The sequence below is a fragment of the Bubalus kerabau genome, chromosome 11 (assembly GCF_029407905.1).
Source record: "Bubalus kerabau isolate K-KA32 ecotype Philippines breed swamp buffalo chromosome 11, PCC_UOA_SB_1v2, whole genome shotgun sequence".
Taxonomy (NCBI): domain Eukaryota; kingdom Metazoa; phylum Chordata; class Mammalia; order Artiodactyla; family Bovidae; genus Bubalus; species Bubalus kerabau.
Genome location: NC_073634.1, coordinates 67,551,654 through 67,623,742, shown reverse-complemented (window position 1 = coordinate 67,623,742; position 72,089 = coordinate 67,551,654). Strand labels below are relative to the sequence as shown.

Sequence of the window (72,089 nt, the reverse complement as noted above, 5' to 3'; positions counted from 1 at the left end):
AAAGAGAATCTTGCCATAATTTCCCTCTGACATATTTCAAGAGGAATTAAGAGTATCCCACATGACTCACAACAACAATCAAAAGTAAAGTCAGATTATTCTAAGACTCCATGGCCTTCAAGGCTTGTGGACTCAGAGGTTCCAGGATTAAGACATTAAGTGAGACCCTAAAAGTACCTACAATTTAAATAAGTTGTGTCCATGTGTTAAGCATTTACAAACAAACTAATTGACATTTTCCTATCCCTCCATGTTTGTGTCCAGTTTTTCTTAATGGATGAAAACAAAATTGCTTGCATTCCCAGTATTAGTAAATATCCCTTGGCCTCATCTATTTTTTTTTTTTTTTTTCTAAAGCAGTGGATCCAATACATGAAGAACATTAGGCCTCCCCATCCCTTAGCAACACCTCCTCAAAAGAGAAAGCTTAAATCTCCCTTGGAGGTGTCCCCATCCCACTTTGCAGGGAAGGGGTGTTTTCCGTCAAGTTCAAGTTCAGTTTTAAGACGGTCATCTCAAACGATGCTTTAGAAACAACGTTCTGGACTCTTCAAATAAAACACTGCCACCTGGGTTCCCCGGCCCCACTGGGAAACCAAAACGCACTGGCCCAGGGCTGCCCCTGATCCCAGAGGCCCGGAAGCCTGCCGCTCTCGGGCCTGGGCCCTGCAGCCCCGGCGGCGGTCACCGCCCGCACCTCCCCCCCCGCCCCGCCCCGCGTCCCCGGGGAGCTCAGCAGCGCTTGGCATTTAACCTGCCTGGCGAGCTTGGCTTTCTGGTTCCATCTCCGGGAGCCACATTACTTCTCCCCAGATGTCAGAGGCAAATCTAGATTAACATGCAACAGGGCGCCCTGCGCAGCCCGCCAGCCCTCGAACAGGAGCTGTTAAATGCAGATTCAGCCGAGGACCCCCCGGAGAACTGCTGTTGAATAAAAATTGTAATCCAAAGGGACCTTTTCTTTGCCTCCCCTGCTTGTGGGAGTACCCGGGTTGGCGCCTGAGCACAGACTCAGCTAGTCCGGCTCGCTGCGAGGGGGCCTGGCCACCTCGGTTGGTGGCCTTCGGGGGCCCCAGGGACTCTTGCTTCTCTCTCCTCTCCCTCTCGCTACCGTCCTTGGAGTGGAAAATGCTTAGATTCAAGGAGTGGCGAGAAACAAACAACCCTAGGAAGGAAGGCTTTATTCGACAGCTCGTTCCTGGAGGGCGGCCTAAAGTCCAGCGTCTGGCAGCCAGATTCTTCCCCGCCTAACCCCTCTTGGCGACCCCAATTCCACCCTGGGACCCCCAAACTCGCGCTCCGCCTCCCCGCGCCCTCCGTCCTTCTCCATCGCCAACCAGGCTCAACCCTGGCCTCGACGCCTCGCACGGTGGCCCCCTCTCTGAGCCCGCTCCCGGGGTCTCAGCCCGGTCCTCGCCCCCTGCCGAGGCCGGAAAGGCCGGGTGCCCCTCGCTGCCCCCAGGCCCCGGCCGTCGGGAGCGACTGTGCCGAGCGGGGAGTGAGGCCGTCAGGAGAGGGCGCCCTGGAGGCCTGCGCCCGAGGTAGATGGCTCTCGGACCTGGGACGTCGGGGTCTGGGAGTGGGAGTCGGGGGAGGGCGTTGAGGGTGGGGTGAGAGCGGGATTACGGCTTCTGGGGGCATCTTAATCTGATGAGAAAAACAAAACAAAGCACCAAACTAAGGACGCCTCAAGGCCAAGTAGATTTCCTCCGATTGAGCCCTCCGAGAAACCGGCTGGTATCCAAGTCGTGGATTTCAAGTCCCCGCGCGGGTGGCAGCCTTCGCGCCCTCCGAGGAGAAAAGTAAAATAAAATAAACCCTACTGCTCACAGGCCCTAGAGACAGAGGGGCTAATGAGCAAACGACTCCCCGCGCTCGCACCACACCTGAAGCATCCAGGCCCGCAGCACACCCGCCACTGGGGCTCAAACTGGCTGGGCCGCATTCGCAGACAGGTGTCGAGGCAGTCCTTTCCGGGCCCGGCCCCTGGGGACCGGCGAGCCGGCTCCAATTAGGAGTACTGGCGCCCACGAGGCTGCCCTAGTACCTCTTCCCTCTGTCCCCACCTCCCAGGACAGGGGACTCCACCCCGCGACTGAGACACAGTCCCGCGTGCGCCCCGCGCTCTGCGCGCCCGTCTCCAAAGGGAGCCCAGGCACACTTGCTCCTGGCTTCTGGGAAACGGACAATTTCAAAGCACAAACTTGGGGTTTGCTGCCCTGGGCCCAACTGAGACCTCGGTGAGCCCGAGAGGGTCCCGCGAGCGCGCCCACGCGCACAGGCCCACCGAGCCACGAGCTTAGCCAGAGCTGCGAAGCCCCCACTCTTAAGCGGCCGGGAGGGAGGCACGCTGCTCATTTTATAGTTGGGGGAGGAGAATGAAGTACCAGCTTTTACCCCTGACCACTGCCCACCGCCAATCCGCATGTCTCAAATAAAGGTAACTGAGTAACAAAAGTTTACCTAAGGAGTAGAGGGAGAACTCAATTTTGTTTTACCAATTTTGTACCCCCTAAAACACCCCTAACTCTGGTCCTTTATCTTTGATTTTAATAAAATAATGATTCGTTGAGGAAAATGGGGTATAAATCTTCATTTTGGAGGCAATTAAAGTGTTGATTTCATTCATGCCCCTAAGCGATTCTTGTAATTTGCTCAAATAGCTTTATGTACCCAGCACTCCGGAGCTTTTAGAATCCCATTTTCTAGTTAGGCTTGTTGGATTACAATTTTTATTCAACAGCAGCTACCCGAGGGTTCCTTAGCGGAATCTGCATTTAACAGCTCCGGGGAGAGGGCTGGCAGCCTGATCCAGGCGGGAGGCCGAGCGGCCGGCGGGGTGGGAACCGGGGGCCGCTTGCTGGTTTCCCACCTCGGCGGGGCCGCGCCAGGATCGCGCAGGCTCCCTGTTCCCGGCACTCGTCTACACTGCCGAAAGTTTGTAACTCGCCAATTAGAAAAGACCCGGCGCGTTGACGCTTTTAAAGCTCAGCTTTGCCTACCCTCCACTTCTTTTGGGAAAAAGGAGGAATTCCGCCTCTGCCGAGGGGGTCACCCAGAGAAATCCAGGTTGGGGATTGAAGGGAGTGATATGGAGAGAAGGAAACTTGAATATGACACCAAGACGAGGAGTCGGGCACTTCGGCAAGGACTCTGCAAGATAGTCGCTGGCCAACCGTGATCATGGCAGAGCTTGCAAAGAAAACTCTGTATGACTGGCTGTCCTTTGGCTTAACAAAGGCAGGCTGCTCTCTCTCACAAGACAGGACTCACGTGCCAAGTCAGAAAGAGAAACAACTCAGGGCCTTCACTTATAGCTGGACAGGCGCAGGAGGCCCGCCACCCAGATCTCTAGACACCCTGCCATAATTTGCAACCGAAAGCTGTCCTGAACCCTGTTTCATCTCATCCAGTCCTCACGTTTTCACTTTCAGTGCATTTTCTCAACTCCTTTGGGCCGACACAGAGACAGGAGTGAGGGAGAGAGGGACTAGGAACAAACATTGGTGTTGGGGTGAGAGAAATCTGCCCCCACCCCCAGCAACTCCAAATAAAAGTCGTCCCCACTTAGCAACGCAGCGGAAGAAGGGCCTGGAGGGAGGACGAGAAAGAGGAGGGGGCGAAGCCAGCGGAGGCCGGCAGCGAGAGCAGGGCGGCGCGAAGTCCCCCACCCGCCACACCGCCACACCGAGGGAGTCGCCAGGAGCCCCTGACGCAGACGCTTCCAAAAGCTGCCAACCCAGAGGGCCCAGAGCACGTACCGGCTGGAGGATGAGGAGAAAGGAGGAGGAGAAACGTCCATATTTATCTGTTTTTCTAACCTCGGCCTGGTCTTATTTTTTCTATTAAGTACAATAAAATGGGCGAGCTTGCAGCGAGCACTGCACAAAGCAATGTTCAGTGAGGTCTAGAAGCGTTCGGCCGAGGAAAACTGACAAGACAGGCTAATGAACCGTATAGACAGGGAGAAAATAGCATGCATTTGCTAGATTTCAAACCCTCCCTGTCTCTCTCAGACCACCTATCTTGGGTTTATTCCTAATAAAATAAGAAATAAGCAGTCCTTACACTTTTCTTTTCTTTGAGAGAGAAGGGGGAAAAAATGCTCCAGAACAAAGCCCTACCACCAGAGGCGGTCACTGGCAGTTAACACTCCCATTATTGTAGAGGGTAAATAAAATAAAGACAAAAATTAAAAGCGACAAGAAACAGGTCAAGTTTGCAGGCAAAGCTTTTACAAGCTCATCTCTCCAGGTCGAATCCCAGAGCCAGCCTTAATGAAGCAATAATAGCCACATTATTCAAAAATTTTCATTTCGATGGAAATGTATCTAAAAGGGACTTAATCATATGCAAATAATAAAAGGAGGTGGTAGTGATCCAGCAAGCAATATGCATACAGATTTTTTTCCCAGGGATGTTGAAATTGAAAAGCGCATACCTGGTCAGTTAGATTTGCTGATCTTGTTATATCTTCACTGTCTGATTTTGATCCTCCTTCTCTATCGTCTATCACCAAATCGATAGGCATTTTCCCTTTCAAACAGCTAATATACCGGTGGCAGAAATTGTCACATAATTCGTGTACCTACATTATGACAGAAATAAAAAAATGGAAATATAATCAGGAGTTCATAAATGACATTGACAAGTGCAATCCACCCCCCTTGTGAGATCCAAACTTCTAAATAGGGGAAACACAGGGCAATTGTCCTCCAGAGACCCCCAGACGCATCCAGAATTAGGAATAACTTTCTTTTCTTGCAAAATAGAGATATCCCAGAAAATTGACAGTGACAAGATGCTTCACAGGCTACAACATATTCAACACCCGTGTTAAATTCATCTGCTCCTGGGGCCGTGGCCATTAAAGAGGTGACCTATGTGGGTGACATTTAAGGTAAACTATTTAATTTTGTCCAGTTATTTTTATCATAAATCCTTTTCCAACATGTCTAAGCAAAAACTTAAATATACATATATATGTATGTATATAAAGGACCAGTACTGTGTTGGTATATGATATATGCCTGACAACCCAAGTCCCTTTAACATTGGTAATTAGGGTTTCTATCTATAAGAAGCATATATTAGGATGCTTCCTTAAAAAAAAAAAGACTCATGATATGGTGTGTGGGGGGGAACCCTTACAGCCACAAAAAGGTATCAAACTGATTAATTTTTTAAGGGAAAAGAATGCTTCAAAATATTTAGGGATAGGTGGAGCGGTGTCTTACAGGACACAGGCACCACTGACATGCAAAAATTCACAAGAAACCCCAGTGTGCTTACAATTTAATGTTACTTTGAATTACAATGCATTAAGTTTTTACTGCTGAGATTTATAGAACAGCTAGCAAAATCATGTTATCCCACACGCTTTCTTGAGTGTGAAGGTGGGATGTGTGCAGGATTCCCAGATTCAAGAAACTGACACAACTATCAACTCTGCTTTGTCTCCGCAGAACCTTTAAAGTGCCTCCCCCACCGCCTCCTCCACACTCCTTGCCCACTCCTCCTCCCACTCCGCCTCTCCCCCTGTATCTGACCTGCCGCTGCTCTCAGACTGTCTTCCAGAAACTCACTGAAACTAAACAAAACTTTCCCCCCACTCAGAGGTAGCAAAGAAGACTAGGGAGGAAGAAGAGAAGGTACAACCTGTGAAGCAAATTCAGGATAGCTTTCTAAGCATCCAAGGGGATGCAGAGCCCTGCAACTACTTACACAAAGCCAGCAAGGTATTAAGAATGAATACAAGGCTAGGGCGTTTGTGATCCCAGTTTTAGTGTCTGAAATTGTAATTAAACTGCAAAGAGAAATGGACGCAAAGATTGGCCTTGACACTAATTACCAGAAAGAAAGACGTTTATGCAAATATCTTCAAAGCCTGAACTTCAGCCATTCTGAACCCTCCCTTTCTGTGTGTTTGGGTGTGAGGGGGAAGCAAAAGGAGAAAAAAAGCTAGAGAAATTACCTTCTCTAATTCCAACAGATGAAACCTTAATACTTGTATGGCTTGAATCATCTGCAAAGATACAAAAAGAATGAGCGCCCCATTCGTAGTTTGCAGAAAATTGGCTGTCACAACTCTAACATCCCCAGCCCTCCCCTCCCCCCAGTAAATAGAGTTATTTTGATTTATGGCCATAACACTAAAACTTAACAGCAGCGGCTGGGTACCATCTAGAGGTTTATATTTCTTAAGGAGAAAAAAACAGCTAAAACAACAACCAAGCATCTAAGTGGGGGTCATAAACACTCTTCTTGCCCATGGCTCCCCTCTTTCTCAGCCCCACTGCCCCTCCACCACCCCCAAAGGGCCGCACCCCTCCACTAGGTATTTCCTTGGAAGGCGTGCACAGAAAATATTCCCAATAGTCTCCAAACTGTGGCTTTTCACACTGCAAACTTTCTGCCACCTTCTGCACACCTTTCCGATAAACTGGTGGTTTGGGAGGTCTGGCCTGGTTGCTTGCCCTCATGACGCGACTTTGAGGGCTGGCAAGTCCGCAAAGTTTAAGCACACACGCTGACAGGCCCGGAGATAAATCCCCGGGCTGATTAGAGCCGCGCTGCCCGGCTGTCATAAAAAACAAAAGCTCGCGTTTCCCCGCGCCCGTTCGCCCGGCCCCTCTCGAGGTGAATTTATTTCCCCGGCACCCCGTCCCGGCCCACTTGCCGGTGGATGGAAACCCTTGCAGCCCACTTGCAAGCTACGGGAGGACGGGTCTAGAAACCTCAGGGCTCTCAAAGCAAAGCTTGGGGAGAAGGCGGGGGTGGGGGAGGGAAGATGTGGGGAGGGGAGTAAGGGGTCCGCTCTTACCAAGTTATCCAGTTCTGGATTAGAAGAAAAGAGAGGTTTTTCTGCGCGAATCTAAATACAAGTGAGAAGGAGAGGGGAGAGGGAGGGGAAAGGGGTGGGGGGAAAGAAAGAAACATTTGAAATCTGGTAGCCTTCCTAGTTTCTTGCCTCATTACACTGTCGGGGGCAGGATGTAACCTCCGGGACAGACTCGGTGACACCGAGTTCGTCCCGTGCAGAAACCCTTCAATGTGAGTCAAATAATCCGAAAACAAGCCCAGAGCACAGGGTTACTTCTCCCAGCAGTATGCTGCTAAGAGATCCCTGCCCAGCTAGCCAACTCCAAGGAAGGTCCTGCGCGGGGGGGTTTGGGGTCGCATTTTACAGAGAGAGCTTTCTGCGTCGGGTTAGGGAGCGGGAGTGGGTCAGAAGTGGGGTGATTTTCAGGCATCCGCAAACAGACACTGATTTAGGAGGAAAAGCTCAGGAAGATATAACAGGCCTGGCTTAGGGCAGACTGTTCAGCTGGTTACTTTTGCAAATGTGCTGGGGTGGGGGTGGAGGGAGGTTCTTTCTTTCTTTCTTTTTTTTTTTTTTTTTCCTTTTTACTTTTGAAACATCAATTTTGCTGACCTGTTTGGCGAACACGGCTATATCTTCATTGAATGACTCTGACGAGCAGACGTCACCGCCCGCCACCCCCGGCTCGCGGGGGGTACAAGTAGCTAATTCACATTTCTCAAAAATCAGTGCTAAGAGAGGGAAGAGGGGGTGTCTGCAAGAAAATACAACAGTCACAAACAACACAATGGTTAGTCCCACGGCAGTGAAACAAGGAGCCCAAGAAAAACAGCCGGAGGAGCTCAAGACGGAGACCTCCCTCTCCCTGATTTTGACATCTACTTGTTCCCCTTCCCCCATCCCTACCCCCCAGGTGACCGCTCACCTCCCCTTCCTCCTTGGGCCCCCCAAAGTCGGAGGCCCTCAGCCATGGACCTTATCTGAGGACCGGTTCAGCCTATCTGGCCTGAGAAATTAGTAACATTTGCTAAGAATAAAACCCAAGCGGTTCCAGCAGCCATTTTGAATTAAGTTTCCCACCCCGACCAGCCCTCGGCCCTCCGATGCACACCCAGGACCTGGAAGAGGAGAAGGGCGCCGGGCGCAGGAGGTGGGAAATCTGGTTCAAGTGGGTTCCTCCGAGGCCGCCCCAGGAAGCTCAAACTCTGGGGATCTTGGAGGCAGGCGCTCAGCTAACTTGGGGCAAGGACCTCTCTGGCTGTGGGACCAACCGACTGTCAGAGGGCTGGACCACGGATCCTGACCCCACGGCCCTCAGAGGGCCGGAGGGCTCCTCCTTGGCTCCCTGCACACTTCCCTCCCTTCGCCGACGGTCCCCCCCGCCCCCCCCCACCCCCCAAGAAAGTTCCTTCAAATGTGCCTGCGGTCAGGCCTTTCATTTTGTCCCTGCATAATGGCAAAGCAGCTAGTATTGCGAGGGGCCTAGATGTTGCTTATCTCAGCCCATGAAAAACAAAACAAAACAAAAAAAGCCTCTTCTAATGCCCAAAGAGGTGTCTCGAGTCTTTTATTAGCTCTCACAGCCCGGCTGGGAATTTAACAGTTTGGGGTCCTTTTCAAAGCTTCCCCAAATGTTCTGTCCGGGAGCCTAAACCATTTGCAGTTAACGCTGCGGAGAAGACGCTGGGATTTAAACAAGCCCATTGCACAAGGGACCAGAAGATAAAGCAGAAAGGGTTTTTAGTCGGGGAGGGTCAGTGTTACCTGATTTTTTGTTTTTCAAAAGAAGAAATAAATAAAAATAGAAGTGGCTGCAAAGTAAAAAGCGGTCCCCCAATACATCAGCACACAGTAGGCACAAGTGACTTTCAGAGGGTTTTGGTCTAACCCCAGGGCCCAGGAGAACACGGTGTGAACCGCAGCAGAACACTACACCGGCCGAGAGCACCCCGCATCTACTTCTAAATCCTGCAAGTTTCGCCCTTAAACACAAAGTCCTAAAACGGCCAGAAGTTTCTTAAGGTCTGTAACAATTCAGAGTGAGCTCCTCTCCTCGACTACAGTGGTCAAACTCCATAAATGCAAAGCCTGTTCCCCCTTGCCTGACCTGCAACTGTCCTCCCTTGATTTTATTGTGCGGTGGCAAGGCCAGCATACGGTGGTTGAGTAAACTTAGCAAGTCAGAACAATCAGTGGCTTAAAAGATTTTCCTTTAAACTAAAAGTTTCGTTTCAACACAAAGGCGCCTACGTTTAGAAATCCCCAACACTTTCCCCGAGAAGTCGAGCAAGTGAGGACTCCAACCCGCTGAACTACGGAGCCGGAGTCTGCGGGGGGTGGTGGGAGGCCGAGGGACCTTTGGCAACTTCCGCACGGCGACCCCTCCGCGGGCATGGCCTCGGAGGAGCTGGACGCTGGACCCGCGCGGAGCCTGAGCGGAGACGGGGGCGGGGGGGCGTCTGGGCTGGCCGCCTCCCCCAAAATCTCCATGCAAAGAGAATGAAAAGTCACCGAATAATGTACCTCCAAATCCAGAGAACTCTGACTTTCCTCCTATCGAGGGCAAAGGGAAATGGGGAAAGAAAGCCTCGCCTCGAAACTGCTGAACCTGCTGTCCGTCGTACCTACCCATAAATGGCATCTTTATCTCTCTTTAAAGCGTCATTGACCGAGGAACCCATGCTGGGAGCCATGGCGTTGGTGTGGGCTGTGTGCGGATACTGATGCGAGTGCAGAGGAGGCCCGTGGTTCAGGTGGTGGACGGGTTGCATGGACCTGGCCGCATGCGGGTCCCCATACATCGTGGAGGGAATGCCTACTCCATCCATGCCCCCGTAATGGGGCAGATCGTCGTACTGCATGACAAACAGGAGAGAAACAAGGTTCAGAAGGCCAGGCAGGCACATAGGAGAGACAGCAGGGCACGGAGCTTATAAAACGTCAGTCCAGCTGGATCCTTCAACCCCGAATTCGGGGGCCTTGCCTCTCTGTAGTTGAGATTTCTCATTAAAAAAATGTTTTTTAAAGTAAAAACTCTAGGATTCTCGGTGAGACTCGGCTAGATGGAATGGTTTTGCCCTAACTTGTGTCCCTATCAACTAGTCAGAAATTCAGGATCCTTTGGCAAGGAAGGAAGGAAGAAAGAAGGAAGAAAGGGAGGCATTCTCCCGGAGGGCGGAAGGTAAATCGTGCATGTCTCTAGAGGAGGAAATTCAAAATCACAATAATAAAACGTGCCAGGACAGTGCAACAAACCTGCCTAGTTTCACAGCCCCTTCCCATCAGGGGGAATTAAAAAAAAAAAAAAAAGTTACGATGAGAACAGCTAAGCCAAGCACGTGAATTCAGACAGGCTTCTCATTTTATTTCCCTGCCAGCGTGGGGTTAGGCAGTCCTGCAAGACACTGCATTTCCTTTGCTCTCCAAGACAAACTCTGCAAAATCATACAAAACTAACTGCCCCCTTTATAAGTGAAACTCAGAGAAGGGTAACTTCTCTTGGACATTAGGGCTGAATTTAGAATTAGCCAATATTCCCCCCAAGTTAAAAGAAAATCTATAGTTGGAGCAGTTATTCTATATTTTTTCTACTGCTATGAACTTTCCCCCTAAACTAGAAGGCAATGAGGTAGATGTTAGTCATCAGGTTTAAAGCAAATTTAAAAGTAAATGCACATTCATACCACCACCACCCCCTTCCTTCTCCAGAAAAACTACTTTCATATTGTCATTATTTTTGTGTGCAAAATTTAGCTATTGAGGTTTTTCTCATTGCTTCATTTCAGGCAAGTTCTTTTCCCAAGATTTGGAGGCACCGAGAGTGAAATGATTTTCAAAGAGGAATTGCCACTTTCATCTCCTTAAAGACAGAGGTGTGAAAAGAGTTTGGAAGAACGCTGACATTTGCCTGAACCAAAGGAGTAAAGAAAAAATGTGTCAGCCTAGTAACTTTCTTTTGCAAACAGCGCTTTGAGGGCCAGGGCACAATTAATGCAAGGAAGGCTTTTTGTAGATCCCCTTTCTTTAAAGAAACTACGTCTGTTGGGTTGTCATTGTCTCACTTTACTCTCACTACATTTCCATTCAAATAGGAATATTGGGGAAATTAGTATTGCATTTTTAAAGTGAATAGTTGTGTGCTTAGTATCCAATTAGTGTAGGGCTTTGCTAAGAAAAACTTACAAAATATTACCTTGTATAAAAAGTCATATACATAAAAATTACTTTTAAAAGATGAATGCTTTCCGACCCCCCCCAAAACTGTTGTACTATGACAGTTATTTGCTTAAAAATGCTAAACCCTTCCAGTGATATTAAAGATGAGCATAATCAATAACATATCAGAAGTTTCTCACTGCTTATTTTAGTTTAAAAATAGCTTTAAACTTCTGCTCCTTGAATGTTCAGGCTATATAACATCAAGTATCCAGCGCTTTTTGTTTTTTAAACAGATGATTGTCCAAGCTTGTATTTTTATTTATATAGCTGCTGGTTAGGAACCTATAGGAAACTTGATTACTTGAATTAACAATTACATGTAACATGCATAAGTCTACAAATGCATTGAATAAATCCTCTTGCTTTAGGCCACGGCTTTAGGAGCCTCATTCCAAAAAAGACAGAGAAAAAAGGAAACTTTTTAGCAGTGTCTTTCAGCCACGTTTCAATTTAATCTCACATTTGAGTTCCACAATTGTTTTTTAATACGTACCCTTTGCGCCATCGGCCTCCCTGGCTCCCTTCCTACTTCAACTTCTAATATATCCTCTTTAAGGCCAGTGTGAAAAGAAACAAATACGTAAACTCCCCCGGAAAAAAAAAAAAAAGCACGACGAAAAATCCCTTAACGTCTCCAGCAACGTGAGCTACTGGTCCCAGATCTTCGGTCTACGGGACCTGAAGCAAAGCGCCCGAGTCACTGAGCATAAAAGCGCTCCGTTTCCAAGACAGCAGCAGGGGCAAGGGGAAAAAAAAAAAAAAAAAAAAAAGGCAGATCTTCTCTCCCCAAAAAATCAGTTTAAAAAAAAAAAAGAGCGCCCCTCAGACCCAACTACCAAATCTCATGGCTTTCTGCCACTCCGGCTGTCAATCACAGGCGAGGTTGTCAACGTGGTGAATGAATGATCATCCGCTCTGTCTTCTTCTGGTCAGAACACCTCAAATGTTAATATTCAAATGCACAAAGCCCTAGCGTTCGCTTCCCTTGAATCAGTCCTAATTCCTAATCAGTTTCTCTCTTCTCTCGCTCGCTCTCTCTTTCTCTTTCTCTCTCTCTCTCTCTCCGTCTTTGCAACTGCTGCACTGGAGGGAGATTAGAGGAGGAGGTTTAAAAAAAATGTCTGTCTGAGTTTGTCTTAAAGGAGCCACGATCGATGCTGCCCGCTTGCAGTCCCCGTGCGTGTGTAAAGTGTGTGTTGCACAGGCGGAGAGGTGGATTCCGACCAGAATGCTAGAACCCGGAAGTAGTGGTGGCCATAACAGGTCGCGTCTTACACAATGCATTGGGCTGCAGCAAGTAGACTCCTCGGCAGGGGTGGGTGCGCGAAGCGAGCTCTGGCCGCACTGGAGAGGCAGAGAGGCGCTCCATTAAATCGCACGCCCAGGCACAAACACCCACACACCCAGGGCACACGCGCACAAGCGCGGGCAGAAGCCCCCGGCCGCCGGTTTTATTTTCCGTATTCTTTTCTCTCCCTCCCCCTCCAGACTCTCTCCCCAAAGCTGACTCTCTTGAAATAAATCGGGAATAAACGCGGGACAAACCGCAGCGGGAGTTCTTTTGCACAGGGCTCCGCGGATAGACTTCCTGACTTTCCTCGAAATTATTGGGGTCTGCCTGTGTTTTTCGGGTCTGAGGGGGGCTGATGCAGAAAGTAGTGGATTCTTAGAACCAATACTCCAGGTAGAAAAGTCAAACCGAGAGCGAAGAGGAAGAGGAGCAGGAGCAAGGCTGCGAAAGGGTCTGCTAAGGAGTCCTGAGAACGCGGGGTGGGGATGGCTGGGGCTTTCTGCAGATCTAGCTTAAGAGTTTTTTTGCTGTCAGAGGTGGACACTCGCCCCGAGAAAGCAAATGCTTGTCTTTTCTCATTCTGGGGGTCTGAACCTCCCCATCTCCTAGTCTCGGAGGCCCCCAGCCCCAGCCCTAGCGTCCTGCGCGAAGTGAGAGAGGAAGGGAGGGAACAATGAGCCGAGAGCCGGGAATGTGCCCCCAGCGCCTGTTTACAAACACGAAGCTATTTATGATCGCCGGAAAGCGAAACCCGACTCGGGCTCGGAGCAGCCCAGACCTCGCGGGTGGAGCCCGGACCAGGAGCCGCGGGGAGTGAAGCTCTTTCTCCGACCGGCTCTCGAAGAGACGGCCGTGCGCCCAGGGCGCGGCGCGGCGCGGCTAGGTCGGCGCGCTCGGCTAGGGCTACGGCCGCGCCGCCTTTGTCTTCGAGGCGCCGAGGGGCTCCGGCCTCCGCCGTGCTCTTTCCGCGGCGACGCCCCGCGCTCTTCTCCCCGGACCTTCTTACCCTTACTCCGCTTTTCAATCCCCAGTCCTGCGCAGGGAAAAAACTCCCAGTGCCAAAGAAAAAGAAATTCACTTCTGGGGTTGAAATTTCAGACAAAAAGCTGCCCCTACCCACAACTCGGAGGCCCCAGCCAGCCACTAGTGTGAACTTTCTCTTTTTAAATACCTATTCTCCAGTTTACTCAAGAAAATTCCTTTTCTTTATTCTCCCACTCTAAGCCTGTCTTTTATTATAATATTTAGTGGTGCCATTTTCGTTTTTATTTTTCTGCCCGCCCGGCTCTGATCTGCCGAGATGGCTCAGTCGTAGCCGCTCGACCAGCGGGCTGGAAACCTCACATCCCGGAGCAGGGCTCGCAGCTCGCTCGGCTCGGAGCAGGATTTTTTTTTTTCCTCCCTCGACAGAAACCTCGCAGAAAACTCCCCCTGCGGTCGACTGGAAAATGAGCTCACCCAAATCTCGGTAGGCAGCCGGGAGGAGGGCTCGACCAATCAGAAGGCGCCCCTGCCAAGGCTGCCGCGCATTGGCTGCGGGGAAAATCAATTATCAAATAATCGATCAGCAGGGAGCTTCGATCTGCCGGGAATGCAAACTGCCAGTCCCGATTCCCGCCCTGATGGTGGCCAAAAGGCTGACTCTCCCAAAGCAGCCGGCCCCTTGCTTGATTCGCCCCTACCTTCTTCCCACACGGCCAGCTGCGGACCAACCCTTACCCCGAAGCGGGGGAGGTGTAGGTAGGGAGAAGAGTTTTGAGAAAGATTAGGGGCTCGCATCCTCAGAGATTGGAAAAGATCAGGAGTTCTAACATGTATCGAAGCCAACTCTTAATGCGCAAACTAAAAGAGAATTCGCATCAGTCCAAGAGACAAAACTCAAGTTTCTGTTTAAGTGGGCTTTGAAGGAGCAGGGGACCCAGGGCGAACATCAGAACATAGATCTGGAATCAGGTTGCACTGAGCGCACGTACCTCCCTAAGCGACGAGTATTGCTTCTTTTACTACTTCTCACGAGTCAACGCCCGGTTCCCCTCAAGAGTAGAGTTTTCATAAAGTCGAGCATCTCAGCTTTCCCAGCCTCGCGCACATCATCCCCTCCCCAACTCCGAACTCGCCCCAAGTGTGCCCGAAGGACAGACACGTTCACCCAAAGCCTGCGGATGCGTTTTGCCTTGAAAGCGGTCTCTTTTAACTACTCATCCTAGAATCCCTCATCCTTTGCATATCTGTCTTCCTTTTTCTTCCTTACCACCTCACTCCCCAACTTTTAAGATCTTTTACTTTTCTCCATCGCAAACAACTGTAGAGTTTTCTGGTGCAAACTCCTCGATACATCACGCATGAGGTTAAGGCAGGGCCGCGTGTCAGAGCGGAGAGGATCCAGGTGAATTACCAGCGCCTTTATGCCACTGCCTGACACCACCACCCCACCCCGCACCTCCTCACTCCCCCACTCCCCAGCCCTTCCCCAACATGAACTTGGAAACAGAATTTCAGGCTAAAATAGAAACTCCCGGTCTCGAGGAAGGCTATTACTGTGTTTAATTCTCGGGAGGCTGCGCTGACTGGGCCAGGAAAGGCAATCCTTTTCCGATTACAGAGAGGACCAAACTGGGCCGGTCGTCTTCCTGGAACCCCAGCCGGTCTCGGCCAACACCTGGGCGCCTTCCGACGGCTGCTGGCTGGGCTCTAAACTCTTTTTCTCCAGCAGGCCCGCTGGGCATAAGCGCGAGTGGCGGCAGTGGGGAACTAAGTAGGGAGCGGGGGCGTCAAGCCAAACACTGACATGGGCACAGCTACATTTATGATCCTAAAACGAATTGCGAAGGGAATTGTGTAAGTATAATCTAACCGAGAGAAATTTACTGCGAAATGCATTTTGATGACCATAGTCTTTAACAGCCCTAGGGGTTTTCGGGCAAAGACTAAGGCTTGGAGTTACCTTACGTCTGCGGCCACGTTTTCAAATGTGAAGAGGCCAGTTTTGATATACAGTTCTTTGACAATAGAATGTATTTTGTATTGATGCTTTCTGGTAAGTTTCCTCTTTTGTTTTCTAGCTGGGATGGAAAAAGAAGATTCAGGTAAGTCTCTCCTTTTCCAGCACAACCCCAAACTTAAAGCAGTAGAAAGACTATCGTGCTCTTCAAGCATGATCTTCAACTTTAAATTACCTACAAACAGATTTTCCTTAAAAAAGACATACTTTGAGTTGGTGGGCTTAAGCTAAACTCATTAGCTTTGAAAAGTGTCTTCTTTCTTCCCTCCCTTCCTTTCCAAGTATAACTGTGAAGCTGATGGTCCTAGGCCTTTATAAGATTAATTCTGAACAATCAAGAGGCTAAAACACTTTTACAATGTAATTATAGTAGTACAAATTGTTTGCCCAAACCTCATTCTGGATAAGGATTTTACAATTAGCAAACAGTTATTACAGTTGGGGCTTGCTGAGAGAAACTGCACAGACTATGTCTGGGGTTGCAATATAGTATAGCCATAAAAAAAAAAAAACTTTATCAGAGCAGCAATTAATCATCTATTAAAAGGAAAAGGTAAAAGGATAGTTCTAGGTATCTTAGAAAACCAAGGCTGATATTTATACCTGTTCTCTGACAGTACCTATCTGTAGCTTATGGCAGATACTTACTTTTTAAGGCAAAAGTACTTTTATTTTGCAAAAACTTGGCCTGGCGAAGAGTTCTGGCATTTGCCCCTCTACCTGGGCCTTCCATGCCCATCTTACCCTTCTCATCCCAGAGCATCTTCCCAAAGATAGAGAATGAGGACTCCAAAGGGGCAGTCTGGGGCCTAGGTCTCTATTGCTTAGACCCTCTGGCAAGGAGACTGTTGGTACAGTCCTCCCTGAGAACTTCCCTCTAGTTTTCTATTATCCTATAAGGAATTCTGCCGATGGAAAGATCTATATCCTGAGTTAGGCTTTTGTCCCTGAAGTTCACACTGACGAGTCAGCTCCAAAACCCTCAGAAATTAAAAAGGCACCTCTTAAGGTAAAATGTGTGTGTATTTGCCAGCCCAGAATAAACAAAAGCCTGTTAATCAATCGAGTTTGGCAGCTGTGTTCACAGAATGATAAGGGTTTATCATCTGCCACCTAACTTTAAGTTGCCTGTTAAAATGTTGTGATTACTCTTTAGGTTGTCCTGTGGACTGGAGGCTTAGGATTTGCTCTTCAAGAACATTTATCCTCTAAATCTCACCTCACATTAGTATTTGCATTTCAAAAAACAGAAATAAGAGGAGAGAAAGACAGTTTAAAGGAAATAGATTTAGAATCTAGTAGAGATAATAGAGGAATGTTGGAGATAAGAGCCTGGATGAGAAAGGTACCAAGAAGTCAAAGCTAATGAATGGCTGTGAGAAAAGTGAAATAAACTATTTAGAGGTCTATAAAAGGGAGAAACCTGGTTAGGTGATATGAAAGGGGGTTAACCGACAGGATTAGGGAAGACGTTAATCAAGTGCCCCAAAGCAATCCTGGCTATAAGAACCCGGAGGTTTGTTTACTGCATTTTGCTTCAGAAAACAAAGAATGTCTGGGTCCAGTTCAGAAGTCAATGAAAGGTCAGCTGAGGCTCTGGGGCCATCACAGGGAGAATACCTAACTCACTATATTCTGACTGGATAATGCAAAAGTGAAGAAAAAAATTTTGGAGGTGGAGGGGGGGTGTTTTCCCTACCACTTTTCTATTTCAAATCATTAAAACGCTTTGGTCTCTAGAGGGGGGAAAAATTACACTGGTTAACATAATTACTAGCTCTGACATTTTCAGAAGTTATAGAGGTCTTTTATTAATTAAATGGAGGGCTTAATAAAATATTCCTAATAAAATTTATGGTTGTCTTAAAACTTTCTAAACAGTGCTATAAATTCTTAATAAAATTAACTGGGAAATGAGTTATTAGCCCACACTTTACCCTCTCCCCCCACTTCTACATAAGGAGCGTCCGCAGAATGAAAAGAGAAATAGAAGCCTTTTAGTAAAATATAAATATTCACTACAGTCACACATTGCTCTAGGAGGAGGAAAGTTTTAACTAAGCTATTTCTAATGGCTTCATCATCCAATAGTCTCCAAAAGCTATTCAAAAAATTTCTAGAAAATTTCTTCCCCTTTTCTACTACAGATTATATATGCATGTATACATTAGCCCAGGTGAAATACAATACTTGATTTTCTGGTCTAAGTTGTGTGTTAAGTATAACAAAAAGTATAGATGCACCCTGCAAAATTCCAATATAGAATTTTGAAGGTTCAAGTTGTAAATATTTTCATCCATTAAAAGATAATTATAAGTGAAATGCCTTGTATTTTATCTCAGTTTCATTTCTTTAAAGGTAACTTTTAAACAATAAACTTCTCAGTAACATTTCCCTCCAAACTCCTCATTTATAACGGTTGGTACATTATCTAAAGCAGCATTTTGGTGAGGAGATATACAAATCTTTTTTTCATGTTGCTACATTTCAGAACTTTGCAAAGTTATCTGAAGTTTGAGGATTTTTCTCTGCTTCACGGATACAGCACTGGCTGGCTGGCTGGCAGACTGACAAGTTGAAATGAACAGGACACTCAAACATTCTCCAAACCAAACCAAACAGCTTTGGTGGATTGTTCAGCATTTGAAGGCTTGATCTTTTGTGCCGTCTACTGGACAATGGAAAAACTACAGTCTCTATGATTTAAGAAAAATTTTTTTCTTGTCCAGTACTTGGGGGAGGGGATAATTTGATTCTGGTGAGTAATAGGAGACGACCATAGGACCCAACTGAGACTCACAGGACAGGTTTGATGGTCTAATCATGTGTTCAAATCCAAGTTTAGGACATTGTTGACTAAGGCACAAAACTAAAACCTACATTTAATACAGCTGTGTATGTATGTGGGTGCACAGAGTCAGCTTGGGAAGAAAAAGAAAGATGATGGGACAAGCCAGGCATCTCTGAAAAGTATATGTATATAGTTGCTTGGCTCTAAGTGTGAATTTGCTTGACAGTCAAAGTTAAATGTATCTATTGCCTAGGTAATCCAGGGTGTACAAATTAATTTTTGAAATCCAGAACATGACATTGTTCAGTAATCAAGAAAAGTACTTTTAGGAGGGGAGGAATGAAATAGGTAATTAGAAAAATTGTAGCACAGTTCCTTGTTGGCATTATTGTATAAAAATGTGAAACTTCAGTGTTTTCACTTGGAGACCACATGTGGGAAAAAGTGTGGGTAAAATTCACAGTCAGATGCTTTGTGTAACAGAGACTGATGTTCTCTTAAACATTAAAAAATATTGTATACATTTTGGTTGTGATTCTAAAACTATTTGTGGAGTTCTAGTATTATGGAAGCTTTGTACAGAAAAAACAAAAAAAACAAAACACCCTCATGAAGCTAACTTTAACCTCTGTTTGATATTGACACAGCTTCTGAGTAATGACAGTTATAGAGAACTGATAAAGTCCAGCACCAATAAAATATGGAGAGGTCAAGCTGATTTTGGTGGAAGAAGCATAGACTTGGGTACCAGGCTCTTGAAACTGTTCATCTGCTTTTCTGAAGTTAAACTTCTTTATTGCATTAAGAAAGAAAAAGCTTAGTAATACATGACTGGTTATTGGTTATTAGGGTGCCCTTTAATAAAAATCCAATAGTGAAAAGGAGGCAGATTTAGGACATTTTATTGATGCATAAATATGTTTCAATGATCTACTTCAAATATACATTTTGATGTGGCACTGTGTCAGAATGACTTGAAAATATTATGTTAAATATAGATATGCCAGAGAACTTGGGTTGACATTGACTATTTAAAGCAGTGAGACTGCTTGCATTCCAGAGTAAAAGAACAGGATGGTTTCAGTTGGTCTACAGAGATGGTGGTGATTGGGGGTGAGGATGGGAGATGTCGGTGGTGATGGCTGTGGTGGGTGTCGTTCATCTTTAGTATAATCAATTGAATTGTGAAAGTTTATTTTATAAGATTCCATTTGGTTCCAATAGTTCAGATTAAAGCAACAACAAGGACCCTACTAACAATAGCTGGAAAACGTAGACAGTTCTTACAGGAACCAATCACAGGTATTCATGCGTTTGATAAATTCTAAACTAGGAGTGGAAGTACTGAGTGCTGGGGACCGACTCCAGTCGCTAAACGCGAACATTTACCTTTGAAGCAACAGGAGGAGCCAGACTGGTCATGGCTAGATTCCATGCTGGAGTGCATAAAGGCACGTATTTTGTGAAAACCTTCAGGCAAAAATCGTACTGATTATTCAAAAATAAATATTTTAACATTTCATTGAGTTATACAATGAGTAAGAAAACTATCGAAGGCTTCCTGCAGTTCAGAAAGAATTCTGGTAGTGTAAAAAACACAGAGAAGCAAAGAACTAGAAGAAACTGAAGGACGCCCGCTGAGTAGTTATTCACTTGTTAATTTTCGAAAACGTACATTTCCGTGCCCTTATTTTAAAAATGGCAAAAATAAATATCATCTTTCCTTGTCTTTAAAAAATAAAATAACTTCAGACTCTGGCTATGCTTGCTAAAAAATCATTATTCCTTTTCCAGGCGATGTATGCAAGAAAGGGCCAATCTGAAAACATAACTTATGAGAAAAGTCGACGTATAAGCCGCAAAGAAACCGGTTCACAGCCGAGCCCACAGCCCTGAGAGGTTCCCCCGCTTCTGAGAGCTTATCCAGGATAACTTCATTTACTGGCAGATCGGCGGCCACTTCCGGGACTCTTTACCGAGTGGGTCCTTCCACCGCTGAGCCTTCTGCGGGGCTGTCGGGTCGCCTGTGCGTGGCGGGGAGCCAGATCCCTCGGCGCCCGCAGCGTAGCCGGGTCCCCGCGAGCCGAGCCACCCGGAACCCTGGGCCTGCCTGCATCCCCGGGAGCGCAGACTCCTCAGGGCGTGTGGGGAGCCCGGCAGGATACACTGCCCGCGCTGGGGGCCCCCAGTGTGCTCACACTGGTCTGGGTACGGGGCGGCGGTGCTGGGGCCTTGTTCCCCGGGGACCCCGAACCATCTGGAAAGAGCTACAGGTGAAAAGATCCCCTCTCCTGCCAGTGCACCCTCTTCCCCCATTCTAGACTGCGATCGGGTCTCGTTGGGGTTCGTCCCAGCCTGTGCGGGGCGGGTGGTGGTGGTGGGGGGTGGGGTCAGGCGTGCGCCGCCTGAGTAGCGGCCCTGGAACCAGAGCGCAAGGATCTGCGGACCCGGGCGCGGCGACTCCGGGGACCGGGCTCTGCCTGCAGGTTCTTGGGACTGATCACCCGAGGGCGCCTCTCTCCCCACCTGGATTCGGGGACTCGGGCTCACCCGCCGCCCCTCGCCAATTAGCCTAATTCTGGAAGCTTCTTGCCTTGGTTCCTGGACGGTTCCTCCCAGAGGCGCCGTGAGCCCTGGGGTGCCACCGGTCTCCCGCTTCTTCCTCTGAGGCCGAAGCAGTTTGGGGTGGGGGAGCCCTCCGGGACCCCGGAGCCTTCGGGGACCCGCCCCTCCCCACCTCCGGGGCCCCCTGCACCCCTGGCGGCCCTCTCGGAGGCGGGCTGGAACAAACGCGCGTTTGTGGGCAAGGTTATTATTTCAGGTGCGCTAATGGGATTAGCGGCCGCTGGAGAACCGCGTGGGGATGGATGCGGTTCCTTCTCCCGGTTACAGCCGCTACTGCCAGGTGGAAGGGGGAGTCACCACGGGCGCGCCTGCCTCTCTCTGCCGCACCGCCCGCTCCTCGCGCGACGCTCACACCTCGGAGGGAGGCGGCTGACCCCGGCCCGGGGAGCGAGGGGAGGAGGATGCTGCGAGGAAGAGGGAGGTGGAAGGAAAGTGGGGAGAAACAGTGACGGGGACAGAAACACAAAGAGGGAAAGAGAGACTGCGGCAGAAACAGAGAAACAAAATCTAGGAAAGCGTCTGAGATGGAAGCGAATCCAGTCCTGTCGGCCCCCAAGACACAGTAAAACAGCCTCCCACACTGGCCTCGCCGAGGATAGAGAAATGCGCTCTTATTCCCCAGTGCTTTCTGCTTCCAAGGGAGCCTTATCATAGACTTTTACATAATTGCATATTGACTTACCTAAATAGTTCCGCAAAGCTATTTATGCTTCCACTTGTTCAATCGCAAACAATTCCCTTGGGGAAAAGAAAATGTGTGTGTGTGTGTGTGTGTGTCTGTGTGGTCTCGGAGTAAGCATTAAGGTGAGAGGCAAACGGTAGGACCCTCTTACAAAATATCCCCTAGGCCATCTCAGAAGTGACCATTCTGTCATGGGAAGTGCGAACCACCATCCCAAATAGGGTGAAAGGGATCATCGGTCTGCATTGGGCCTATTTTTTCACTGTCCCTTCCTCACCAAAAAGAATCAGAGACTGTTCGGACTAAGTCAAGACATTTAGTTTCATTTGCCCATTTCACAGATGAGCAAGCTAAGATCAGGAGAGGTTTGGTTACCTATCTGATTTCTTCTCTCTCTTTTCTGCGTGTTTCAGTATTCTCTTTATATATGTGTATATATTTCCCAACACTTAAAATCACAGCTATAGAAGAAGACTTTTTGTCTTTTCTTTCCTAGGATCACTGGAGGCTTCCTGTATCTCCTGTGAAGTTGATGGTGAAATGTGAGTGAGCTTCGGAGCAGGGGGCTGGCTCTTTCCTCCTCCCCTGCCCCAACCCTGAGTCCATCACCAGCCACTTTCAGAGAGCAGCAGCCTGGGATCTTGCTACCCTGTGGAGGTTCCCTCCAGGGAACTGAGAGAAAAAAACAAGGAGAGCTTGTATATGGTGGTGATGATACTGGGTCTCATAGGCTCAGCTTTTCTCCAGCCAGTCCCCAACCCCCAAGCAAACAAACAACCAAACAACTCCTGCCCTTTGCTTTGACTTCCTGTGACTGAGTGACCCTAATCAGAAAATTGAGGCAGGTCACCCAGGGCAGGAGCGGGGGCATTCAAGGCCTTATTTACCCCAGGATTAAAAGCAACATCCCATCTAACTCACTCTGTCTGTCCTCAGAAACTTGCCTTTAAAGGATGTGAGAAGGAGATTCTTGAAGTCTAAACAGACATCCTAACTCATGGAGATGTTTAGGTTATAAGTTTACAAAAACAGCACTTTAGCCCTGCTTTCCTGAACCCCACTACAACCAAGACCCAAGCAACCAAACCCTTTACAAAGACATCCTGTATCATTTATGGGCAAAATATATTATTGAGTAGTCACTTTTAATTCTTGAATATTTTTATTTTTAGCTTCAAATTTGACTCCTAAAACTAATCAATTATTTATCACGCTCTTCTCCCCATTCTTTGATTATATTTAGCCTTTCATTAAAAAATTTTTGAAACCTTGAATTTTGCCTTGATTTGGGTGTTTGGTACAAAAATCCTGCTTGTAGGCTTGTTATCTGCAGCCATCTGCATTTATTTTGTGAAAACGCCATGAACTTTGCTATGTTGTTGTTGTTTTTAATTTACTGACTTAAGAAAAAAATAGCCTAACACTCTCTGAAGTTAGACCTTAGTTCTGTCCTGGCCTAACTTTCGTGATAAGTGTTTTCTTAGGTGCTTGTTGATTCACATATCTTTTAGTTAAAAATCTTTTAAGGAATCCAGACCTTTGTGATATACTGCACTATAAGCTATTTTATTCTCAACTAATTAGTGATTGTAGGCTGAAACAAAGAATGACTTTGGAAATTGGTTTTATTAGAAAGATCTCTTTGCACTTACACATATTCCCAGCCAGGATTCTGGGCAGTGACTGTGGGGTTGAGTGACAGAGCTGAGACTTACGATGCACATGTGTGCTCAGTTGCATCCAATTCTTTGCAACCCCATGAACTGTAGCCCACCAGGCTCCTCTGTCCATGGAATTTTCCAGGCAAGAATACTGGAGTGGGTTGCCATTTCCTTCTCCAGGTGATCTTCCTGACCCAGGGACTGAACCCACATCTCCTGTGTCTCCTGCATTGGCAGGTGGATTCTTTACCACTGCGCCACATGGAAACTTATGACACTTGGGTTCAAACTGTAACTCAGGGTACCTTGCTTTCCATTGCAGGGGGTTCCATCCTGAGTCAAGGAGCTAAGACCGCATATGCCTTGTGGCCAAAAAAAAAAAAAAGACATAAACACAAGCAATATTGTAACAACTTCAATAAAGACTTTAAGAATGATCTACATCAAAACATCTTTTAAAAAAGCAAAAACAAACTGTAACTCAGTCACCAATGGACTGGTTGCATTTGAAGAAGTTGATCATCTGCAAAATGATTCTATAAAAACTACAATAATTTCTCATAAAAATCAAAACACTGAAATCTGAAATTCTGAGCATTGTATTATTTTGTTCTCTAAGTCTACTTTTGATTCTTATATTTAATGATTCTGTGTTATAAAATTAGACACAGAGAAAATGTGTAACTTCATAGTGATCAAAAAGTTTAGCATTAAGACATCACAATATTGCCTATTTCACAGTAAATTTTTTAAAGTTGATATCGTGACATTGAATTGCAGGAAGTTATCCTAAAGCAATGATTCCATGCCTTGACTTCAGCCATTTACGTACAACCATAGGGGTTGTGACCTGTATCAATGCATTCTGAATTAGTGTTTGCTTGTTCTTAAAAAAAAAAATTGTCTCACCTAAAATAAAACACATAAATATATTTTAAAATGAAACTTTTGTATCATAGGATTCTTTTGTATTTTTCCTAATTTTTTTTTTTGTACAGTAAATCCAATAATAAATTTAAAACAATTTGCCTGGGTACATGTTTCTAAATCATCTTTACTGCACTTTGGGAAGCAATGACCAAAGGTCATCTTAAATATGTTCAATGTGCAATGTTCTAAACAGGGTTTTCTTAGTATATCAGCATGACCAAGTACTGTTTAATAACTGTCACATACAATACTGAACACAAAGAAGAGGCAGTTGGCAGAGAAAGAAGTGAACACTAATGATTTGGAAAAAAAATAAACACATTTCAGGAAGAAATCACTAATGTTTTATAATTCAGCTCTGGTATTTCAAGTGGGATTATATTTTATAAGCCTGTAATTGCAAACTTGCTGATATTGGTGAACTATGTGAAGCCTCCACTTTATATGAAAGCATTTTAAATATAATCACTTCAATTTTAGATGTTTGTAAGGCCCAAATTTTAGATAATAATGTGCAATTTTTGAAAAATATACTAGCTTCTAGAAAAATGACAATAAATTCTTATAAAAATCTTCAAAACACTGAAATCTGAAATCCTGTGCTTTATATTCCAGGGAAGGAAAACATAAATACCTCTACTTTGGACTTACTGTTTTTCAATTTATTCATTCTCTACTCCCCCCTCTTTTGAGATCCTCCCTACAGGCAAATCAAGTGTCAGAAGAATTCCTTAATACTTTCAGGCATTGTAACCTCCAGATATTACTCTCAAAGTTTGAAAATGACAAGTTAGGTCTTTGTTGAAAGCTATACCTGAAAGAACTAAGGTAAACAGAAAGATGTCAAAAGCATTGGGTTATTTCTTGTTGCCATCTGATTTTGTCTGGATATTCTTTAATGTGGTTTAGAGGTTAAAACACTTCATTCTTTCTCCATTGTCCAGGCAACTTCTGGAGACACTTTCTCTAGTTCCCCGATTTTGCTTTTCTGTGCAGCCCTGTAAAGTGAATCTGTGTGTTGGATGGGGGCAGTGTGTGTTCAATCATGTCTGACTCTTTGTAATTCCAAGGACTCTAGCCTGCCAGGCTCCTCCTTCCATGGAATTTTCCAAGCTAGAATACTGGAGTGGGTTGCCACTTCCTACTCCAGGCAAATTTGTAGGGCAAGTGGTAATTTGTTCATAGATCTCATTTCTTTATGCCTAATAGTGGTCACATATCTTAGCAAATCAAGTGCCATTCGCTGGAAGCCTTTATTCTGCTTTGTTTTTTTCTAAACATGGAATTAAGTTGAAATAATAATTTATTGAAACAACATAAACACCTGACCATCTTAACAACCAAGGAAAATCAAAACCAAAAAGCTTTTGCTTAGCACAACTGAATGCTTAAGAACTTAAAAACCACAAAGTTGGTTAGTAATGGATAGTTATGGCTCTTTTAAAAACTGTCATTTTACCGTGATTCTAAATCAGTAGCCCAGCACAATGAGGAGTGTGGTTGAGCTTCAGATGCTCTGGAAAACCCTGCTTTGAAGGTCAAACAGCCATATTTAAGTCTCCAGTGATGCTGCGCTGCCAACAATATTTGGCGACATGGGACCAACCACGCCCTGACCGGATAAGAACCAAATGCTCACAGCCAGTTAGTTCCTAACTTGTTCCTTCTTTACCTGGCAGCTACCAATTTTTCTTTCTCTTTGAGCATTTAACTCTCTTTAGTTTTGTGTTTTTGCATTTCTTTTTTTTTTTTTAAATCTTTTATTTTATATTGGAGTATAGCCTATTTTAACAATGCTGTGATAGTTTCAGGAGGTATTTTTGCCTTTCTAAGGTTGAAGCCAGCACCCCCGTTTTATCCTAAGCTAATTTAGACTGAAAAGTATTACTTATTTTCATATACTCTTAAATTCAATGTTTAGGGCTTATTTGTTTGAGATAGTCAACCAAAGAGGCTTTCTCAATGCTTGTAGCCTTTTATCCCAGGAGGGAATAGTTTGAACTTGTTTCAAAATTCTCTTCTTTTTCTTTGCTTTTTACTTCCCTATGAGTCTGTAATTCAGTTCTGCTGACACAGTCGGTTAACCCCATACTGAGGAGCTGATTAAAAACACTTTCTAAAAATGTCTACTTCTATTGCTGTTATTAATCAGCATATTTTTTTTTCTTTTGCCTATCGCTTTTTTTTTTTTATCAAAATCTTTCCACCCCAATAATTCTAAATGGGCACAATTTAAAAGCTACAAACCCTAGTCTTTTTAGGATGGGCTAGTTCTCACTGCATAGTCTCTAATGTACCTGCTACTTGAGAATGATTCCGAAGAACAGTAAGTGGTCATGGAGATTCTGTCACACGTTGTTTGAGCCGGAACAAATGTTAGCACTAATCAGGGCTGTTCTCATCCGTGTGTTTAGGGGACCTTTCAATTGGGCAACAGATTCCTCTCTTGAGGATACTTTCTTGAAAAATCTGAGTAATTGTCGTGGATATTCTAAGCTGCTCAGGTCTGTTTTATACACTCAGTTAACTGAGTTACTTTATATATTCAGTTAACTCAGATACCAAGGCCACCCTCACTGTCCTACCCTTGTTCTTTCGGAAACTTGCAAGAAGACTTGAGGTCCAAAAACAGGTTCCGTGTTTATCTGCTTTTCTCGGTGTCACTGACATTTTTGAGGATAGTGATAAAAAGGCAAGTCTGTTGCCAATTTCATAAATCGGTCTTTTCTCTCTGCTCTGCTGTCAGGTTGCCCTTCTCACTAATGTCACCATATGTCACTGCTTGTCCCAGTCAATGAGGTTGACTGAGAAGTGTTTGAATAACTTTTTGGTCCTGTTGCCTGTAATTGGCGAAGCTTTGCTGACTTTTTTGGTTTTATACTGTTCTGTTTACAACAATGTGATTTGGGTGACGTTAATTATCTGCCCTAATCAGGTCTTTGATGTTCAGGAATAAAATTAAGAGTTTAATTTTTGTCCCTAATTTAAAAAAACATTTGACGATTTGCAAAGCATACCCTGTCTCTATGCCTAAAACCTTTCTTTATTCCCCCAAACCCTGAGAGGACCTGTTATTATCATGTCTGTTTCACAGATAAAGTTTAAAGTCATACAACTGTTTAGGAGCAAAGGCTGTGTACTGAGTTATGGTATCAGTGGAAAAAAATCTCTGTAGCTGCATCCTTTTATTAAGCTAAATATTTGGTAGGGAGAGCATGAGAAAAAAAATTAGAAAACTTTCCTTCTTGTTGAATTTTTTAGTTCTTTTCCCTTTCTCTCCTATTATCTACTATAAATTAGAAATATTTAAACTTTTGGAACCCATCTCCAGAAAGTTTCACTATATCTAGTATCCAGACATTTTGAATTAATGAAATACACTCAGTGTACAATGTTTGCTCCTCCGATTTCAAAGGTTTTATTTTTATTTACTTATTTTTTTGGAGCATAATTACTTTCAAAGTTATTTTTTTGTTGCACAGGAATATATAGTTTTGAAAGATCACCCTTAAAATTCTATATAGAACGAAAGATTATTATGTAGATTTATCATAACCTTTCATTCTATAAATATAATATTAGTTTTGTTCTTATATTTGGTATGCCTTTTCACATTTAAAAAGTATACCATAGACATAAATCCATTTATGACATATTATGGCATAGTTTTCAAGGAGATAGCAATTCAAACTTCCCATTTAAAAAGAGAGAAGAAAACTGCTTTCAGGAAATAGTAGTTAATCGGCAGGAGTCCTTTTCAGAGCACAGTTACCATGGGATTGAGAAGTATTTGCTAATTATAACAGTGCACTAATTATCTGCTTTTACATCTCATCTTTCTGTCTTTCTGTCTAAATTCACTTCTAATTACATGGTACCCTTTTTGCATATGACATATCTAAAAGTATTGCTTTTATCAGATATGAATTCTTTTACTTGGAAATATTAAAGACATAGTTTTACTTCCAAAATATTTTCTCCTAGACTATAGTGAAATCTTTTGATTATGGGAAGAATAATCTGTCATGCTGTGGGGAGGGAGGGACCAAGGTTTAAATATTAGACATTTTGTGCCTTCCAAAAGAGAATAGCAAAGCTGATCAGCTTGTCATGGTTTCTATTTTTTAAATATGGTTAAGCTGAAACTCAAGTACTTTGCCCACCTCATGCAAAGAATTGACTCATTGGAAAAGACTCTGATGCTGGGAGGGATTGGGGGCAGGAGGAAAAGGGGTTGACAGAGGATGAGATGGCTGGATGGCATCACTGACTCGATGGACGTGAGTCTGGGTGAACTCCGGGAGTTGGTGATGGACAGGGAGGCCTGGCGTGCTGCGATTCATGGGGTCGCAAAGAGTCGGATACGACTGAGCGACTGAACTGACTGAAGCAGATACAGTCACATTACCCACTCATCATCACCATCATTGTTGTCATATTTTGTATTACTTTTCAGAATTTCAAATGTTGTAATTGATGGAAAGATATTTAAAACATAGTGTAATAAAGGAAATATCACTGGGTCATCAGAACTTATTTTCATGGGATTAATTGGTGGTCTGAATTGCAGAGGTATGCTCAAAACAAAAGCAACAATAACAACAAATGTGATTTCAGTTCCTGTGTTCAGATTCCTCTGGGGCTTGTTGAGCCTATAGAAACAGGGATTCACTTTCTGCATAAGGAGAGTCTCACTCATCTCCCCTACAACAGGAATTTCACGGGGGCTGGGGAGTGGGGTGGGGAACTTATAAATTGAGAATCTCCATCTCTAGAGATCTACAGCCTTCTGCCCTAACACAGACTCCTGTGACAGCTGTTAGTCTGACTCATTTGTGGGTATACACTTTCTCTAACCCCACCCCTGATCATCCTTTATTGATTATGAACTTTAATGCACACATATTCATTTCAATGTTTATTTTTTTAAAGAAAGCCTAAAGAATAATTTATAAGCTTTTAAAGAAACATCTGATGGAGTATTGCAGCTTCTTGCAAATACAAACAAAAATCTGCTGTGCAGTATATTAAAGCACATACAGATATGTGGATCAAGCAGTTTTAGAGCTCAGGCTCCAGGTAGGGTTGAAGGAGGTGGAGGGCTGTTCAGAGTACAAGGCATAGCATTTACTGAAGGCTTCCTCTATGCCAGGCACTGGGATAGGTGTTTCTGCACACAGTCTTTCATTCTGGTAACATCCAAGGCTACTGACAACCAGTTGTTATAGCAGCCAAATCAGAACTTGGGAGTCTGATACACCTTTTATGTTGAGTTACACTGAGCTGAAAACTTGCATCTTTTGCTATCAGTTTCACTTTTATGCTTGTCCACAAAATCATTTTCATACATTCAACTTGAGATGCTCAATCGCCGAGCCAGCTCAGGAAGCAGTAAGGGCCTTGGGAGCCATGTGTTGGCATTCCTTGCAATGAGAGACATTTCTGCAATGGAAGAAGCTCTCTTCATTGTTTCAACAGAGACCTTTTTTCCATCCTTCCCACCCCCTTGGGCCTAAGGCTCCTCATCTGGAAATCAGGATGCCTTGACTCTATTTTTGATATTCCTCCCAGCCCCAGTGATTTGTGAATTTTGCGTTTGATTCTGCTGATGCCACATGTTTACAGCTGAAAGGGGGAGGGCAAAATAATTATAAACAGAACTTGGCTAGTCAAAATTCAGGGGCTCAAGAGAAATGATTTAAGTATTTTCCGACTCTGACAATCAGAAATACATTCCTTCATGGAAATTATAAGATACATTGAAAATAAAAGCCCCGTCTTTTGTTTCTTCCTTTTACCATTTAAGTTATAACATGTTATGGAAGTGAAATCTTCCCAAAGGCTGGAACAGTAGTCCTAGAATCAAGCCACTGCAGACTGGGATTATTCCTTGACTATCTGCTGTGTGCTTTGGCAAAGGAAACCATCCCTCTCTGGGCTCTGTAAAATAATATTAATTCTGTCTCCTTCAAAATGGTGTTCTGATGTTTAATCAATGTTCATAAATCTCTTTAAGATCTTCCCATGATAATATGACATAAAGTACAAAGTATTATTCTTGGAATGGGGTAATTCTATCCAATTACATCTCCTCTGAGCTATCACCTGTGTAGGAAACATTGTTATTACTTTGCAAATTACTCTGTTCTTAGGCTTTCTCATATTCCCTAATCATGAGCAAAAGTCCCATTAGAATCTTAGAATATTCAATATTTGCAACATTGACTTTGATGGGACATTACAGTGACGAACAAGCTGGACTAGTGCTGTGCTAAGGGCAGGTCAGAAGGATCTAAATCTCTCTGAGGATGCGGCTTATGCAATGCCGTTTGCCATTCTTACAGCAGCTGTATAATTAATAAGTGGACATAGTGTCATAATGGGATCATAGCAGACTTTGAGTTTGAAACTAGGAGTCCAGTTGGTCTATGAGATTTGCCCCAGTTTCTAGAGACTGGAGTCTTTTTCTCAGTTGGTGCTATTTGTCTTTTTAAATGCAGCCAGTCCTTCAAAAACAGTTGCCAAACATGAAAGTGATACTCAGTGTTTCCTAGCAGGCACTAGAAGTTATTGCCGTGTTTTAAATGGACCAGTCTATATACTCTGCTTCATTCATTAATTAATGTATTTATCTGATAAATTATTTATTGATAACTTCTGTTCCAGGATCTGGATTAAGGAAGACAAACAGGGGATCCTGAGGAAGTAGTGATCAGTACTAGTTACCTTCATGGGCAGTTCATGTACTGTTTTAGCTGCTGGTTTTACTTTGGAAGTTGTTCTATGGAGCTGTATTGTCATATAGAATGAAAATGACTCCTCCCCACCCCCACCTAAACCCATAGCCGAGGTCAATTCATGGGACATTCCGTGAAATTTTATCAAGGATAAAATAAGCATTTACGATAATTAACATAAAAAATGAGACAAAAAAGGTTTGCATTTTAGTGTATGCAACTGCTTAGGTATTTGGGTAATAATTACCTCCTTGTCTTCTTTTTTCCAGTCCCTTCTAATTATGTCACAGTTGCAGTGACTCTTAAAGATTGCATAAACACTCTAGGATATTAAAAATTAAATTATTATCAAAATGGTACTGAAAAAGAAATATTGATACTAAAGAAGAAGGAAAAAGTGCCCATAAACCCACCATCCAAACGTAACTAAAAGTAATTTTTTTTCTTCAGATGTATATTTTTATAGAAATTATATGCTTTTGCTTTCCATTGTAGTATCTCTTTCAAATTATGACATAAACTTCGTGTCCATTTTTAATGTCTACTTAATATTACAAAGTCTAAGTGTACCATACTATCATTAAGTGCTACCTATTTTTGGATATTTACTTTTTTTTTTAGTTTTTTTTCTCCACTATTATAAATCATGCTACAGGGCATTGTGTTTGTATGTGTGTATGCCTGCATGTGTGTGCATGTAGACTTCTCTACATTTTTTTAGATAGGTATCTGGAAGTTAGAATTCTAGGTCTTTAGAATATATTAAAAATTTTATGGCTTTAAAGATTTTTTTTTTTTTTGCTGAATTACACGTCATAATTGGATACAATGGTTTAAATATTCCTTTTACCAAAATTTCTAGGTAAAAATGAATCCCTAGATTTAAAATTGCATTTCTTATTGCCTGCAGCTCTTGTCTTTCCTTTTTGAATTGTCTATTCACTTTTTCAGTGAATTTCTCTGTTTGGGATATTGTAGCTTTAAAACGTTAGAATCCTCTTTCTTATGTGAAGGAATGTATGAAACTAACATGTATGATGTTTCTGAATAAATATTCATGAAATTTAAAATGGTCATAAAAATAAAAAAACAAAACTGAGTCATGATTACGTATGTTTGTACCTAAGGGAAAAATCAGCAGAAATTCATAAATATATTAATATGGTTATAAGATGGTGAATGATATTTACTTTATTTTTCTAATTTTCAGGGTTTCTATAGTGAATGTGCACTATTTTTTTTTAATCAAAAAAAGCAGTGATTTGTAGATATCTCTTTCTTTTCTCTTGACTCATTTTTTTTTTTTAACTTGGACGTTTTTAAGACTTGAGTTCCATTGAAACTGATGGATATATGCAAATTTGGAAGCTATGGGCAAGTGAAAAATTAGTTTCTGGAAGATCCTTTCCTTTGTGGAACCAGAAATTTCTTAAAAAATGATTGAGACGAGAAGACCAGATCAGTTTCTCTGAGTGTGTAAAGGATATTCAGATTGGATTTTCCTGTGGCCCAACTATGGGGAATAAACACTTCTCAGAGCTGCTGGTGTGACTTCCCAGGCTGTTCTGAGATTTTGCATATAAGGTTTTTGTGTCATCTTCTGCCTGAATTTTCACAGTGACAAATTCTCATGGGTGAAACAAGTACACAATTTATAACTAAATGTCTGCTTTTTGAAAGTTTGCCTTTAATTTAAAATATTCTTTTTTGTACAAGTGAACACATTTCTGTATTTGGTCAATTTTAATAATGAAATCTATTGTTTGCAAAAGAATAACAAGTAGACAAGCTTTCAAATCTCTCTTGTTAGTAGAATTTCACTCAAAGCCTGATCTCCTGACCTCTCTACTCTCAGCTGGTACAAGCCTTATCATACTCTGATTGCAGGTAAATGTCCTAGAGAAATTAAAACAACCACTTGGAGGCTGAACTAGAAAAAGTCTTAGTAAAGATTGATTTCCAAGAGTGTTCCAGGGGCATATAATTTGGAAATTTTCCAAATTTCCAGGGTGGACAAGAAACGGGGCAAATACTTTCATGGAAATAATAAATTCATTATTTCTCAATAGTGTAAGCTCTTGATCTTCAACATTTTAGTAGCTAGTTCTCCATGAGAGTATATTTTTAAAATTAGGGTTCTTGGATTGGGCAAAGGGAAAGGGCACTTTCTGTTCTTAGGGTTTACAAACCCTACAAACCTGAGTAAAGCAGGGTGTGTTGGGGTTTAGGAGAATTAACATTCTTGTTCATCTCCAAACCCCTCAGTTAGGAATCAATGGAAAGATTCACAAAGTAGCATGATGGAGAAATGTCAGCTTTGGGGGGAAATTACAATTGGAAAACAAGGCTTAGATCTAGGCTGACTAATACACATCTTGTCTATTTCATTAAACAGGTTTACCCAACAAAGTCTTCCCAAACCACAGCTGCATAAGTATGTGAGACTTGAGCATAGGCTGCCTGAAATTGAAAGAAAACTCAGCACTCAGTAGAAGCTGAGCATTTAAGCTTGGTTCTTGTTTTTTCTCTCCAGATTCACTGATTAGGAACACTGATCTTTCTGAGAAACATGAAATGGGACATCGAGGAAGACTTTGGAAAACTTTCTTCTGTACTTTGATTTAATGAGCATGGAAATTCCCCTTCCTATGGAAATGAATAGGAATAATCATTCCCTCCTCACAAATAAATGCAGTGAAAGAATGATTGAAAAATAAAGATTGTGTGAATTCGAGGTGTGAATGGTAGCCCTCTTGTGCTAAATAACTTCGGTCATGTCCAACTCTTTGCAACCCTATGGACCGTAACCCACCAGGCTTCGCCATCCACAGGATTCTCTAGGCAAGAATGCTGGAATGGGTTGCCATTTCCTTCACCAGGGCATCTTCCCAACCCAGGCATCGAATTCAGCTCTACTGCATTGCAGGCAGTTTCTTTACTGTCTGAGCCACCACGGAAGCCCTCTTGGGGGCAAGTGTAAACTGGTATCCTTAAGACATCCAGAAATGGGCAGGGGACTAGCAAGATGATAGTTCTGTTCTACTTCCAGAACTTGAAAACAAACAATAGCAAATAAATCTCTGTGGCATTCCTTAAATAAGCTTGATAAAGTGTGTGAAGATAGAGGTATTGGGAGTCCTGTATCTCATTCTTCTGGACCCAGTACTCTAGGGAACACGTGAAAGGGCACTTTCCTCAGTAACTCACTTTTACACCCTCCATTTGCAGGGAAGGTGACTGGGTTGGTGTGTGGTTTCCTCAAGGGGAGGGAAAACCAAGGAGGCCCTTCTAGAGCATAACCAAAGTGGAAAGAACCACCAGGACTGGCCGCTGTACTTTTCTCTGTTGATAGGACAATGGGAAAGTAGTCTGAAGTGGGATCACTGAGAGGTAGTAAATAAGAAATAAGATGAAAGCCTCTCAGGGCATTAATGGCCTAGAGAGGAGCAGCATCAAAGCCCTTTTAGGTTTCTTAAGATCTCCAATGGAGATCTATTGTGGAATAATATTGCCATTGCCAGTGCCCTAAGATTTTGCTCATTTCAACATCCTTCCTCCAGTATCCCTTCACGCTCTAGTCCCTCATAGCTCAGTTGGTAAAGAATCCACCTGCAATGCAGGAGACACCAGTTCGATTCCTGGGTTGGGAAAGATCCCCTGGAGAAGGGATAGGCTACCCACTCCAGTATTCTTGGGCTTCCCTTGTGGCTCAGCTGGTAAAGAATCTGCCTGCAATGTGGGAGACCTGAGTTTGATCCCTGGGTTTGGGAAGATCCCCTGGAGAAGTGAAAGGCTACCCACTCCAGTATTCTGGCCTGGAGAATTCCATGGACTGTATAGTCCATGGGGTCCCAAAGATTCGGACACGACTGAGCAACTTTCACTAGACTCCAGGGATGGGAAAGAAATGGAGGCTCCTCTTTTGGTGGGGAGGGTTGAGGCTGGAAAAGAAATTTTAGTATTTCTTTTTGAAGAAGTAGATGTCTTCTGTTCCTTGAACTGGTGCGAGGAGGCGGCGTGTGGTGGTGGTGGTGGTGGTTGTGGGAATCTAAAATTCCCCAAAGGAAGAAGATAAACTTCTAAATAGGAAAGTACATTGCAGTGAGGAGATTTAAAACATCATTACAAAAAAGAAAACAGAACCTACCTGCTAGCCATAGTTCAGCCTCTGGTCTACCTCCCTTAGATGATAGAAATAGAGTCTAGACAGAAACCCTTAATACACAGACTTCAAACCAAAGAATCTACATACAGAGTCCAATTGAGGAGGCAGAGAGTCACTGTGAATCCATATATGCCATATCCTGACCAAAAGAAAGTCTGTATAGAGCTGTACGCATCAGATGATAGTAATCTGGGAAGGGGGGAAGTTAGCATTGGTTAAAAATAATGCAAGAAAGAAAGGAAGAAGGGAAGAGATATGATGGCAAAATGATACTAAAGTCAAGTCTGGAGAAAGACACACTCCAAGAAATAAAATTCTGCTTTTGTTTGCAAGTGCTGCTATGAACAGTCAAACAAAGTAAAGGGAACAGTAACTTTTTAAAACAAGCCATCAAAGTGTGTAAATAGTATTATGAGTTAGAAAAGAAAATTGCAGAGTAAATAAAATAAATGGTAGCCAATCTAAAACCAACCTTGAAATTCTACTGGAAAGAAATAAAAAAGAAGACTTAAATGGGAAGGCATTATCTGTTTCATGGATAGGAAAGCTTAAGATGTTTATCGTCATTAAATTATTCTATAAATTAGATGAAATATTCATTAGAATACCATTTAAATTTAGAGGAATAAGTAAGTGTGAATACTCATGTTATAAAATAAAATTAAAATGGGCAATGGATTTACAAAAATATAATACACTCAAGTAATAACTGGGATATGATTAATGTGTCATCTCTAATCACTGGGGAATATCTAGTCCAGTTAATGAATGGCACATGGCCTAACCATGTTTTAAAAAAAGAGAAGGAAGAAAAGTAGAATTTCTGCATTACTCTCACTCCTGAAATAAATTCCACATTTTAAAAAATATACTTGCAAAACAAAACACAAATTTCTAGACCATAATTATGATGTATAAATACAGCACAAACAATCTGGAAGCTAGAAAGGAAAAGATTGCTTTTGGTACCTTCCCTTTATTTGAAATTACATGCTTTTTTATTAGTTGATCAATGTTTGCTTCTCCAATGTATTATCAAGGTCGATGCAGGCTCAATGTCTGTTTTGGTCACCTTTGTGTCCTTAGCACATAGTAAATATGCACTAAACATTTGTTAAATATTTAGATACTTAACAGTCCCATTTAGATAAAAGTCAAATACCTGCACTCTATGAAGCATCATAACCAAAATGAAAACACAACAAAATGGGAAGTGATGTTTTACAGAACAGAAAAAAGCTAATGTTATTAAGCAATTTATCTTGCAAATTAGAGAGAATACCTGTAATTTAGCAGAAAAGTGGACAGAGGGAGGAATAAAGTGGTTTAGGAGAAAAATTTCAAATAATAAACATCATAAAAGAAGTATTCAATTTCACCCACAATTAAAGAAACACAAATTAAAACAATAAGTTGTCTCACATATTAGTTGGACAAGGATGAAAAAAAATTACTAAGACCCAATTGTTGGTGAGAGGCAGAGGAAACAGGAATTTTCATGTATTCTGAGGAAGAGAATGCATTGGGAGACCATTTCTAGGCCAATGTAGCATTATCTATCAAAATGTACATGTTCACATTCTTGAACTCAGCATTTCAAAATCACTGCACATATACTTGTGTGAGTATGTTTTGTAAGCGAGCAAAGATATATGTGAATGAATTTTCATTTTAGCCTTACTTGTAGTGGAGAAAAACTGTAAAAAGTAGAAAAGTATATTGAGATGATTCTTTAAATAAATTATAGTGTATCCATAAGATGCAATGTTATCAACCATGGAATGAATGAACCAGATCTAGATGTGGTAAGATGAAAGAGAATCACTACATATTCTCAAATGAAAAAAGCAGGTTGCATCAGTATCATATCATTTAAGCAAATTTACACATGGGTATTTATAGAAAATGTCTAGAAAGCTTCTTCTATGTAGTTCTGTACTTCTGGGTGTCTCTCTTAAAACAAATTTAAAAAATTATTACTTTTATAAGAAAGTATTTAAAATGGCTTAACATCCACATATATAAAATATTATGTCTCTAAAATTATAAATACTATTAATCTTTTCTTATTTAATTTTTGGTAAGGGTGGTTAGCATTTACTCTAATTTAATTTTTGGACTATAACTTGCACTGTGCTTAATTCATGTCAACTTATTTTTTAGTTGGTATCTTCTGGTTTATATTGTATATTCCTTATTTATATAGAATATATAGAGCTACTTTGTTAGCTACAACATTTTGATATTCTAAGAATCATTTTCCAAAAAGCATCAGTCTCTTTTTTATACAGAAAAAAACTGGAGGATTAATCACTCCCTAAGTCAGTAACAAAGGTGATTAAAAGAGCTGAGTAGCTTCAGTCTGATTTTAAGATATTTTAACTTCCACATAAATAATAAAGTTTATGAAATCACTGAACAAACATTTAAAGTCTGTGTGATGCCATTTTAAATTTGAAGTTTTCAACATGGTAAGTCAGTAAAACCAAATGTAAATTTCTTACACTTAAAAAAAAGGAATTAAAATCACTTTAAACAGGAAAAAGGATATCAGATATCATGTTTAAGCCCATCCACCTTTTCAAATCTTTATCTCCTAGTAATGTGTACATCATATACTTTTCTGTGAAGTTTCTTATATTCTTCTGAGGAATTACATTTCCCCACTGTGCTAGGTATTCTTTGTTCAGCAAGGGAAAAATAGAAAAAAAAAAAAAAGGGAGATTAAGGCCATGCAAATTACAGGTTAATTCCATTTCTAATTTTTATTTTTACTACATTTATTTTTTTAATCAACAACCTCTTTATATAACCGGAAACCTAAGAACACAATTTCTATTACTAAAGTTCTAAAAGTTTCTAAAAAAAAAAATCCCAGCATTATTAGCCATCTAAAAGCTATATTTTGGATTTTTTTTTTTACTTATTCAGTATCTGTATTTCTTTGAACTGAAAGTTTTATTCAAACAAGAATGATTTCAGAGAACTTTAAATATCTATGGGCTGGAAAAATTCCGCAGTGACAGTCCAGCATATACCAAGTTCTTTCTACTGATTGAGGGTTTTCTGGAAGTAAGCAATTTGGTTTGCTCTCCACATCACTCACAGCGCCCTTATAGAAAGCACTACTTTGCATATCTGTGAGCTGTAATTTAACCTGGGTTCCCTCTGACCCAGGGCAGCCAGAAACAATTGAAATCTTTTGTTCAGAAGCAGGATTTAGAATAGCAAAGAAAGGCACAGGAAGCAAGACAGAAGGCTCCTTCCCACTAGGAGGAGCAAAGAAAGCACCTTGAAAATGTCAAATTCTGGGTACTCAAACCAGATAGGAAAGAAACAGGGAGATATGAGGTCACTGAATTTGAAAGCTAGAACAGCCTCTTTGAGGGTATCTGGTGCAGGTTATCTTCTTACTTATGGATAAGGAAACTGAATCCCTCCCCTCTCAACTGACTTGTCCAAGGGACCATGAATTTCAATAGTAGCTGAACCAGAAATACTGATTTTTTTTTTTTTTTCCAAAAAGTCAGCTCTCCTCTTTGAGATAAACTAGAAACTGTAAGTTGAAAGAAGTGGAGTTCTTTGCTAAACAATTATGGAGAATGAAGAAACAGAATTCGGAAGGGACTCAGGTGTTTTGTCTCTTTTGGTTTAAATTATGCATCTTTGAAGGCCAAGGCACTGATAAAAGCAAAACAAAAGCCTAGGAGAGGGGTAAGGATGATTGGGAAAGTGGGTTCCTGCCATCTTTTCTCTCATTCTCTGGATTTGGGGTATACTATTTTGCAGCTGTCAGCTTTCCCTTTGCCTCACTCCAACATTGGAAGGGAGGGTGCTTCTGCCAGGGGCAGATCTAAAATTGTATGAGCAGGCAGTTTCCAATCCAATTTATGGATTCCTGATCTATTAAAAATACAATCTGGAGATGTCTTCAGTTCAGTTCAGTTCAGTCGCTCAGTTGTGTCCGACTCTTTGAGACCCCATGAATCGCAGCATGCCAGGCCTCCCTGTCTGTCACCAACTCCTGGAGTTCACTCAGACTCACGTCCATCAAGTCGGTGATGCCATCCAGCCATCTCATACTCTGTTGTCCCCTTCTCCTCCTGCCCCCAATCCCTCCCAGCATCAGAGTCTTTTCAAATGAGTCAACTCTTCACATGAGGTGGGCAAAGTACTGGAGTTTCAGCTTTAGCATCAGTCCTTCCAAAGAACACCCAGGACTGATCTCCTTTAGAATGGACTGGTTGGATCTCCTTGCAGTCTAAGGGACTCTCAAGAGTCTTCTCCAACACCACAGTTCAAAAGCATCAATTCGTTGGCGCTCAGCTCTCTTCACAGTCCAACTCTCACATCCATACATGACCACAGGAAAAACCATAGCCTTGACTAGATGGTCCTTTGTTGGCAAAGTAATGTCTCTGCTTTTGAATATGCTGTCTAGGTTGGTCATAGCTTTCCTTCCAAGGAGTAAGCTTCTTTTAATTTCATGGCTGCAATCACCATCAGCAGTGATTTTGGAGCCCAGAAAAAATAAAGCCATATATTAATATTGCACAAATTGTCTTACTTGGGATAGGACGAAGCTGTGAAGTCCTACTCTCTGAGTTGTTCTTCCCTCATCAACTTGTTGACTTTGCTTGAGCTACTGAAACTCTGTGCCTGTTTCCCCATCCATCAGATGGAAAGGCTCATGGTTGGAGCCACCATATAGGCTTGTAAGGACATAATAATGCAGTAAATATAACTCCATAAATAACCTGATAAATTTTAAGTCATTAATTATCATTCAGTGTAGGATACCCAGGTTTGGGTCGGAAAGTTCCCCTGGAGAAGGGAATGGCAACCCATTCCAGTATTCTTGTCTGGAGAATTCCATGGACAGAGAAGCTTGGCAGTGGGCTACAGTCCATGGGGTCACAAAGAATTAGACAGAACTGAGTGACTAACACATACAATTATCATTAGTTTACTTTGATTCCAGGAGCCCACAACAAACAAAAATAATTGATTCATGTAATCTATCGTAGTTGTGTAAAAGAGCAAGATGAAGGTGTGAAATGCCATCTAAAAGGTGCTACTGGGCTCCCTGTAGCAGAAGCAGTGAGAGCCTTTGCTGAGCCTTCCTTCTCTGATTCTACTTCATTTACTATCATTGCAAACTGGTGAGTAAGGAGGTGGGTTGACTTACACAGCCACACAGCTCTGATCTTGGACTTCCTTGTTCCTCTTCATTTGCCTTCATCTGACAAATAGCCATATCAAAGAATGCCCACTCTATGTACATCACAAAAGGGCAAAAATTAGATAATATATGTGAATGTGTTACCAAGTATACAGCAATTTCTAAAAATAGAGGTTAAGATGACCATTATCCCATGAGATATTTCACTGATTGTTGGTTTTGAGTACCCAGTGGGAACAAAAGACCTTGAAAACAGGAGCATATGATAGAAAAGCCTTTCCTGAGGCTAATTTTTAATATAGTTTGGGGAAGAAGAAAGGTGAGAGAAAGATGGCTTTCTCAAATGTCTGATTCATCTACATACACCTGTTTTTCCTTCATAGTCCATCTTGTAAAAAGACAGCTTTACTGAGAAATAATGAACATACAGTAGAACAACATATATTTGAAATGCACAATTTGATAATTTTAAAAATATGTGTAAATCCATAAAACCATGGTCACAGTCAAGAGAGTAGATACAGCCATCACCCTTAGGAGTTTTTTCTTATCTTTTTGTAAATCCTTCCCTGGTCCCAGGGAACAAATGATCTACTTTCTGCTGCCATATATTAGTTTGCAGTTTCTTAAACTTTATATAAATGGAATCATATATTATATGTTCCTTTTCTGTCTGGGTTATTGCTATAATTATTTTATTGGTATAATTATTTCATCCCCATGATGTGGTATCTTTATTTATCTTTATGGATGAGCAGTATGTCTATATAACACTGTATAGATGTTGCCTATTGGTGGCAATATAAGTTAATTTTGAGTTAATTTTTATATAGGCAATTGCCTATTGATGGAGATTTAGGTTATTTCCAGTTTGGAGTTATTATAAATAAAACTGCTATAAGTCTTTGTGTAAAAATCTTTGATAGGCTAATGTTTTCATTTCTCTTGGGTAATTACCAAGGATTTGAATTGCTGAATCATATGGTATGTGTCTATTAAACTTTTTAAAAAATAGCCAAACAGTTTTCCTAATAGACTGTCCCATTTTACATTTCCACCAGGAGTATGAATGCTCAGGTCTCAACATCCTAGCCAGCACTTAGTATTGTCAGCCTTGTTGGTTTCAGTTACTCTACTACACATACAGTGTTATCTCACTGTGTTTTTTATTTGCATTTCCCTAATGACTAAAGATGACTTCCTTGGTGGCTCAGACAGTAAAGCGACTGTCTACAATGCGGGAGACGTGGGTTCAATCCCTGGGTTGGGAGGATCCCCTGGAGAAGGAAATGGCAATCCACTCCAGGACTATTGCCTGGAAAATCCCATGGACAGAGAAGCCTGGTAGGCTACAGCCCATGGGGTCACAAAGAGTCGGACACGACTGAGCGACTTCACTTTCACTTTAATGACTAAAGATATTGTACATCTTTTCATGTACTTATTGGTTATTTGTATAACTTTATCGGAGAAATGTCTATTCAAATACTTTCTCAATTTTAAATTGGCTTAATTGTTTTTATCATCAAGGTTTAAGTTTTCTTTATGCATTCTAGATATAAATTCTTTACCAGATATATGATTCACAAATATTTTCTTCCACCCTATTACTGCCTTTTCACCTTCTTGCACATCTTTTTTAAAAAATTTTGATGAAATCCAACTAATCTACTTTTTCTTTGCTTTTTGTGCTTTCGGTGTCACATCTAAAAAACCATTGCCTAATCCAAGGTCATAAAGCTGTTTCTTTTAAGAGTTTTATAGTTTTAGGTTTAAATTTAGATTTATGATCCATTTTGAGTTAATTTTTATATGGTATGAAGTATGGGTTAAAGTTCTTTTTTGTTTATAAAATTATCAATTGTTTCAACAACATTTGCTGACAAAATGATTTTCTTCACTGATTTGCCTTTGCACATTAGAAAAAATTAGTTGTTCATGTTATTTGTAGGTCTATTTCTGAACTCTCTATTCTGTTTCATTGATCCATTTGTCTCCCTTTACATGACTGCCATATTGTTTTGATTTCATTAAATTTATAAGAAATCTTAAAATCAAGTAGTTAGTGCTCTGTTTTTCAAAATTGTTTTGGCTATTCTAGGTATTTTACATTTCCATAGTAATTTTAGAATCAGATTTTCAGTTTTTACCAAAAAGTCTGCTAAGATTTTGATAAGAATTTGTGTTGAATATGTAGATCAATTTGGTGAAAATTAATATCAAGAATATTGTATTTTCACTATGAAATACAGTATATCTGTTAATTTATGTAGGTTCTTCTCTTAATAATATTTTAAAGTTTTCAGTGATGTGTATGTGTGAAGTGTGAAAGTCGCTCAGTCATGTCTGACTCTTTGTGACCCGATAGACTGTACACAGTCCATGGAATTCTCCAGGCCAAAATACTGGAGTGGGTAGTGGTTCACTTCTCCAGGGGATCTTCCCAGCCCAGGGACTGAGCCCAGGTCTCCCGCATTGCAGGCAGATTCTTTACCAGTTGACCCACCAGGGGTCCATTTTCAGTGATAATTCTTCTACATTTTTTGTTCGATTTACCCCTGAAAGTGAAAGTGGAGAGTGAAAAAGTTGGCTTAAAGCTCAACATTCAGAAAACGAAGATCATGGCATCCGGTCCCACCACTTCATGGGAAATAGATGGGAAAACAGTGGAAACAGTGTCAGACTTTATTTTTCTGGGCTCCAAAATCACTACAGATGGTGACTGCAGCCATGAAATTAAAAGACGCTTACTCCTTGGAAGGAAAGTTATAACCAACCTAGATAGCATATTCAAAAGCAAAGACATTACTTTGCCAACAAAGGTTCGTCTAGTCAAGGCTATGGTTTTTCCTGTGGTCATGTATGCATGTGAGAGTTGGACTGTGAAGAAGGCTGAGCGCCGAAGAATTGATGCTTTTGAACTGTGGTGTTGGAGAAGACTCTTGAGAGTCCTTTGGACTGCAAGGAGATCCAACCAGTCCATTCTGAAGGAGACCAGCCCTGGGATTTCTTTGGAAGGACTGATGCTAAAGCTGAAACTCCAGTACTTTGGCCACCTCATGCGAAGAGTTGACTCACTGGAAAAGACTGATGCTGGGAGGGATTGGGGGCAGGAGGAGAAGGGGACGCCAGAGGATAGATGGCTGGATGGCATCACTGACTCAATGGACGTGAGTCTGAGTGAACTCTGGGAGTTGGTGATGGACAGGGAGGCCTGGCGTGCTGTGATTGATGGGGTCACAAAGAGTCGGACATGACTGAGTGACTGATCTGATCTGATTTCATATTTTTTGTCTTTAAAAAATTTGACATATTATATATAAAGGTATAGATCCCTGAGTCAGGAAAAGGGCATAGCAACCTACTGCAGTATTCTTGCCTGGAGAATTCCATGGACAGTGGAGCCTGGCAGGTTACAGTCCATGGGGTCACAAAGAGTCAGACACGACTGAGTGAATCATGTATCTACATGAAGTTAAACATGTGTCCTAGTGATATTTTCAGCTCTAATCCACTACCATATAGACCATTTGGGGTTCCTCCCTTGATCATCTGTAAACTCCCACTCTATCAGTGATGAGATTTAAGTTTTCCATTTACTAAACTGTTCAATTCCAATATGTTTGAATAGGTAGCAGTACCAGAATTTTTAACCTGTACCTCTGTTGGAAATACCTTTGTCACCTGATGTACAGTGCTTATGTGTAGTTTCTTTTACCTTTTGCTTTACACACTATACTCTTTTCCAAAGTTACTTAGGTTAGCACTTGCCCCATCTCCTTCTTTGAACTTTTTTCATTTGTATGCTACATTTGTATTATAGCTGGATTCTTTATCATAGACTATATGCCATCCTAGGATGCAGGACTTCTCAAATAATTAAAAAAAAATTTTAATATATTGTTTCTCTATTTGTAACTATGAGTCCTCACAAATGCATAATATGATGTATCCATCCTTACAGTATCATACAAAACCATCTTACCACCCTGGGAAAAAAAAAAAACAACCCATGATTCATCTATTGAACCCTCTCTCTCTTTGGAAACCATTGATCTATTTATTTTCTATTTAATTTTATCTTAGGATATCATATAGTTGGAATTGTAGAGTATATAACTTCTTCAGAATGACTTCTTTCACTTAGCAATATGCGTTTAAAACTCCTTCATCTATTTTTGTGGCTTAATAACTCACTTTAAAAATTATTTAATAAAATTCCATTTTGTGGATGTATCAAAGTTTGTTCATCCATTTACAAATGAAAGACATCTTAGTTGCTTCCAGTTTTGGATAATTATGAATAAAAATGCTATAAATATGTCAAGTTTTTGTGTGGACATATGTTTTCAAATACTTACATAAATACTTAGGAGCAGAGTTGTTCGATCATATGGCAAGTATATGTTTAACTTTATAAAAAGCTGCCAAACTAGCTGACAAAGTGGCTGTACCATTTGCATTCCCACCAGCAATGAATGGGGTTCATATTGCTCTCTGCATCTTTGTCAGCATTTGGTATTGTCAGATTTTTGGATTTTAGTCATTCTAAAAGTTGGCTTAAAGCTCAACATTCAGAAAACGAAGATCATGGCATCTGGTCCCATCACTTCATGGGAAATAGATGGGGAAACAGTGGAAACAGTGTCAGATTTTATTTTGGGGGGCTCCAAAATCACTGAAGATGGTGACTGCAGCCATGAAATTAAAAGACGCTTACTCCTTGGAAGGAAAGTTATGACCAACCTAGATAGCATATTAAAAAGCAGAGACATTACTTTGCCAACAAAGGTTCGTCTAGTCAAGGCTATGGTTTTTCCAGTGGTCATGTATGGATGTGAGAGTTGGACTGTGAAGAAAGCTGAGTGCCGAAGAATTGATGCTTTTGAACTGTGGTGTTGGAGAAGACTCTTGAGAGTCCCTTGGACTGCAAGGAGATCTAACCAGTCTATCCTAAAGGAGATCAGTCCTGGGTGTTCTTTGGAAGGAATGATGCTAAACCTGAAACTCCAGTACTTTGGCCACCTCATGCAAAGAGTTGACTCATTGGAAAAGACTCTGATGCTGGGAGGGATTGGGGGCAGGAGGAAAAGGGGATGACAGAAGATGAGATGGCTGGATGGCATCACCAACTCGATGGATGTGAGTCTGAGTGAACTCCGGGAGTTGGTGATGGACAGGGAGGCCTGGCGTGCTGCGATTCATGGGGTCACAAAGAGTTGGACACGACTGAGAGACTGAATTGAACTGAACTGAAGTATGTATAGTAGTATCATGTTGTTGCTTTAATTTGCAATTCCCTACTGGCAAACGGTGTTCAACATCTTTTCATACGCTTTTTTGCCACCTGTATATCTTTGTTGGTATGTTGTCTGTCAGAACTGGGGTGTATTTTTTCTTATTGAGTTTTAAAAGTTCTTTGTATATTTTGAATATAAGAAAGACCTCTGTCAGATATCTATTTTTCCCAGGCTATGGCTTGTCTTTTTAGTCTCTTAACAGTGTCTTTTGCCAGGCAGAAATTTTTTATTTTAATGAAGTCCAATTTAACACTTTTTTTCATGCATATGGAAAAATAGTGTTGGTGTTGTGTTGGCATCATGGTAAATCCTCATAGATTTGGTATGGTAAAGGCCTCATAGAATGAATTGAGATATATTCCCTCATTCTCAATTCTCTGAAATAGTTTGGGCAGAGTTGGAATGATTTCTCCTTAAATGCTTGGTAAAATTCACAAGTGAAGCCATTTGGGACTGTTGTTTTTTGTTCATTTTCTTGTTTGTTTTTTATTGCGAAGGTCTACAATTTTAATTTTTTAATAGGTGGGGATATATAAGTTCTCTGTGCCTTTCTGAGTAAACTTTGGTAACTGTATCCTGAAAGAAATGTGTCCATTTAATCAAGTTGTTGAATTTGGTTGCATGAAGGTATTCAAAGCCCCTTGTTCCCATGTAGAGTAGCATCCTTCTCATTCTTTTCCTCCCAGGACTCTGTCGTACGGGAGAGGCTGCGGGCTCGCTCTGTTCCCTCACCTCAGAGAGTCTGCCCTACTCTCTTCGGGTTTCTCCTTCCTGCACCACAGCTTGGAAACCTCAACACAAGCACAGGGCTCACGTCATTTTTCCTCTCTCTTGAGGATCGCTGTCCTTTATTCCGTGATACTCATTGCCTTGAAACTATCGTTTGCTTGCTTGCTTGTTTCGTTCTTTCCTTTTTTCTTCTTTGCTCTATTCTTGGTTTCCTGAAGTAGGAGGATACATCCAGTCCCTGTTACTACCATGTTGGCCAGAAGCAGATGTATCACTTGATTTTAAAAGCTTTAAAAAATAGTCTCCATTTTAACATCAGGCACTTATATTTCCTAGAATAATCCCAGCTTTTTCAACTGTCTCTTCAATAGTTTTCACAAGCTAGTGTTTTGCAGAATCACCCAGAGAGCTCAATAGAAAGGAATATTCCTTGTGCCACTCCAAGAAATTCTGATTGTGGAGTTGTGGGCTGCAACTTCAGGGATACCTCCCTGAGGGCTCTGAGAGTGCTGGTCTGAGGAACACACTTTTGGAAACACTGCGACTATTTTATATAGTATTTTTTTCTAACTGGAATTCCTGTGTTATTTTTAAATTCAAGCTAACCTTCTTCTGGAAAACCTTCCTGATTTCCTCCAGGCTGAGTTAGTTACTTCCCTCCTTTGTGTTCATATGTCACTTTGAAAAAAACATATCTTTATTTCTACACTTGCTACAGTCCATTATAATTATTTGTGCTTTTATCCTCATCACTAGATCATGAATTTCATAAGTTTTAAAACAGTGCCTGGCATATCCGTGAGACTTAGTATATTTATTTGGGGGGGGGGGCTGTATAAATAAATAGGGCTGCCCAGGTGGTGCAAGTGGTAAAGAACCTGCCTACCAGTGTGAGAGATATAAGTAACGTGGGTTCAGTCAATAGGTCAGGAAGGTCCCCTGGAGGAAGGGTTCTTGCCTGGAGAATCTCATGGATAGGGGAGCCTGGCGGGCTACAGTCCTAGGGTCACAAAGACTCAGACATGACTGAAGTGACTTATCATGCGCACTTGAATAAATGATTGGACAAGAAGGATACAGGCTTCAAGTCTGAAACCCGAGATCCATCTCTTCCTTGTGTTTACAGTTAACTGATCACAATATACCAGAACAGCCTTGGGCATTTGTCCAAATGCAGATTCTCTTTTTTGTTTATTTTGTTTTGTTTGTTTCTTTGTTTGTTTTTTATTTGGTTGTGCTAGGTCTTCACTGTGGTGCACAGGCTTCTTGTTGTGGTGGCTTCCAGAGTGTGGGGGCTGAGTAGCTGCAGTGTGCGGGCTTAGTTGCTCTGCAGCATGTGGGATCTTAGTTCCCTGACCAGGGATCAAATCTGCATCCCCCTGCATTGAGAGGCAAATTCTTAAGCCCTGGATCACCAGGGAACCCCCTCCCCCCAGATTCCCCATTTTGAATGTGGTGCTATTCAGTGGGGGCTCTAGAGCTCAACAAGTGTTGAGACTTTCTTGTGATGCTCTAAAGCAACCATTCCAAAACCTAGCTGATAATCAGAATCAGACAGGGGCTTTCGACAATTCATATTCTGGGGTCCCACCTCTCAAGATTCTGACCAACTCAGGGTGGGGTAGAAACCAGCAATCCATAATTTTAAGACGCCAGGTAATTCTTAGAATTAATCAGCCAGGTTTGAGAACTACTAGTTTATAGCTTTTCTCTTCCAGAGGACACAGGTCAAAATTATCTCAGAAAAATGTTAAAGTTACATGTCTAGTTTCTAGCCTGAGCATCTGATCCAGAAGTTTTGAGATGACTATTGTGAGAACGACTCTGCTAGTCAATCCTGATTCAGAATTTTAATTTGGTAAATGTTATAAAGTTTTGGTTCTTCTCCCCTCATTCAGTATTAATTTTATGCAAACCATTTGATTCTAGGCTTGATTTTCCCCTCCCGACTTCTGGGTAAGGTTATACTGGCAGGACTGAAGGACCTCACAGCTTTGTTCTGTCTTTCTTATTATGTGATGGTTTTCGCTGTCTGCTCTTTATGTTTCAGTGGCCTGTGTGTAAGAGCTGCTTAATAAATATTTAGAATTAAACCACCATGATTTGGTTCTGGGCTTCCCAGGTAGCGCTAGTAGTAAAGAACCCACCCACTAATGAAGGAGACATAAGAAATTCAGGTTCTAATCTTGGGTCGGGAAGATCCCCTGGAGGAAGGCATGGCAACCCACTCCAGTATTCTTGCCTGGAAAATCCCATGGACAGAGGAGCCTGGAGGGGTACAGTCCATTGAACTGTAAAAAGTCAGTCACGGCTGAAGCGACTGAGCATGCAGCAGCATGATTTGGTTCTAATGAAGAAAGGAACTGGCCTTGCAAAAAATACTGTTGCCTCTTTTCCTGGACCCCACCATGAGTTTTCCCTTTATCCTCATCAAGATTAGGTGGGCTCTTCCAGTTTCAACTCTCACCTTCTTCAAAGGGCTTGAGGGCACTGCAGCAGAGCAGGGGAAGGGGATGTCTGGTCTTGACAATGGGAGGAGAGACGGCAAGAAGTGGTGGAGAGCTGAGGCACGTGTGAAATTCACGAAAGCTCCATGCACCCCAATATTGCACGTGTGTCAGGCCTACCTGGCACTAACACAAGTCTGGCGTCACAGGATCCCTAAGCTATCAAAGGATGGAGGTAAAATACAATGGGAAGTGGTGTGCTTCCCTCCTTCTCTGTTGCTGGGACACTCCTTTGCCTCTGCTTCCCGGGGCACCTCCACAAGGCAGTGTCACCTGTCTGTTTCACTCTAATGTCCAGCCCTTCAGCCCATCAGCCCGCTCTTCAGCAGAGTTAACCACCCTCACTATGCACAGATGGGCGGGACAGTTTCACAGCTATAATGACAGCCAGCTAACTGTGACTTTGTGAGAGGCCATCATTTTGAGGAGTTTGCCTACCACCTTGAGAAGAAGAGGAAGTACCTTCTGCTACAGACATGAGGAGTCTGTCTATGAGTCACTGTCTCAGCTGAGAGGGTAAAAGCTGTGGACTGATGCCTGGGCCAGATCCCGCCCCGCCACCCCTCCCCACCAATAGTAACATTTTTGATAAGCAAAATGTACGTACTCAGCCTGGGCAGTTGTTAATCCTTTTGCTGTCTAATCAGAACTGGGACGCTTGAGACCAGCTAGTTGCTCGTCCTGACCTTCTGTAAGCTAGCAGATTCCGAGCTGTTCGCATGTCATGTAAACCATTCACCATCTGAGATTTTTAAAGGACCTGGAAGGTGCCAAAATACCACTGAAGTCACTGTTTAGATTGGGTCATTCACAAATGAGTTTTCTGTGTGATTTTTATCTACAAGAGAGCTCTGGTTCAAAAGGCCTTAAACATAACACTTTGCAATAAAAAACGTGACTTTCTACCAATATGGAGATACAGAATAGAGTCACATTAACCAGCTCCTTCCTCCATGAGTCTCCTGTGATGCTGTCTTACTGGAGAATGGCAGTTATCAAGAGGATACTTTTGTCAATGTTAGTGGATTGGATTCTCAGCTTCAAATTAGCGAAGGGCTTTTTTTTTTCTTTTTTCATTTAAATGTCCTTGCTTCTTGAAACACTAATAGCAGGAAAAGGACAGTAAGTGATTGCGTATGGAAAATGAGAATGCTTACTAATTTCAGCATGAAAGATCGGTGGTGTTCTAATAATTACGCTTGTGGATATGGTCTCTCGCTTTTCACTTTGAGATTAGGTTACATTTCTTTACATTTCAGAACTTTGTGTCAGATCACACGCCTGCTGCTGCTGCTGCTGCTAAGTCACTTCAGTCATGTCCGACTCTGTGCGACCCCATAGACGGCAGCCTACCAGGCTCCCCCATCCCTGGGATTCTCCAGGCAAGAACACTGGAGTGGGTTGCCATTTCCTTCTCCAGTGCATGAAAGTGAAAAGTGAAAGTGAAGTGGCTCAGTCGTGTCCGACTCTTAGCGACCCCATGGACTGCATCCTACCAGGCTCCTCTGCCCATGGGATTTTCCAGGCAAGAGTACTGGAGTGGGGTGCCATTGCCTTCTCTGTGATCACACGCCTACCTTGTACTGAATTGTTAATGTCCGTATCACTGGAGGAAATAGTCTCTTAGAAAGCGCAAAGGCAGACCATGCAAACAAGCAGAAGTTTTGTTCCTTTGAAAAAAATACGAATCACACGATGAAGCGGTCTTCTTACAAAACACCAGGTCAGTTTTCCTACTTGAGAAACTTCAGATTGGCTATTTCATTGGAAAATCACAAGGCTAGAATATCTTTTTGTTTATCGGCTTTTTGCCTTCCAGAAATGACAGCTTCCCATGCTGCAGTCTTGAATGCCTTTGAATGGCTGGTGATACTGGAAACTTTATTGGCAATCTACATGTTTGTGTAACTTTGACTTGGCGTGTACCTTTCATGTGGAAATATTTACGTTTCTGAGAAGCCACTTTAATTTAAGGATGTCATACAATTTGTGGTCTCATGGTACAGACTCAGATGACTAAATTTGCAATTGAAGCTACAAATTTTGCTTTCAGAAATTATGACTTCTGTTTTTTTTTTTTTAAACAAACACAGTGGCAAACCAAGTTTTATTTTAATACTTCTTCGTTCCTATAAAACGACAAAGTGGCAGCATTTCCTGAATATATGTGTTTGCCTGGCTCTAAATGCCTATTGACTACCTGATTCATCAGCCCTCCCTGACAAATGCCGATAGCCCTACAGTGTGACAGACAGGATTAAATATCACCTCTCCAAGGACTGATCAGAAATGTAATCACTGCATGATATTCATATTTTTCTTTACCTGTAAATTTGTTGAATATAAATACTTAATCATGATATGTGCAATGGTAATTTGGGGGATTTAATGTGGCATTTTCCATCAATAAAATGTTTTATCACCATCAGACAGTTAACCTCCTAACACCATTGTGAGCTAATTAGTTCAGTTGGATTCATGTCCTATATTGCTCACAGGGAATTTTCCTATTATGTCTGGTGTACAGTTGGAAAAGGTATAGAAATAATGCTCAGTGAGTGAATGCACAAATTTAATACAAAGGCAATACTTAACTCTGCAGTCCCCCTGTGACCTTTGTAATCGAATAATATGTTAAACTGAAAAGTATATTCTATAATCGAATAATATGTTAAACTGAAAAGTATATTCTATTTGGAGCAGAAAGCCTTATTTATTTTGAAGGCTCACTATTTCCTGCTGAGCACTTAATTAGCTGTGTGATTTTAAGTGAATCACTTGAGCCTTTTCATCCTCAGCTTCTCCACCTGTAAAATGGTGATAGAAACCTACCTTACCTACTTGCTAGAGTTGTAAAGAGATCGATTAAAAACACACAGGAAGCTACTTTACCATTGAATTCTAATCATTACTATGAAAAGCTAGCTGAAAGGAGAGAGGTGTTATTATTTTCCCATGATTGCTTTGGCATCCTCTAGCTCAGTGTTTTCTAATCTTCAGCTAGTCACAAATCACTTACACAATTATTGCCATAACTTTGCCTCCCTGTGCTATTATTTGCATAAATTTCTTGAAATTTTCTTTAAAAAATAAATATGTGTACTTTGAAGTGGAATTTGGTATCATTATCATAAGTGGGATTGCAATACCACAGCTATGAAGAGAAAGTAATAGCAAAACTAAAGAAAATAAAAACCAAGCACTAAAATTTGTTCTGGTAACATCCACTTTTGGAGAAGGCAATGGCACCCCACTCCAGTACTCTTGCCTGGAAAACCCCATGGACAGAGGAGCCTGGTGGGCTGGTGTCTATGGGGTCGCACAGAGTCGGACACGACTGAAGTGACCTAGCAGCAGCGTCAACATCCACTTTTCCGTGCACTGTATTTTGGCCCGCACTGACTCAGGTGAGGATGATAGAACTTGTTGAGGCTTTGATCACTGTACTAGGGTTCAGGTGGGCCAGGGAACTGGCCCTGAACCTCAGGCTTAGCCTTGCCCACCTTGGTCCACTTGGCGCAGATTGTGTGGCTCTGGGGGTGATGAATTGGGAGCTGCTGGGTTGTGACACCAGGGGAGCTGGAAGCCAGAGGTCGATGGCCAGTTAGGCTCCTCACTTTCCTCATACATGAGGGATATTTTTGTGGAGTCGGCTCAATTGGAATGTGTGACTAACTGCCAGAGAGGGTCACAGGAGTAAAATAAGAGACGCCGTTAATGCTTAGACAATAAATAGAGCATTTTATTGGGTCCTTGTCTGTGAGGCATACGTCCTACATTCTGTTTTCAAAAACAGGGGCAGATTTGCTGTGCTCTTTGTTGTAAAAAGTGAAAGATTTGCCCGACTTCTAAATGGATCTTTGAAAAGAAAAAGGATGCAGGTATAGCATTATGCTACTCAGCTACTGTGCATCTGTTCCTATCAGGAGTAAACAGAAGATGTCAAGTTTCCACTGAAGTTTCTATTTAGAACATTCTGGAGGGGTGCGGGTATGGGGGTAAGGCTTTTCTTCTACTTCTGGGTAAGTTTCTTGTCCTCTTCCTCCTGGCATTTTTTTGGAGTGTGCAAAGAATATGAATTTATTAATCTAATTGAACATACTTAAAAAAGAAAATCTGCTATCAAATCATAAGAAAATTTCTAATCTGTACCTATCTAGATATATACCATAAATGTATTTTTAATCTGTAAGCTTTTACATCATTATCTACCTTCAAAGGACTTGGAAAATGTCGAAGTTACTTGAATCTCTACAGCACAGTTCTTTTAAAGAGTTAAAATGCTTTCATATATTATTTCATTGTTTCTACAGTTCAGCTGAGGTAGGAAACAAGGATGCTGTAATTCTTGCTAAAAATAGATACCATGACTCCATGTTAAGAACAGATAAAACTAAGGTCCAGAGATCTAACAGTTTATTTCCCATAGTTAGTGTGGTTTAGAACATGAGGTTTGATTTACCAGAAGTTAAACTTTTATTTCAAAATTATCCTTCTCTCCGTAGAGTTCTCAGAAAGCACTGGAAAGCTCTCCATATTCCTTCCACCCCTCCTGCTGTTGAGATTTCAATAGGTTTTAGTTCGTCCAGGCAAAGATTTTAATAAATGTCTATACCATATAACTTTGTACTCATTGTAGGCACTTCCTAGAAATAACCCAAACAAAAATAGAGTTCAGTATCAGTGCTAACACTATCAGATATTTCTAACTTTGAGGCATGTGATATTTTGCAATTTGCCATCCTAAAGCTCTTGTGATGTTTCTCCCAAATGCAAAGAGACATCTTCAGGTTGTGCCGGCTCATCTGGGAAAGTGATAGGACCTGCATGTCGCTCTAACAGTAAATAGCATCCTCCTGCCAATGTCCTACACAGGGTATGTGTATTGCAAAGATTACTGATTCTTTTCCACTTTTTAAATTAACTCTTAAAAATGGAGCTCACTCCAGTAATTGTACTCATGACTAGTTCGATGCTGTTGCATGTTATAAAGGAACTAAAAGTCTTGAAGCCATTTTTAAAGAAAAATAATAATAGGCTTTGAGTTCTGTTTCACTGTGCACAGACTACAGCCCCCTGAGCATCCATGATTAGTGCACATTAAAAATTCATCGATGAAAGTTTGAAATTCCTTAAAATCATTTGAAATGCCAACAGGCAATTCTCCATTTCATTGCCATCGATTATAAGAATTCTAAAAATTATTTCCTTGACATCTGCCTGCCTAAAATTGCATCCATTGGACTCAAGAAGCACAAATTAATTATTCTTGTTTCCAGGCTGGAGCTGCAAATGCTTTGAAAAGAAATTGGCCCAAAGTACTAGGCACATTACTAATTCAGAAGTGGAATAAAAACCAGTCTCCACATTATGAAAACAAATCCATAAGTACAGAGAACATCAATTTCAGGCTTTTCTTTCCTAGTTATATTTAGCTCCTTTTCTCTTTTGCTGTTATCACATGCAAGCATATCCTGGTTTGACTGAAATCTATTTTGCTCTCCTAACAAACTTACAGAACATTTGTCCACAAAATATAATTTTTCTTGTATTCAGACACGTCTCTGAGGCCACATAAAACTACAAGACAATGTAAATGATATATTTTGATTGGAAGGTCTGACTATTGTTATTCATGATTGAACTAAGAAATATACTGGAGCTGAAATCACATATAACAATTCATGAAGCAATGTTTAGGTAAAAGTGAACAAAGTAAAAATAATGATAAAAATTGCAAATCCTTACTAGTAATATAGTTCAATCTTAATAAAAACTGCAAACAAACAATGAAGGCAATGATTAAGCTAAGAGTGTGGAGTTTTAAACCATATTTTGAGAACATAGATTTCATAGACTTGTTCTTCTTTCATGAAAGAGGAAATGATTCCCAATTTATCATCAAAATTTTGTAAGCATATGATTAATTTCATTGTTTAAATTCAGCTTTATTGCTTCACAAAAATTCTCATAAATAATCTTGTATAATCATTTCCTTTTAAAGTCATATACTAATTAATTTCAATTAAATATATGTAAAAGAAGATAGATTTTGAAAAATGCGTCTCCCTTGCCATTTGTTAATATATTGAAAAAGTGTAAACCTTGAAACATTTAGCATAGAAAATATTCATTTTTGGTAATTTCTCAAGGGGGCAATTTATTAAATGAAAGGCTTTTAACATTAGCTAAAAGCAGCCCTGTAAATCATGGGTGTCATCAAACCGCTTCATCACTTCATTAATTTAAAAGATTATTATATGCGTAACTGACATAATTTTGAACAATGTTACATGGTTAATTTATTAACGTAGAAAAGCAGAAATGACACACTCACTTGATTTATTTTTGTAATTGTATAATTTTAGAACTTTTGCCTATGACTTTCACTAACAGAAGAAATGATTCAGTGTCTCCCTGTTAATTTTATCGAGGTTTCTTCCCTGCTAATGCTTTGCCAGTGGTAATGTCTTCTGGTCACTTAATTTTAAAATACATTTCTCAGAGTGCAAGACAAAGCCATTAAAAAAAAAAGAAAGCCTACCCCCCCCTTTTTTTTCAATTCTAGTGGTCAAATAGAGGATATAGACCTTTCCAAAATGATAATTCTAAGATTCCAATTTTTAAAAATGTGCTTTGAGCTTTTTCGGAGAATGTCATATTAGTAAAGTAGTATTGCTTTAATTGCATACATCTATAAATTACTTCTGCTTTACATTTTATAATAATCTCTTTTCTAAATGTCTATGTATTTGTGAAAGTCACCTCAGAGACTGTGCATTGTAATGAGCTGATTAAATGGTTTTTAACAATTCTTCTTCTTTTGTCTTTGTAGTTGGTAAGCCTTCCCTGAGTGTTTTGTGAAAGGCTAAGGGAACAGGAGTTAAATTTTGTCTAGGTTTATTTTTGATCATGCCCAAGAACAAGAAGTTTCCCCTGTTTGATTCCAAATGTTTTTGTACCATTTTTTCTGCCTTTTGGCTTTTGTTGTTGTGAAATAACAACTGAAATAATTTACATAAAATTGTATTAGTTGCAAAAATAAAAATACTTTTAAAATATAAGCTTCATTTGCTTATACTCTTGCTTAAGCTTAAGTCTTAGTTACAATGCAGCAAGAATGCAAGTCTCAGAAAATCTTCTGCCTACTCTTAAATTCCTATAGATTTTATTAAGCTACATAATAGAGAGCAGGGCTGAGGTCATAAAACTTGTATTTCAACTATAGAGCACTGAATTTCCCAAGTGAAATACAGTCATCAACTTAATTCATAGATGAAGATATAATCAAATTAGTAACCATAGGGAGTATTCTCTTTTTACTATAAGCTCATACACAAAACTGCAGCGGAGGGGGGAAACTGTGAGAAAAGTCGGCACAATTTCTACATTCTGTTTATTTATGCATATAGAATAAATTCTTCCTAAAGCTCTTTTATTTGGCAAATTTCTAAAAGTATAGTGAAATCTCATTTCTCTGTTATAAAATCTCAGTTTGCTACTATATGCTAAAAAGGCTTATGTATCATCTAGTTTTAGGTAGAAATTTCTAAGGGGATGTAATTGAAATAAAAGTTCTAGATAGTATTTAAAGCAGTCTAATTTAGCTACTTACCCCAGCGTTTTGTCTATTGATGCCGAAGCTGAAGTGTACTTTACAGTATCTTTCTTAGATTGAAATTGCTAATTATCCAAAGAGGCAGTCTCCGTGGATGGTAATAATTTATTCAATGATTCATTGTAAGCACGAGAGTCGGCACAGGACTAGCATCTTCTAGTGTGCAGGTTCTCAAGCTCTCCCAAAGAAATACCTATTAATATTAACAAATTGGCATGACCAGGGTGAGACTTCTAATCTGAAAAGATTTTTTTACATTTATTTTTCTAATTCATTTTGATGCTTCTTGGTATGTATGAAGGTAAAACAATTTTTTTAAATATCACCGTCAAACATCTTGGGGGGAAAATGTATTTGGCATTGGAATCTCTCAACTTACTGGTTAATTTCTTTATGGCAAATGGGGTGAGGAAGAAGAAGAATACTTTTAAAATATATTTGGCATGCTGCTACAACTAAGTCACTTCAGTCGTGTCCGACTCTGTGCAACCCCAAAGACAGCAGCCCACCAGGCTCCCCTGTCCCTGGGATTCTCCAGGCAGGAACACTGGAGTGGGTTGCCATTTCCTTCTCCAATGCATGAAAGTGAAAAGTGAAAGTGAAGTTGCTCAGTCGTGTCTGACCCTCAGCGACCCCATGGACTGCAGCCCACCAGGCTCCTCCGTCCATGGGATTTTCCAGGCAAGAGTACTGGAGTGGGATGCCATTGCCTTTTCCAAGGGTTAAATACATTGTTTTCAAACATTGGTGGTCCTCAACAGTTCAGTTGTGAAAGAAAGGCTACCCTTGCTTTCATTATAATCAATATTAATCAATATGACCCTCCCTTCCTCCCTTGATTTTTCCCTCTTGCTATATACTAGGAATAGATCCCAAGTGAATCATCTAAACTTGACTTAGAAAAATTTCTAAGCTCCACTCCAATAGCTTAGTGAAAGAATAGTGAACCACACACATTGAAATCGGAAGGCCAGCATAGCAAGCAGGAGTTAGAGGAGGTGACCATGAAAAATGTATTGCTGTTCAAGATTTACTGAACTCATCAGCATGATGTTGCTCTAAGGAAAACACTGGAAAATACATGGTGTCTGCCTTGAGGGGTTAAGATCTAAATTAGCCAGATGGGACCAGGGGGACAGAAAGTCACCATAAGAAAGCAGAGGTCTTTAGGGTGAAAAAATGTGGAGGTCAATACAATTTTAAACTTCAACAAACTTAGAGTGAAATTGCCTGAGAGGGAATAAAACAAATGTCTTCTTTGTCCTCACATGAATTTTCTTCAAGACGACGTCCCAGAAAACACCTTTGTGGTTTTTTCAAATCTGCCTTCTGTTCCACTCCTAAGGTGAATTTGAGAAAATAAAAATTCTCTGTTACTATACGAGGCCAAGAATCTATTTCCTCACAATGCCTCTCTGAAGGCATGAACCTTGAGCTCAGTACTGAGGTGATTGCTCTTTGTGAAGAGTGTAGCAGAACAACTGAGTTGCAGGTCTTTGCTCAGGAAAGTTCGGCAATTATGCCAAATTAGAGCTAATCGTTTTAGAATGTGGAGTAGTGTTTATTAATGTCTGAAAGGAGGTCCTAAATTTCCATCCCCCCACCCTAAACTCCCGTTTTGACTTTAACTGTCATTTTAAAAGATGAAAGGGCTGGCTTCATTAAGCAAAGGAGCCTTGAATTTCATTTCTTAATTTAAAACACACACATGCCACATCTATTTCTAGTTGAAAAGCCTGGTTATCTTTCTAAGTTTTCACCTCATTTGTTCCATATAGTTTATTGGATGGTAACCCAGGAACATCATTCTCTAGTGGAAAGCAATTTTTCCTTTTTTCTCATTGTTCACTTGCACTATTGGCTACTGTCTAATTTTTCACTCTTCTTGGGCTTATAAACTAATATTCAATGTTTTTGAATTTCAGTATTCATTTTAAAGGTTGAATTCCTTTTCATGAGGAGTATACTGTCAACTCTGGAAGAGGAGTGAGAAGCATGCATACAGAAGCCACCAAACTGAAAAAAGAGACTCCTGGCCTTCCTGGCTTTCTTATTTGCAGTTTTTCAAATGTGCAAGAATGTTAGATGTCTGCTATGTCAAGGTTAATGTGGATCCTAGGAAGCAGTTTCTTATGACATCCCTGCCCAATCTGGAAAATGACACAAACAAAAGCTAAACAGTCAGCCGACATTCAGATAACTGATGAAAGCAAGGAAGGAGCTGTTGTCACTTGGCCCCTCATCAGTTTAACTGGATGAACACACACAGCCCTGGTGTAGAGGAGGTGAGATTACATCAGGCTGAGAGATCTGGGATGTGCTGAGCGAGCGGGATTGCAGATGTATGTCAAGTGTAGGTGCACGGTGCTGGGAAAAGAGACCCAGAAGGGCCACAGTTTTAAGGAAACAAGGTTCTTAACTTATTGCACTTGACTGACACCACAAAGGCTCTAGCACATTCATTTAGCAACAGTTAGAGCTCACAAGGATCTAGTGTATAGCACAGGGAACTATATTCAATATCTTGTAATAACCTATAATGGAAAAGAATCTATAAAAGAATATAGGTATAAATGAATCTCTCTGCTGAACAATCATGAATCAACCATACTTCAATAAAAAATGACATAAAAGAATATATATGTGTATATATATGTAAAATGGAATCATTTTGCTGTACATTGTAAATCAACTATACTATTTTTTTTTTTTTTTTTTTTTTGGCTATATGGCTTGTGGGGATCCTTAGGTCCCCCACCGGGGATTAAATCCTGGGTCACTGCAGTGAAAGCCTGGAGTCCTAACCGCTGGGCAGCCAGGGAACTCCCCTTTCAAGTATACTTCAATAAAAAATAATAATAATAGTTAGAGCTTTCCATTGCTCCTTAAGGATCCTGGACACATGTTCCCCCCGGTTGGATCTGCCCCACGCTTTGATAGACAGGAATGCTGGATGCTCCACCTACTTCTCTACAACTTCCGGTGGGTAGAACATGATCGTCTTCTAAGAAACTTTTCCCATGTTTGTGGTGCGTGAGCACAGTTTTGTCCAGGCCTTGTAGCACCAATTTATGCTCTCACAAAGAATTTATGAGAGGGTTCATTTTTCTCACATTCTTGACAAATAGCCAGTGATATGATCATTCTTTTCTGAATTTTAGCATTCTGATGCAAAAAAAAAAAGGAGCTTACTTTAAATTTAGATTATACCTCTCTTAGGTTACATATATTTTTACATGTTAATTGGTAAGTTAGATTTCTTCTTCCATGAATTGCCAATTCATGGCCTATTTTATAAAGCTTTTCTATGTGATTCTTTGTCTTATTGTTTTTAAAACTTTATTCCTGTAAATTTATTTTAGATGCCGCTTCAAGAAAACTTTTGGTCTCAGGGAGTCTGATTATCTGGGTAAGAAGGTACTTTCCAAGAATAGCTTTACTTTAGCATCTTTTGGGATGCATCGAAAAATCACTGGCCTTGGGGACCGACAGCCAGGTTTTCCTCCTCTGACTGTTTTCAACTAATGATGTGACCTGGAGGATGCCGCCTGACTTTTTTCTTCTCTAGTTTTATTAAGGTGCTGCTGCTGCTGTTTAGTTGCTAAGTCATGTCTGACTCTCTGCAACCCCATGGACTGTAACGCCAGGCTCCTCTGTCCCTGGGATTTCCCAGGCAAGAATACTGGGTTGGGTTGCCATTTCCTTCTCCATTTATTAAGGTATAATTGACAAATAATATTGTGTATATTGAAGTATACAGTGTGATGATTTGATATAGGTGTGCATTGTGAAATATTTACCACAATCAAGTTAATTAACACATCTTTCACTTCACATACTTATCTCTTTTTGGAGGGTTGAGAATGCTTGCAATCTACAATCTTCACAAAATTTCAAGAATATGCTACAATATTACTAACTATAATTACCATTCTGTAGATTAAATTCTCAGAATTTATTCATCTTATAACTGAAAGTTTGTATCTTTTGGCCAACATCTGCCTATTTCCCATATCCTCCAGCCTCTGGCAACCACCATGCTAATTTCTGCTTCTTTGAGTCTAATTTATTTTTAGATTCCACACAAAAGTGATGTCATACACTATTGGTCTATCTGTGTTTGGCTTATTTCACTTAGAATAATGCCCTTCGGGTCCACCCATGTTGTCACAAATGGCAGGATTACCTTCTTCTTTATGACTGAGTAATATTCCACTATATACGATATGACATCTTTATCCATTCATCTGTTGACAGATTATTCTCACAACTTAGCTGTTATGAATAATTCTGTAATAAATATAGGAATGCAGATGTCTCTCTGAGATATTGATTTTATTTCCTTTGGATATATATCCAGAGCTAAAATTGTTGGATCATATGGTAATTCTATTTTTAATTTTTAAGGAACCATGATACTGTTTTCCATAATAGCTGTACCAGTTTATATTCCCACCAGCAGTGTGCGGTTTCCTTTTTCCTCCATATTTTCAACAAGATATATCCCTCTTACATTAAAGCTTCCCTATCAATAAAACAAGAGATAAAACAAGATGCCTTATATATGAATATATATATGAATAGGTTTCCAGATTCATAGTCTATAAATCATTTACTCACTTATCCTACATATACTCACTGGATGCTGAATATTTGGGAAGCACTATGCTAGGGGTGGCACATACAACAGAAAATGAGTGTGACCCATGCTTTCATGGAGTTTATAGTTTCTATAGAGCAGAGAGGCTGTTTTTGATCACACAGGTGATTCTGTAACTATGTGCTATGAAGGGCTCTTGAAAGAAGGCAATATGATTCTATGAAAGCTTTGTAACAGAAAAGACAGGGCCTAAACTGAGAGGACAATGAAGATCTGGGAATGTTTCCATGAGCAAGAAACTTCAAGGATAAATAGCAGTTAACCGCTGACGGGGTTGTGGAGAGCAGAGTGGCCCAGGGAGAGAACAGCTGTGTGTAAAGGCTCTGAAAGCAAAGAAATTGTGTAGAACAGTAGTTCCCAAAGTGGGCTGTGTAAAATAATCCAGTGAGGTAGGTGTAGGGAGAAAGTATAAGACCCTATAAATATTTTTAGTAAAAATAAAAAAATTTTAATTTTGATAGTATTTAACATATGGGCTGACACATGCGGCCTCATTCATCCATTACCATAGTTTCATGTGGTAAGTGAGCATTCTAAGAAGGAATGGAAATTCCCAAAGTCTCTGAATGATCTATAGCATCCTTGCTTGTTCACTCAGCACGTAGAGACATGTTATAGTTTATACCTATGTCATCCTAACTGGCAATTATAGCTAATAATATCAGTTTAAATTAATTCTCACTAAATGGACAAACAGCTTTAAAAGATTCCAGCAAGAAAATAATCAACTGAAGATAATACTTTACAAATAGTGCATGCACAAATGCCCAGCAAGCGTATGGCAGAATTGGCCTTCTCTTGCTCCTCAAACAAACTCCTCATTAGTCTAACTATAAGGAAAAAGTAATGATGCAGGCAGTCAAATCTGATCAGAAGTCAGAAAAAAATAATCAGAAAGACTACTTGAAATTGGTATTTGCATCCACTCTGAACCTTCCCTTAACCTAATGATGCTTTTAACACCAAGGGAGAAGGCACTGCCTTTTGAAAGAAGCTTGGTTCAATAAAGAAAATGTGGAAAACAGATGCTTAGAAATAGTTTCAACTTCATGTGATTTTTATTCTTGAAAATATCATGTATACCTCCTACAAAATTTCTTGTACCTCTACTATTTAAAGACTTGAAAACTAAAACTCTAATCTATTTTCAAATCCTCCAGATAAAGAGTTTCAGTGAATTTTGAATGAGTGTGTTAACCATATTAACATGCCACACCTCCTGATTCACTTTTGACAGGGATGAAGGAAATTCACTTTTGGAATTTCAACAGAAACCCTTTAATAATTGGAGGGTGTGGTTGAAGGCCAAGTATAAACACAAAGCTTTGGAAAGTGTAACTACTGATGTTCTCCTTCTATTCAGATCTATAGATCTTTGCAAGGAAACTGTTTCAGTTTTTGACAGACAATAAAATTAACTATTTTAAAACAAAACTGAGATTTTGAACAATAATAAGAAATCTTCAATAACAACCTGTACATATTAATATTCAGGTGAGAGTGGAAAGATGTTTTACATTACTAATAAATAAAATAGTATGACTTGTTTAAGTTGCAAAAGATCATTCTTTTTTAATTTCTATTTAATGTTTCATAATGTGTGATTCTTAATTTACAAATGATCAAGTATACTTTTAGTGATGGTGCATGCTTATTTTTTTCAACTGATTTTAATTGTTTAAAATGATTGAAGGCTACCAACACTGGCCTCAGTGTTAGGAGCTCCTGGAGGAGAGACACCACCATGGGTTCACTGGTTCCAGAACAGAAATTTGATCTATTCAGAAAGCATGGAGCAGCTGAATCAATTGTTCAATGATCTGGTCATGCTGTGGTGCTGTTTATAGCTACATATAGATTCCTAATTCGTAATTCACTCCACATAGGACAATGAACCAACTGTCTGATGATAGGTGATGATAATAATTTACTAATATTTGTCATTTCAGCTCTCAGGCAAGGTTCACACTCCACCAAGCAAATGGACCATTGATCAAACATTGGTTTGTTCAGGTGACAACTATATTATAGGGTCTGTTTATCTCACTGGCACTCAGGAAATTCAGTCCCTAAATGGATCCAGATGATCTAGCTGTTTTTTCCTCTTTCTGTCTCTCCTCTGTGTGTGTGTGTATGTGTGTGTGTGTGTGTAGTGTATCTGTGCGCGCGCACGTGTGTGTGTGTTGGGAGACATATCAGGAAAGTTAAGATGCAAAGACAGCAGAAAAAAATGAGAGCATTAAGGAGTAAACACAGTGTTATTACTTTGTGTGTGTGTGTGTGTGTGTGTGTGTGTGTGTATGTGTGTGTGTGTGGATTTTTCTCATTCCCATTCACTCCTGGTCCTTCCTTTCTGTATAGTATTTCCCACTATTTTCTTAAATGATACATTCCAGGGGGCTGAAAGTCATACTTTCTATATGTACATGTCACATTGGGGAATTAATCAATGTTAAACATGGTCATGGGTCGCCTCACCTTGTTTTAATGTGGAGTCTTGAACTGACAGAGAAAAGTTGTCTTCCTAATCCAGGCCCATTTCTAGGAGGTTTAGCATCAGTCACAGGGCAGCTGGAATGAGGCATAAATCACTCTATTTCCCATGTTTAGCAGTTTCTTCTTGGTTCCCTCCTTAGCCCTTCAGTTACTCATATTGATGACTTACTTTGGAGTTTTTTGTATCATCTTTCTTGGAGACCTGTACTTTATAAATGACAATATTTCATCAAAATGATCATGTGTTTTTTAGCTTTCAGACTGAATTGTATCCCATTCCAAGGGATGGTTTAGGGAGATGTGAGGTCATTTTTTATCACTATTTTTAAGAAAATAAGGTAAAACATAGAAAAAAAAAAATCAGTCTTCCAGAAAATAAACACTTTGATTCACAGCTAGTTTATGGTTGTTCTAAGTTGCTTCTTTCTCCTCCTAGCTCCTTGTCCCCATGTCATAGAGTATGTGTATGCATGCTTAGTCGTGTCCAGCTCTTTGCAACCCCATGGACTGTAGCCTGCCAGGCTCCTCTGTCCATGAAATTTCCCAGGCAAGGATACAGAGTGGGTAGACATTTCTTTCTCCAGGGGATCTTTCTAACCCATTGATTGAACCTGCATCTCTTAAATTGCAGGCAGATTCTTTACCTCTTGAGCCTACCACAGAAGCCCACTCAAATAATTTTGCTGTTCTTTAAAAGGGATATTGTAAAGATGAGATTAGAGCTGTATGAGAAGATCAGAAAAATAACAGCCTACAATCATCTAACATGTTAGAAGCAAAGTTAAAGTTGGAACAAGCCAAATGAGTTGTTAAATTATAAGTAACCATTTTGCCAAATAAAGACCTCATTAAAAGGCCATAGAACCAACATTAAGAGGCCAGGGTGATATAAAAAAGGTAAAATTGCTGGGTTGCTAATGAATAAATATAGGTAAATGCAACTTTAATGTACATAGGTAATTTCTCTGCAATCCTCCTTCTGCCCCTACCCCTTAAAAATGTTTGTAAATCTGTTAATAGTCTATCCTGTTGCATGCATAATAAAATAAAGCAGAGACATAGATAATACTAAACAGTGATTCAACTCAACTCTAATAATAATAACAATAATACCTAAATTTGGGGGGCATCAATTAACTGCTAGGAACTATGCTAAGAACTCTGTTTCCATTATCTTATAGAGACCAAGGAGCAGAGTTAAGTAATGTTACCTGTTGACGCAGCTGGTCAGTGGTATACCAGATATTATATTCAGGCTTTTTGACCTCAGAGTTCATGTGTTTAATTACTGTGCCATTTTACCTCACCCACATTTATTTCCTGATGACTTAATATCAAATGAGCCACAGTAACCCCTCTGTAATAGTTTTCCTCGTACAAGTACTTGGCATCCATCAATGTTTATAACTCTTCCCTCTTGTCTTGCCCACACTTCATAATTACCTGCTTTCCAAGCATAGTTTTTCTACTGGTATCCTTGTGGTTCATGTCCCTATTTCGTCAACTCTTAGCACAGTGCCTTGTCCAGAGCAGGCATTAAATTAGAAGTTTGTTGAATGAATGAGTGAATGTCTAGTTATTTCCAAGCAAAGCCATCTCTCTTATGTGTCGAAGGGAACCATTTGCTTTGACCACTACATTTTTAACTCCAGTTCTCCTTTTTGATACATTTTCCACTTATGAAAACATTTGAAACCCTCTAATCCATTGTAAAAATGAGTTCTTGCATCTAGCACTTTACACATAGACACACATCTTAATTTTATTTTTTGCAAAAATAGTGTTGGCAGTTTGCAATGGGTTTTTGAAGTCATTCCTGGCTTCATGCTCCAAGTGCTATAGGCTGATGATGTAAAGTTCTCTCATCCTTTCCCGGGAGGGAGGCACCCTTACAGCACAGATGTTTTTCCAATTTTTCTTCAGTTTACTAAAACTCATTTATACCAATGATCTGACTCCATGAATATATAGTAGGCATTCAGGAAACCATCAGAAACTGTCAGAATTCCTGGCAGTTTTGAGTGAGTGACTGATTGAGCAGCCCTAGGTATTTCTGAGACTCAGTATGAAAAGAAAAATCCATGGATTTATGTCACCTACTGGAGTTCCCAGTGACTAGCTCTTGGGCATTATTTAAAACCTCTTTCAGGATAAGTGACATTTGTAAATTGATTTGTACAAACACATACATATTTCTAATTTCTTTTCATTTGCATAGTGAGTTAGATTTTTTTTTTTCTGAAGACTCTTCATTTCTTGAGAATCCTGAAGATCAATATCATCCAGAGTTGGAAGGCAAAAGCAGTGGAGAGGAGTAATCAGATATAGACAAATAGCAACTGATAACATTTATATGTGGAATCTTAAAAATGATATAAATGAACTTATTTACAAAACAGAAATAGACTCACAGATACAGAAAACTTACAGTTTCCGGAAGGGATAGCAGGGGAAGGAGGGGAGAGATATATTAGGAGTTTGAAATTAATATAGACACACTGCTGCTGCTAAATCGCTTCAGTCGTGACCGACCCTGTGCGACCCCATAGACGGCAGCCCACCAGGCTCCCCCATCCCTGGGATTCTCCAGGCAAGAACACTGGAGTGGGTTGCCATTTCCTTCTCCAATGCATGAAAGTGGAAAGTGAAAATGAAGTCGTTCAGTCGTGTCCGACTCTTAGCGACCCCATGGACTGCAGCCTACCAGGCTCCTCTGTCCATGGGATTTTCCAGGCAAGAGTACTGGAGTGGGGTGCCATTGCCTTCTCCATGACACACTACTATGTATAAAATAAGCAACAAGGATCTATTGCATAGCACAGGGAATTATATTCAATATCTTATAATAACCTATAATGGAAGAGAATCTGAAAAAGAAAATATATATTTATATATTTGTGTGTAACTGAATAATCTGCTGTGTACCTGAAACTAACACAACAGTGTAAATTAACTATATTTCAATAAGAAAAAGGTTAAAAAGTATGCATGTATGATTTTCTACTACAAATGGTAGCATATTGTACTCACACCTCTGTATCTTGCCTTTTCCATTTAACAAAGTATCTTGGAAACTATTTCATACTCCAATACCATAGTGGACATTTGATGGCTGCTTACTGGGTGTCCATTCTCCCCTCCTTTCCTATAATACTCAGATATTCATTTACTTGTCTGTGCTTCCCACAAAACTTCCAGGAAGCACTGAATCCTGGACTGACTGGCCAAAGCTAATCATTACTTTGCATTCTCATGACAGATATCAGCTTGTATAATCCAAGTGAACTTCCAGACCCTTACTTGGAATGCTGGGGCATAAGCACTGTCTTTGCCTTGGAATGGAACAAGAAACCCTAATTGTGGTTGATAAGTCCCCCACCACCTGGAAAGAACCAGGCTTTGCCTGGAGCTATTATCCTTGACAGAACAGCAGAGAGATGGGAAGAAACTGAGTCCTTGAGGATTTCTCATTTATAAGACCTAATAAATCTCCTTTATTATTTAAATCAAGTTTGCAGTTGATTTTCTGTTACTTGCAACATAAAGACTATCATGATTCAGGTTGATATAAATCTACTTCCTTTTTTTTTTTAATGGGCTTAGTATGATTGCATCACAATATACTTAATGAACATTCAGGTTATTACAGCGGGCTAGTAATGACCATAATACAACAACCAACGTGATGTGTATCTTCACACACATGTTCTTGTCTATCAGTAGGATAAATTTTTAGAAACTGAATTGGAGATTTGGCCATATGTGTATTTTTAATTCAGTAGGCTATTTTTGGAAATATAAAGAGCTAGTAAAGAAGTTGCCTTAAGGACAGGGAACGGGGTTGAATAGATAGTCTTCATGTATTTTTTTAAATGACTTTTGTAAAATAGATAGCCAATGGGAATTTGCTGTATGTCTCAGGAATCTCAAACAGGGGCTCTGTATCAACCTAGAGGGGTGGGTTAGGGAGGGAGATGGGAGGGAGGTTCAAAAGGGAGGGAGTATATTATACCTATGGCTGATTCATGTTGAGGTTTGACAGAAAACAACAAAATTCTATAAAGCAATTTACATTCAATTAAAATAAATAAATAAAAAACAGGTGAAATATTGACTTTTTCCCCAGAAAAGGGGGAAAATACCCTTAGAAATGTTATTCTACATATCTTTAAAGGCATCTTAGAACTAGTGAAAAAGTTAAAGTGTTAGCTGCTCAGTCTTGTCCCACATTTTGTGACCGCATGTACTATAGCCCACCAGGCCCCTCTGCCCATGGAATTTTCCAGGCAAGATAACTGGAGTGGATAGCCATTCCCTTCTCCAGGAGATCTTCCCGACCCAGCAATCAAACCCAGGTCTCCAGGATTGCAGGCAGATTCTTTACCATTTGAGCCACCAGGGGAGCCCAACTCCTCCATTTTATAAATTAGGAAACTGAGTTCCTGGGAAGCTCAGGGGTTGCCCACATAGCAGTTAAGAAACACAGAGAAAATTGAGAATCTAGGTTTTCAGACTTTTCATTGGTGTTCTTCCATCAAATAGGGAGCCTAGAAGCAGATTCCATGTGAAGATGATGGAAGCTGCGCCTGTGTACAGAGGTAACTTGTCGAGTCCAAGTTTATTAGTACTCAGGCTGGAGTTGCAACTGCCATTTGTTGCACAATGAACCAAGCATCTGAATAAATCCTGAAACAATGAATTTTTGTCATGTTTCCTGCAGGGAGGGGTGAGTTCTATTTCGGGGGCAGGAAACTGAGGAATTGAGATTAGTTCCCGACCACAGGGTGCACGAGAACCAAGCTCTCAGCCAGTAGGGTCCCAAGCTGGATCTGAATTTGACGTTTTCCAAGGGTCTCTCACTGAGAGGAGCTGTGCAGAACACTGGGCTTTGTGATGTAAATGCAGAGCGAGGGGCCCTGGCCCAGCACTTCTTTTTATTGCACTGAATGGCAGAGGGCTCCTTGGATATGTTCTTGGCAAAGGTCTACCCAGCCGGCCCTGCTACAGGAAAACACAATGACAAGAATGAAACAGTCAAAGCAGCTATGCAAAGACTTGGATAAACTAAAATACAGAAACTCATGCCTGGGAGTTGGAGGGGTTTCCAGAGTTTACTTGAGTTAAACAAAAGGTCACAGGTGTGTTTATTTATTGGACAAATTAGAAAAATCTCTTAATATCTCTGGTCTCCAGTTCCCTCATTTCAAATTTTCCTCACTTCAATGACACACGCTAGCTCTTGTTGTGGCTCTGACCCTCAGACTTCCTTAATTGTGGAAATTCACTTGTTTCTCTCCTTGCCCCCAAAGAAAAGATGATTTTTAAAGTAGAAACTGTTATTTAGCATGAAAACTTTATTTTACAAATGAGAAAAGCTGACTCCAGCAATTTAATAGAACGTAGTAAGTCTATGCACAGCCTGGTCTAATAACTAGACTTTCTGAGGCCCTGTCTCATAAAATCTCTAACTTTTAAAAATATGCCTAAGAATAGAAGCATCTAGCCATTTTACCATTTCTAAAACACAACATATATTATTTCTGTTTTAGTAAGAATCTTTATTTTTAGATATTCATGGGGAAACTTATGACATTGTATGATTATATTTATTTCAAAATGCTTCATTAAAAAGCAAAATGTAAACAATTGTTAAATCTAGAAGATGGGAAAAAAAGTGGTCCTGAAAAGTTTTCACAACTTTTCTTTATATTTGAAGACTTATTGTGAAAAGGGAGGAGAAATCATGCTAACACATTAAGCATGTCCTGGAATTTAAAAGCTCTATTTTTCTAAAGCAATACAAGTTCATTGAGGAAAATCTAGGAAGCACTGGTCTACAAAGGAAAAACAAGGTCACTTAACCTGCTCCCAGCCTCATTCAGAGAGAACCATCATCAACATTTTGAGAGTATACCTTTGCAGTCTGTGTTCTGCGTATAAATTTACATATACATTTATCTGTGCATGTGGGTCATACATTACAGTCCATTTTATTTCTTTATTTTTAAGATATTTGTTTATTTGCCTGTGTTGGGTTGTAGTTGTAACCTATGGGATCTCTGTTGCTTCATGTGGGTCTTTCGTTTCTGTACATAGACTCTCTAGTTGTGGCACTTAGGCTCAGTAGTTGTAGCGCACGGGTTTAGTTTCTCTGTGGTGTGTGAGATCCTAGTTCCCTGACCAAGGATCGAACCTGCATCCCTTGCATTGCAAGGTAGATTCTTAACCACTGGACCACCAGAAAAGTCCCTACAGACCATTTTCTAATCACTTTAACTTAACATATAGGAAACATTTTTTCTTGTTATTGAATTATTTCCTATATCTTTTCAGGGATGCAGATTTATTTGCCATCATTTATTTAACCAGTCTCCTATTTTAGGCCTTTCTGAGGTTTTCCTCAATATGTAATAATTAGTAGCAAATCTCTGATGAGCATTTCTGAGTCCAAGCTGCACACATTGGTGATTATTTACTCAGTAGTATTACAGGGTGTTTCTTACTTGCCAGGCACTGTAGTCAAGAAGGCTTTACATGCATTATCTCATTTGGTCTCTTAACTGATGAGGTATATATTTTTACTACCCTAATTTTATAGATAAAAGTTGTAGGCTTAGAGGTAAGTATATAGACTTAAACTTGTTTCTAGTAGTTGCCAAGGCTTGCATTCTAGACACCGAGCTCCCCTGCTTACATGTCCTGGGAGTGGAATTGCTATGATCCTCAGAGATTTCGGATATGTATCATCATATGGCCTTACAGAAAGTTTGCAGCGCACATCTTGCTATGCTACTGATTTAAAAAGAAAAAGTTTTTTTAAGAAAAAGACTTTTAAGACTACAGGTAGAGCTGTCTCCCTTTCACCTTCTCGTTCATCTCTCAGATTTTAAAAACCAGCTAAGTGGTGTTCACTGGCTCAAATGTACATGTCAGTGGCCCTGGTTTCTAGGGAAACTGATAATGCTCTTGAAGTCAGATCATACTAGGGACTGCTGCTGCTGCTAAGTCGCTTCAGTCGTGTCTGACTCTGTGCAACCCCATAGATGGCAGCCCACCAGGCTCCTCCGTCCCTGGGATTCTCCAGGCAAGAACCGAGACTGATTAAAATGTGTGTTTTTCTCTTTTTCCTAGGAACACAGCTACACCATATTTTCTAGGCTTTCTTACAGAGGATGTGGCCATCTGACTGAATTATAGCCAATGGAATGCAAGTTGACATGACCAATAGAAACCTTCTGTATTCACTCCTCTATCTCTTTCTCCCTTCTAAATGATGCTACAGGGAGAGGCTCTGGGGAGACCATGGAAACCATGTCTTGAAGATAGCACAGCATCTTCCAGTCGAGGTCCCTGACTGAAATCATGGCACAGAACAGTGGACTGTTACACAAGCAAGGAATAAAGTTATTTTGTGTTGAACCATTGAAATTTTGAGGCCTTTTGTTACAGCAGCTAATATTATCCTAACCAATACAAAAGTTTTTGATTTATATATTTTGAAGACCACTGACACCTCTGCTAAATTCTTGGCCATTTGTCAAGGAAATCTGAAGCCCTTTCCCTGATATATTTTTAAATCAAGTTTGTGTAAGTCTAACATTTGTTCTGAGAGATGCTGTTTTCTTGAGGAGGAAGAAAATAACAGACTAGTTTATTTCTATTTTTTCCAAAACATATATTGCTTTTTTTTTTGCACTCCAGGGTCAGAAAGGTAAGTTAATCATTCTCATGAGTTCTTTGCACACTACCAGCATTGGTCTCTGAGTGAGGACTCTCACACTTGCTACAATTATTTTTCCTTCATTCCTGATACTCCTCTGTTTTTTTTCCTCGAGTGGACTGGCATTCTAAGATGTTTGATATATTCACATGGATTTGTATGTATTCTTATTGCATTGGTTGGTGGTGTTTCTGTAATTTACTTATATGAAATTGTGGCCTAGATCTCATTCCTTACCATTTTCTCACTCAAAAACAGTTTTCATAATTTATCCATTTTGTGTATTTATCTCTAATTTATTAATTCTATCTGTTGCATAGAATACCTCCTCATCTTCTCCTAGAGATGGACTTCTAGATTGCCTTAAACTCACCACTACTACAAATAATAGAGTGGGGAATGACAGGTGCTCCCACAAGGCTCTGTGTGAGTATTTATCTGGCTGTTATGTGGGATTGCTCGATAATGGGACATGAGTCCTTTCAGGTTACTTCCCAGAATGGCTCATCAGTTTACAATCTCTGAGAGTTCTCATGGCCTTATGTCATTCTCACCAATTGGCATTATTCTCCCTCCATACATTTTTCTATTCTGGTAAGTGCAGAATAAAACTTCATCTTTGTTTCAACTCATAATTCACATATCTCTGATTAATAACAAGTGTATGCATCTCTTAAGTAATGACTTAGCCATTCAAATCTCCCTTCTGTGAATGATCTGTGATTCGAAAGCAAAACAGCAGAATCCATTTGGGAAATCTGTAGGAAATAATATATCTTAACTATTTTTGATGTCCAACTTAAATTTCTGTTTAGATAATGTGCAGGCTGTTTACAACTTGGTAGATTTATTTATTCATCCCAGAAATATGTGTAGGGCACTATAGCATGTGCTAGGGATATAGAGGGAGAAGGTAATGGCAACCCACTCCAGTACTCTTGCCTGGAAAATCC

General features: G+C 40.8%; 1 protein-coding gene and 2 long non-coding RNA genes across 8 annotated transcripts in view; 1 reads left to right on the top strand and 2 right to left on the bottom strand.

Moving 5' to 3' along the window:
• Positions 1-12,259, bottom strand: part of MEIS1 (Meis homeobox 1) — a 165,444-nt gene extending 153,185 nt beyond the window's left edge. For all 4 annotated transcript variants that reach the window (XM_055540490.1, XM_055540491.1, XM_055540488.1 and 1 more), the window contains exons 1-6: positions 11,535-12,259; positions 9,452-9,678; positions 7,436-7,577; positions 6,824-6,874; positions 5,975-6,025; positions 4,442-4,588 (exon numbers count right to left, since the gene is read on the bottom strand). In XM_055540490.1, coding sequence (XP_055396465.1) covers positions 4,442-4,588; positions 5,975-6,025; positions 6,824-6,874; positions 7,436-7,577; positions 9,452-9,678; positions 11,535-11,546 — 630 coding nt within the window. In that variant the 5' untranslated portion in view covers positions 11,547-12,259. The remainder of the gene's footprint in view (positions 1-4,441; positions 4,589-5,974; positions 6,026-6,823; positions 6,875-7,435; positions 7,578-9,451; positions 9,679-11,534) is intronic.
• Positions 12,260-40,112: 27,853 nt separating this feature from the next.
• Positions 40,113-56,447, bottom strand: LOC129622477 (uncharacterized). The gene is made up of 3 exons (XR_008700007.1): positions 56,258-56,447; positions 49,250-49,402; positions 40,113-40,198 (listed from the first exon to the last, which is right to left on the bottom strand). It is a non-coding gene; the product is annotated as an uncharacterized LOC129622477 (long non-coding RNA).
• LOC129622476 (uncharacterized) lies at positions 52,221-70,821 on the top strand. 3 transcript variants are annotated; one of them, XR_008700005.1, is made up of 6 exons: positions 52,221-52,664; positions 53,421-53,518; positions 58,186-58,545; positions 59,151-59,242; positions 59,623-59,979; positions 70,699-70,821. It is a non-coding gene; the product is annotated as an uncharacterized LOC129622476 (long non-coding RNA). The 3 variants fall into 3 exon arrangements; XR_008700004.1 differs by lacking the exon at positions 70,699-70,821 and having other exon boundaries at positions 59,623-60,735; XR_008700006.1 differs by lacking the exons at positions 53,421-53,518; positions 70,699-70,821 and having other exon boundaries at positions 59,623-60,735.
• The last annotated feature ends 1,268 nt before the right edge of the window (positions 70,822-72,089 follow it).